Below are 72089 nucleotides of genomic sequence, written 5' to 3' on the forward strand. Positions count from 1 at the left end.
GGATTTTAACCAACTTTTCCTTCTGTTGGTTTAACAAGTTATGACAGATTTCTTAGTTAACCTTAATTATAACAACGAAGAACATTTTCAAGGCTTCAGTGCGGATAATCAATTGTCTTTTGTTTGCAACCCATTCTCCCTTTTATAGAGTGAGGACATTTCTAGCTTGCTACCTACAATTGAATAAGGTCATCTCCAGTTGGAGGCAATAGATGCGCAATCTTCATCTGCACTTGAAGACCAGCTCAGAAGCACAGAGTTTAGTGAAATTTTGGATTGATGTGGATTCAGATCAATTTCCAAAGTTTAAACAAATCGGCCTCTTGTTGTTTCGCTCTCCTTATGTTTGAGAATCAGCAATTTTCACACATGACCGAAATAAAGTGCAACATACAAAGCTCATTAAGCAAAAAATACTTCAAGACTGCCTTTAGATAGCTCTTATTACATACGAGCAAAACTTTCTTAAAACAGTAAATAAAAAATTAACTTTTTTCGCATTATGAGGGGATTGTGCTCCGATTCTTGTTCATGTAATATTCTACACTATTTATTGTACATTTCGTTCAGTTTAAACATTTAAAAAACAGACTTTGAGTTTAAAAAAAAAAAAAAAAAGAACAATGTCCAACTCCCTAAATCTCCCTAACTTTTCAGAGTGGCCCTTTCAAAATAATTAGTTGAATGCCCCTGCTGTAGCCAATAATATTTGTATGTTCACATCAGTGAAAAGGATTGAATTTGCCTCTATTCAAGTTTAGCAGAATTGGCTAACAGAAAAGCACAGGCTGAATATTAAGGGGCACATCCACTAGGCGATATGAATGAGCGATTGCACGATTACGACATCATAATCATGCATTCGTGTACTATGTCAGAAACGACCAGCAATGCGTGCTCCCGCTGGTCGTGTCAGACATCATTCATCGCCCGAATATGCCAGTCAATCTGCGGATAACGACAGATTGGCCATGTTCGGGGATGATGGAGGGTGTCTACACTGAATGACTAATCGTTCAGTGTAGGTACTGCAGGGGATGGGGAATGACGGTACAATTACGATGTCGTAATCGTACTGTCTTTCTCTAGTCGGCATGTGGATGTGCACCTTTAGTTCGTGCAAGGATCTGGATCCTCCAGCAACATTAACTACAGATATAAGGATCCTATAATACGAGAGCATGAAGATCAGGGTCAGGCACCTCTATATGAAAGAAAGTTCATACAGTGCATCCAACTTGTTTGCTTCTGTTTTTTTTTTTTAAACTGTATTTAATGTTTCGTATATTGATGCGTTTCTGCAATTTCTAAAAGTCTATTTAACCACTTTACAATTCTAAAAAAATAAGATCAATAAACCTAAAGGCTGTGAACATTTTTACAAAATCTCCAAGACGTCGGGGTGGGGTTATATTTCCTAAACAGCATGTTGTCAAAGCTGCCAATTATTGGTGGCTTTGACAACGCCCTGGTTAATAAATATACCCCCATGTCTTGGATAGAAACCTTTGTGGCTATATATATTTTCTGGATGAAGTTCTCATTATATTCGCAAACACAATTTTGAATGCTCTCTAAAGGTGCTATATATAACAATGTTTTTTATTTTCCTGCTGAAATACTTAATTTACATTTTTCACAAAATCTACTAAAAATTGTAAATATTTAATATGCCTTTAAAATCGAGACTCTGCAAAATAAATGTTGGTGTATATTTCATGGTATTAAATTAATCTACGTAGCTTTGTTATATTTTCATTTGATTTGTCTATATGTATAAAATTATAGGTAAAAAAAGAAAAAGAAAAAAAGGAAAGGATACAAGAAAAGCAAAGAAACTGTAAACATTTTACACCAGTGTATAATTTATTCCTGGGAACACCATAAAAATAATAATAAATATTTTTTGGGGGGGGGGACTCTTCTTAGATAAGAGTGTTAATATATAAGCAGTTGCCAGTTAAGATTAAATTGATGAAGTAAAATATGGTTATTATTTGATGGGATATTTACTATAACAAAATATTTTATAATCAAATTATTTTTTTGCAAACTTGATGTTCAGCATATTTTGTTGAAATAAATTACAAGCAGAATATATCTTGCAAATTGTCAGGATAAGTGGATAAATTAATAATATTGGCTATCACTGTATATTTATTAACACTCACATAACTAGTAAGACACTTAAAAGCATAGTTCTATACACTTTCATTGCCTTAATGGCCAGTCCAGTATTCAGTGTTTGTATTGGCTGGGATCCTTCTAAAAATAAAACGCAAATGATTTTTTAAGCTACTAATATTTTTCATTATTATTTGATAGCCACTACTAAGTTCTCCCAGGTTTAGAAAGTGGGCTTTACACATCTTGATAACATTACATGACCAGTAATAACAAAATGATTTTTTTCTATTTTTATTATGTCACCAATAGTATCTTTTCACATGGACTTATAACAACTCGCTGGCATTAAAGACTTAAGCTGCATACACACGGGACGATCTGTTCAGCGATCGATATCGAGCTCCCTTGAATTTCCTGGTGTGTTCATCCATACACAACAGATATCACCAACGTTCACAAACCACTATGGAAAATGAACAATATCGTCCACATGCTTGGCAGACCAACGATATAGTTATTGTCCATGCGGGAAGGCACATCGTTGGGCATTGGCTGCATAAAAATTAACAATATGAATGATTTAATGATGAACGATATCGTTACCGTTCATTGAAATTGTACCGTGTGTACGTAGCTTTAGGGCCTGATTCAGAGGTGTATGCCAACCCGATGGTTAGCATACAGCTCTGATGGCGGGGGGACTGCACATGCACATGATCCATTCTGCACATGTGCAGAACGGGTCCTGCGTCATCGCAAGCAGTATCGTCTAGCCTGATTGACAGGCTATGGCCATTTGGGGGCGGGAAGGGGATAACGCCATGCATTCCTGAAAATGGGGCGTGCCATCCCCGTTTTCTGGGAGTGGTGAGGCCAGGGTCTGCTTCACCGGGCGCAAATTCCTAGCCCCGGCAGCCACTCAGATGGCTGCCCGAAAGTGTTCCAATGTTGCGTCCTGAAACACAGCAGCAAATCACAGAAGGTGGCATGAGCCATCTATTTACACAAGACACCTCTTGAGACATAAGCATATGTGGGCATAGCTGCTGTGTCCAAAGACGCAGCAGCGATGCTAACAGCGCACAATCCGGGCCTCAGTTCAGTTCCAATCAACAACTTCATAACCTCACATCCACGTTTGAAAACTGCACCAACAATGGATGTTCATAAAACAATGAAACGCACCCTAGGAATAACGATAGCCCATACTTTCGAAAATACATTTCAAACAAGATAATCACATGAAATATAGGTTTCAGTTTCCATGTTAAAAACTTATTTTTGTTTGTTACTTTTTCAGCATGGTAACTCCATTTAAGCTGATGCCATCAATATTCTTTGAAGGTAGATTCAATTAGCTGTGGTAATTTACCGCGGTCTAATTGATCGCCGTGGGATATTCAATTAGCCCCACTTAACAGGGATTTCTTTTTAGGTCTCCCAAGACGAAGTCCCCAATAACTGTACTGTTATCGGGCGATAACAGCCAGTTAACGCGGTTTTCATAGATTCAGTGTATTAACGCCCGTTAACACGTTCATTTAACGGGGCGTTAACACAGCTATCGGGCGAATTCGGGAGTCCAAAAATGTTGCTGCAAAATGTAAAGACCTAGTTTAAATTAGAACAGACAAAACACACTGTAAATGCTACTATGCACATACAGCACTGTACACTTGTGGTGACCAAGGCCCAAAAAGCAGTTGAGGTAGAAAGAATTTTATTCTACAAGGGGGTGTCTCATTAAAATGGGAAAAATTGATGCCAAACACGCTAGGCTTTACAGGTTACATAGGACAGAAATAATTTCATAGCAACTTGCTAAATGAAAATGTGCAATATCTCACGGAAAGAGCAGCTGTTAAAATACAGCTTCTACTTAAAGTGTCTAAGTGTACACCCAGAAGTCAATTGACAGAATGTGAATATTCTCTAACACTGACAGTTTAAATAACTTTATTATAAAATGTACAACATGATCAACTCAGAATTGTCTTTATTACTATCATTCAGTTTCCATATGGTGTCTGTTTTATGAGACACCTCATCCCGGCATGCTAGTTACTTCATCCAGTAAACGCCAACAATTTAGCTGTTTAACTCTTAAATATGAGCTTTTAATAAAGCAAAGATATTCTGAGTTGCTTCAGTACTTAAAAGTTCTATATAAAACATGAACACAAGTTGTACGTCACTTGTTCCCTCCAAAATTTTCATCATAACGACAGATAAGATTGGTCTTGAAGGTGTGTTAGGCCCCATTGTAGTCCCACTGTAGTAGTCTGTTCAAAACACAGAAATCAGGGCAAATACACCATAAAGTAAAGCACAAGGATAGGCCACAAGGAGCTGCTGTCCATCCATGGCCAAAGCAGAAATGAAGATCTTTGAGGCAGAGAAGCTGCACCATCCAATTATTAATGCTGTAAGGAGAATACCCACAATACCTCTGAAAAAAAGAAAATAAACAAATGATGTTTAAACACCCAAAATATATTGAATGGATTAGATAGAAAGCACAATTATAAATAAATATTCAATAATTATGCATGTGTGCCCATCCCTCGCCTAGCTGGAAAAGGTAAACATGGGAGATAGTGGAACAGCGAGGGGTGGGCAAAGCTGGGACAGGTCAGAGCAATGGGCAGATTGAGGTGACCTGGGTCCCTTTACTAATGTATAATAATTTCCTATGGTCGGTCCTGTCTGCTCACAGTGGAGGACAGGGTGCATGCCACCCCTCCAATGGGAAAGACACTAGCCAGCTGATGCAGAGCTTACTCTTAATGGAGTAAGTATGGGGGCAGGGCTGGACAGAGCGGAGGGAGCACTTGGGGCAGAGCTGGATTGGGCAGAGACTGAGGGGACCAGGCATATGTCAGGTCCAATATACTAGTCATATATTATACATACATAATAAATATATATGCACACACATACACACACTATGATTATTTTAGGATATGCATGTCTATGTTATCAGTCTACAGGGCCCTGAGTGGATATGCTAGCTGTAGTTTTATCTTGAGGCACCTTACATAGACACATTGAGGCCAGCTTACAGCAGCAATGCGGAGATGATTTGCTGAACAATGCACAGTTGCAGCAGTGTAGTAAGTTGATGAGGGAAACCATCTGAGATGAAGACCGTTTTACTACTCTCCAATGCTTATTAATAGGCTAGTTATATTTACAACCATTTCAAAAGACAGAAGAAAATATGTTACTTACTGTAAAGAAAACACTACAGCAAAGCCAGACAAGATAATCATTGGTAGAAGACAATAACCCAAGACACTGGAAACGCAGCCAAATGAAACGCCAGTCATGCTCATCAGATTGAGAAGGCAAAACATCCCCAAGCAGCCAATTGCACTGATCCCGTAAACATAGCCAAACTGAATCTTACCAGCCTGTATAAAGGGGGGAGAAGAAATATATCACACAGAGATCTTAGGACAATCACCCCAAAAATAGGAACAGGTTTTCATTGTTTGTACCAAACACATGGCAATTTCTGGGTGAGGGTATACAAATCTTTATTTGGTCATGTATGAACCTTTTGAAATCTTCTTTACATCCTGCACTTTCTGGAATATATCCAGACCATGAAGAAATAGGATTCCTACTGGCAGGTTTGCCATAAGCTTTTGTGTCAGCCATAAACGGCTATGCCATCCTAAGCAATTGGAGATGCAACTCAGAGCTGCAAGTGTCAGAACTTAAAATAAGGCTTTAAAACCATGTAGCAAAGAGACGTTTTGTGAGTCTAAATATTTTCAAAATCATACTGATAGAGAGATATAGATATATATATAGAGATAGATATATATATAGATATATATATATATATATACACATATATATATATATACACACACACACAACTAAAATGTTATTGGTATTAATTAACATGATATCTGCTACCAAGAGCTACAAATATGATTTAACTTATTCCTTCAAAATATTAAGTTTTGCATTTCTCGAGTCACCATTATCTATAAACCAATAATAAAATGAAGTCATCAGCAATCATAAGCTAACATTTCATATTTAGACATCTTGTACAGTTAAGAGAATAGTCAAACAAGAAACTTGCCTGGAGAGATTTATACAGCTTTTATACCTAAATTCCGGGTCTAACACAGATGTTGGAACAGGGATCCAAACCGGATCAGACCCGGAATTTAGCCGGCGCCGACCCAGGATATTCCTGAGGTGGCGCTGTTCACACTGGAGCCGGGTCTGCAGTGACCCGGCTTTTCCAGCGTTGAAGTGGAAGCTTGGAGATGTCATCTCCAAGCGCCACTGAAGCCGGCCACCAAGCACAACTGAAGTCGGCCAATCGGCAGGCATGCGGCACGATTTAGGTCATCGTGACCCGGATCGTGCAGTTCACACTGCATTCCCGTGTAAAATCCTGCAAGTTACCTGGGTTGGATTGTTGGGTCACTCCACACGGGAACCCAACCAAGTCCCTTTTACACCAAAGAGCTACCCGGGTTAACCCTGGTGTAAAAGGGGTATTATTTTCCCTTCATATATAGTTGCTATTGGGCACTAAGGAGGATGATGCAAATAAAGAAATTGTGAACAGGGCAGTAAACTGCTGAAACCATTAATAGCCAAGTGCACATAAGAACGGTGCAAATCACTGCTCAATGGGCATTATTTTCCAAATAATAAAAAAGATCTACATTTAATAGTAATATTAAAATGTATTATTAAGCTACTGTATACTTTTACGCTAAAAATTCCAGTAAAGGCTGCTGTAGAAAGAGATTGCAAGATAGATTACTTGCAGAAAAAAAAAATTATCTAATGTTAGGGGCCACTGTACACAACTTCATCAATGTTATGACTCTTACTAATAATGATACACTCAAATGTAAAACAATTTACCAGTAGTAGTGTAGCTCCAAAAGCGAGACAAAAAAATCATTGGTCTGCCAAATTAGTTTCATTCATGATGCTGCAAGTTTTATTCACTTCTAATAATATGATATATTTGCCTTTGATATTATATAGAAATGTTTGACTCCTTGTTTACACTATAACTAGTTAGTATAATTTGTTGAGGTATCAAAAAAAAAAAAAAAAATGAGCACAATACAATTAAGTACAAAATATGTTGCGTGACTTTATACTAGAGACGAGCAGTTTCTATTTGAAAACGAGGCACGTCGTCATATTTCCGCCACAGGAGATCCAAGAGGTCCATGAAAGATAACGTTTTGCCTCGTTTTCAGATCTGAACTTGCGTAAAGTTGGCGAAAAGAAAAAGAGTCAAATCCAAACCGCTCATCTCTACTTTGTACCACTGCCGTTACGTTTTGGTATTTAATTATCAATGTTATGACTCTTACAAATAATGATACTCAAATGTAAAAACATTACCAGTAGTAGTGTGGCACCAAAAGCGAGACAGAAAACCATTGGTCCGGCCAAATCTGTTTCATTCATGATGCTGCCATCTGCTACCTTTAGTGGATGCAGTACCGTTAAGGTCTTCTGCCAAATGTGGTCGAAATTGATTCCAAGTTCTGCACAGATCAAATACATACACACGATTAATGGGAGAATGCGGTTTGATATCTATATACAAACACACAAATTTAAAAAGAGCCAGATAGCCACAGTGAATGTTCGATGCGCCCTTAGTGTTTATCTTCGTCATCTTCCCTGCAGGGTCATTCCATGGTAGCTCACGTTACAACGTGACATAGCAAACAATTAGCAATTCCTGTATACAGCTTTTTAACTGCATGACCGGTCTTATTATTTTCTCAGTAAATAAATTAATTTCACAAAAATTCCTTTTGCTGTTGATAGTCATGCATATATTTGCTATGTCACTTTGTAACGGGAGTTACCATGGAATGACGCTGCAGAACTTCAGAGCGGCACATAACGATCGGTCATAGAAGCAGTATTTTAAGCAGTTGTTGTACTACATTTAATCAACCCCTTTGCTACTGGAAATTAAGATAAATTGGGGCCAAAGGCCTCAATGGAATTTCTTCTAGATCAGCGGTGGGCCAACCCGCGGATCTCGAGCTGCATGTGGCTCTTTTGTTGTTGTGATCCGGCTCGGCAGTACAAAGGCCCCCCCAGACCCCCACTGCAACTGTGAATGCTGGCCAGCGTTCCCAGTAATGTAGCGTTCCCAGTAATGTAGTGCACCCGTGATGTGATGAGCCTGCAAGCCTACTGTCCAGTCAGTGACAGCGCAAGCCCTGACAGTATGGAGCCGGCGATGCGTTGAAGTACTGGGGGCACTTCATAATTTACACTACTACAGGAAGCACTGCATAATGGGCACTAATACAGGGGGCATAGAATTAGAGCCATTCAAAAATGATTGAAAACAAGGATTGCAATAAGTCCCACTAACAAAAAATTACAGCAAAGTAAAATGGTAAAAAAAATTATATTGGAAAGATTTTGTAAATTGTGCATTTTCAATGTGCTGGGCTCGCCCCCAGCGTGACTAAAAATGGGGGTGCGACACACGGTCATGCTCCTGCAAATGTCATACAAAAGGCGTGCGCACAAAAATGGGGCGTGGCCTTGTGACAGCTATCGGCTCTTTAACTTGACTACAGATATTTTTTGGCTCTTTGCCTGACTGGTTGGCCACCCTGTTCTAGATCAACCTCTGGAAAGATTTCGAAGTAGGCAGGTATGTGTATGCTCATCACTCAAGATCTCTTGGTTCACAAAATCATCTACAGAGGGAAAAAAAAAAAAATCACAAATTTCACTAAGCACCTATAGGGAAACTCCAGAGTCCCACTCTCTCCAGTTGAACTGGAGGCATGATGACATTTTGCTCCAGGACGAAGTGATTTCTCCTGTTCTGCAGGCAGATATATATCGGCACATCGTGCTGTGTGTATGGACGGTCAGCAGACCGCCTGTACACTTGCTGCAAAGGCCGCTGGTGACTGACATCACAACTGGCTGGGCACATGTAAATGCCTGCCTAGTTGTGACGTCAGGCACGACACATCAGGCCGACAATTGATAAGTATGCACTTACCAATTGTCAGATAGAACGGCGGATCAGCCGAATGGCCGATCCATTGTCTTAGCGTGTACTCACCTTAAAAGATAAAGTTAACCAAAACACAATCAAAATAAGTAAAAACATTTCTAGAGCAAGGCATTACTAAATCAATAACTAAAGACATGCATCCATGCTATTTAGTCAAACACAAGCTTCTTGAGCAGTGTAAGCATTATTAAACAAAGAACAATGGTGTTGCAAAGATATGGACTTCCAGCTCATAAAACAAACAGATCACCTTTATTCTCAACTGTTCATGGGTAAAAGTAATCAATTGTCTATTACCACTGTTTCAGTGAACTTTGAATCAGCACATGAACTTTGAATACGCAGTAACTGTGTAAACTTATAACAGTGTAAAAATATATTAGCATCACAGTGAAAAGGGTGGGCTTTATGGTGAGCAGCAACACTAATCAGTTTTTCACACATCAATTCCAGACTCGATAATTGTGGTACTAAAACCACCAAGGTGGGAACAAGGTAATTTTTTAAAGAGGGATTGGGGTGGTCTCTATCTATAACTTAAGCATAGAGTTGACATTGGAATTCTGCAAAGTGTTTGCACAAATTAATTAATAATCATACAGGTAGTTTGTCAAAAACAAAAAATTCCCCCAACGAGCCCAGTCCCATATACTGTATATCATTGCAGTCAAGAAAAAAAGGATGCTATCTGGTTCTTTAGCCCTTCGAAGCCAACTGAATTCGGCCCAATACATCTATGCTCCTCCACTTTCGTTATCCTGGAAGTACTCTATGCTCTTAAATTACACAACCACATCAAATCTTTATTTTGCTAACAATACAAATGAATCCAATTAACATCACTTTCCCATTTTCTGGTCAGAGACTAGTGTCTTTTATGGTGCATACACACGGTCAGATAAAAAGGATGAGACAAACGATAATGTTTGATCGTTTCTATCGTTCTTTTTTTTAGCCCCCTCCAACGACCATCAATGCGCGGGCACGGATGGTCGATATCGACCATCGCCCGTGCATGCAGGCTAACCTGGTCGATGTCAACCAGGTTAGCCTATTTCCTATAGGGACCCGCGATCGTTGATAGTGGGTCGTTATAGTAGTTTGGTGGTTGGTGCATGTGCTGGATGTTAGATATCGAACATCCAGCACATTTAGGATGATCAGACAACGATATCTGATCGTTGTCTGTTCATCCCATGTGTACATGCCATTAGACAAAAAGAAACAGTTCTTACTATTGGCAGCACAGACGGTGTAATGGTTAGCATTACTGCCTCACAGCACTGAGGTCGTGGGTTTGATTTCCACTACGGCCCTACCTGTGTGGAGTTTGTATATTCTCCCTGTGCTTGCGTGGGTTTCTTCCCACACTCCAAAAAATATACTGGTAGATTACTTGGCTCCCAACAAAAAATAACCCTAGTGTGTACCTGTGTGCATGTGGTAGGGAATATAGATTGTTAGCTCCACTGGGGCAGGGACTGATGTGAATGGACAAATACTCTCTGTAATGCTCTGCGGAATATGAGTGCGCTATATAAATAACTGGTAACAAATAATAATAATTGGTATTAGGCTCATCATTTTATGTATGCAAACGTGTTTGCTATACAGTTTTTTTAAGAAGTGTTACCCAAAGTGGAATTTTACCTTCTAATAAAGGTGGCTCGTCATCAAAACTGCTTCCATAAACAGATTCTGTTGAAGTAGGAGTGTAAGTTTGTGTGGGCTGATATATCTGTCCTGTGTAAGGCTGTTGTTGATTCATCATGTCTGGTTGCATGAAACCGCCTTGCTGGCCATAATCATAATGGTACTGTCTGTATAAGAAACATTAATGAAGTTTTATATTCAAATTATAGTAAATATATACACAATATAGGGCATAGAAGTTAATTATTATTAAATGGTCAAAACATTAGCCCCAAATACCAAGACTTAAAACGAGATATTTATCAGTTATTCTTCTGTTATCAGTCAGCATAGCTTTACAAAGTCCAAGGGGTAAATTTACTAAAGTGAGAGTTTTTAGAAGTGAGTTTTAAAAGTGATGTTGCCCATAGCAACCAATCAGATTCTAGCTATTATCGTCTAGAAGGTGCTAGTTAAATGTTAAGTAGAATCTGATTGGTTGCTATGGGCAACATCACTTTTAAAACTCACTTCTAAAAACTCTCACTTTAGTAAATGTAACCACAAGTGTTGGTGCTTTTCAACATGTTCTGCATAGGAAATATGCTTCTCAATAATATAGATTGCATAGATCCCTATAGATTGCAAGCTTGCGAGCAGGGCCTTCCTACCTATATATTTGTCTGTTATTACCCAGTTTTGTTCTATTAATGTTTACAATTGTAAATCACAATGGAATATGCTGTGCTATATAAGAAACTGTTAATAAATAAATAAATAAATAATAAGATCTTATAATTTGTTAGATTTAGCAGCCCTTTAACTCTCTTGCATCTACAGCTTGAAATTTCTTGGTCAATGATACGGCATAAAAAGCTTGTTTCTCAAATGCATTCACACGGATTCCAAAGGCTTTCCGCTATACAGTATAATGTTAATAATCACAGAAATATTTCTACTAAGTTTTCATGCACTTATTACACATTTAGAGATCATAGAAACAAGTATTGATTTGTTGTCTTTTATAAGTGGCATTCAAACCATTGTAATCATTAATGCCCATGCAAAATGGATGCTCAGCGCTGTGGAAGAATTACAGGAAGCAGAATAGCTATACTGTAAAAATATATATTTGCTGTAAAGACATAACACTAAGTTTTTTTAATTTAACAAGAAAAGAACTGCATCAATATTTTGAAATAAAGCACTGCCTATATATTCTAAAAAAAACAAAACAAAAAAAAAAAAACACCCAATCTGTCAATGTCTATCTGAAGAGTGATTTTAATGATGCCATCACGCTGGCATGTAACAACAGCTTATATGACCTCTGACTTTTTTCTCCAGTGTCAGAGATGCAAAGGAGGGAATCGGTATGAAGTACCGCTGGCTGCATGGGTGGTGGTTCGATTCCTGGGAGCGCCTGGCCGACAACAGCAGAGTTCCCGGCAGCGGAAGCCCGACAGTGCTGGAAATCCCGATCGTGGATAGGTAAGTACTAACTAACCTAACCCTCCTTAGGGGTGCCTAACCATAACATCCCCCCAAGTGCCTAACCCTAATCCCCCCTCTAAGTGCCTAATCCTAAATCCGCCCCAGGGGTGCCTAACCCTAACCCCCTCTTCCCCTAGCCTAACCTCCCCCCCCCCCCCCCCGCAGAGAGAGAGAGAGGGGAGGAGAGAGAGAGGGGAGGAGAGAGAGAGGGGAGGAGAGAGAGAGGGGAGGAGAGAGAGAGGGGAGGAGAGAGAGAGGGGAGGAGAGAGAGAGAGGGGAGAGAGAGAGAGAGGAGAGAGGAGAGAGGAGGGGAGAGAGGAGAGAGGAGAGAGGAGGGGAGAGAGGAGAGGGGAGAGGGGGGAGAGAGAGAGAGGAGAGGGGGGAGAGAGAGAGAGGAGAGGGGGGAGAGAGAGAGAGGAGAGGGGGGAGAGAGAGAGAGGAGAGGGGGGAGAGAGAGAGAGGAGAGGGGGGAGAGAGAGAGAGGAGAGGGGGGAGAGAGAGAGAGGAGAGGGGGGAGAGAGAGAGAGAGAGGAGAGGGGGGAGAGAGAGAGAGGAGAGGGGGGGAGAGGGGGGGAGAGGGGGGAGAGAGATAGAGGGAGGGAGATAGAGGGAGGGAGATAGAGGGAGGGAGATAGAGGGAGGGAGATAGAGGGAGGGAGATAGAGGGAGGGAGATAGAGGGAGGGAGATAGAGGGAGGGAGGGGGAGGGAGGGGGAGGGAGGGGGAGGGAGGGGGAGAGGGGGGAGGGAGAGAGAGGGGAGAGGGAGAGAGGAGGGGAGAGGGAGAGAGGAGGGGAGAGGGAGAGAGGGAGGGAGAGGGAGAGAGAAACTGGGGTGAGGAAGAGAGATAGAAAAGGGGGAGATGCAGAGAGAGGTGAAAAGAAAGTATTAGTTGAAGAGAGAAAAATAAATAAAACAAGTCAAGCAATGACGGGCATTACAGCTAGTATTTTTAAACACAGAGGCCCTGATTCAGAGCCGGTCGCTCTGACAGAGCGACCGCTCTGAATCAGGGCCTCCTACAGCTATAGCGAGCGGCCAGGAAGATGGTCAAGACCATCGCGACCATCGGGCTTGTGACGAGACCCTTGTGGTATGGTCTCGTTGCCGCAAGCCCCAGAGAGCTTTCGGCTCAAACAGAGCCGAAGGCTCTCCCACTGACATCACTTGTGATGTCAGTGGGGCCGCCCCCAGACGGTAGGCGTTCTCATGGGAATGCCTCCGTCTGGGCAGCTACCCCCCAGGCCCGCCCACCAAAGGGGGCGTGCTGTCACTCAACATCGACAGCATGCCAGTCGCTATCCGGGTCCCGCGCATGCGCACAACGGAGCCGGCTCCATTGTGCGCATGCGCTCTGGGCCACCATCGACCCGGTTGCGAGCGCTCAGCGCTTGCGACTGGGTCTGAATCAGGCCCAGAATGAGTACAGAACGGTAAGCAATAATGCTATCTGGGGCTGAGTGGCTCCGCCATGCACCATTTTTTGTCAGTCTCTGCTTATTAATTTTGCAAACCAATGTAAAATGGAGATGAAGGGGAGGAGGGGGACATAAGGAGCAATCACAAATCACAATCCTCCCAGCAGAAAAGCAGTGGGTAAATAGCTGCACAGAGCATCCCCAGCACCTGTTACATTAAATATTTATACTCACCCACTTTTTAGTATAACAAAAAAAAATTAAAACAAAGACAATATGAAAATTATGTATTACTGTAAGGTTATCAAAACATGTTACAAATATAACATATAATAAAGATGAAATTACTTGTTATATTGTCCTCCACCTGCATTGTAACCCTGAGACTGATCATCAATACTGTAGCTGGTCTGGTAGAAGTCTTGATTGAACTTATCAAAGTTTGACATGGCAGCAGCTCTGAACACCAAAGAAAATATTCGTTAATGAGACATGACAAGCAGCCCAGCACTGCACATCTGTATATCATCAGTGCACTCTCACTGTCAGCTGATGTTATACCCTATGTATTACTGTTCTGTCCTGCAGAGTACTGGGAGGAGAGATGGGTGTATCAGTGTGATGATGTATACGCTGGAGGGAAGGAGAAGGACTGGACAGTGTTGGCTCACTGGACACCAGTGTAGGGAAAACTTCCTCTTACGGACACTGCAGGGTGTGCATAGGTGATGATGCAGACAGTGTATAGGTGATTGTGATGTTGCAGGCAGTGTGTAACAGTATGTATATAGGTGATGTTGCCGGCAGTAACAGTATGTATATAGGTGATGTTGCCGGCAGTAACAGTACGCATATAGGTGATGTTGGAGGCAGTGTGTAACAGTATGTATATAGGTGATGTTGGAGGCAGTGTGTAACAGTACGTATATAGGTGATGTTGCCGGCAGTGTGTAACAGTACGTATATAGGTGATGTTGGAGGCAGTGTGTAACAGTATGTATAGGTGACACTACAGGGTCTGCATAAGAGGTGATAGACAGTCTGTATAGGTGCACGGGTGCCCTGCAGGGTATGCATGGGTGATACAGTAAGTATAGATGACACTACAGTGTGGCTATAGGTGATAGACAGTGCTTTGGGGACGGTTATAGTGGGACTGTGGTGACGGATACAGACACTGAGAGCCGCCGCTTACCTCCCGGACCGCTGTCTTCTCAGCTGCCTCCGGTGCTACGTGTCAGACTAAAAAATCGAGAGAGTTACTTCCGGATCACGGGCTACGGTGCATGCGCAAAACCACAGGACTAGCTAGCCAATCACTGCCCAGAGCGCAATCTCCCCGCATCCGGTCCCGCCCTTCCGCCTGGGGCGCCAGAGAGTGACTCACTCGAGTAAGAGAGAGCGCTCAGGCAGCATGGCGCTGTGTGTGTGCTTTGTGTAGCCATCACTGGTGTAGCGTGGCATCATGTATCAGTGATAGTAAATATTTAGCTATGAACACGGTTTATGGAAGCACAAGTATACAGCAGGCAGATATATGGGGTATGAAGTGGTGCAGCGTGCTGCTCATGCCTAGAGTAGCGGATCTCCCATACGTACACTAGTGGGGGCTTAGGCCCAGTCAGCTGTGCTTGGAGGAATCCTGTAATAGTCTAGCTGTATATCTGCATGTTAAACTGGCCGCTGTAATATGTGGTTATTTATGATCTGTGACAAGCTGTGTGTAGGGGTTTTGTCATGTAGGCCCAACAAAATGATATTTCTTTTTTGATATTCAGGCCACGCTCAGCGACAGGCCCATGATCATCTACCACTACCAGATACTGTATTTTCCTAAATAGGTGTGTGCAGTCAGAAGTCCCTTAAATAGTGATGGGAAATGACGCATTATACAGACCTACATATGTATGCTTTCATGTAATTGCTAGAACGTAAATGCATAATAACACATGAATAATAGTTTATCACTTTGTGCATGTCCACCTGAACAGTTTTGTTCTTTTTACATTTGAACCTCAGTATCTTGCAATGGTATAATCAGTTACACTAATAAAAAAATCTAATTATAAATTGTAATTATATGTGGTGAAAGAAGAGTTGACCTATGAAAATATAATGAAATAGTGTACACAAATTCTGCTCAACTAGCACTGAAGATAAATAATGAAACACAATTTTCACATTAACTTGTAAGACTCGACAAAATGTTTATTTACCAAACCCATCATAACCACTAATGTAAAATTCTGCAATATTTAGACAATGGTTTAAGTGGAACTGATGCAGTATAAAATCTGAAATCTCAAAGCATATGTCAGTTCTGCTGGCTGTAATACATTCATACGAAAGTTCCATTCTTATACAGATTGATAACAGGAACAGACAAGCATTTACCAAGTGTTCAGGTTAAACATGTAAGTGTGAGAGAACTATTTATAATCAGCACTGAGAAAAACAATGCTTTCAATATGTCATTTAATATGATTACACTAGTGGGGCTTTGTAACATATAATTCATTGAAAAGAACACATTCTCTTCTACATAAGGGTGTTATGTTATTTTTATAAACTGTTAGGTGGTATTGTAGCATAAGTATTTTCATTTTGTTTGAAAAGACGTAAATTAAATATTTACACAGCACTGAAGGACTAAATATATACAGAATAAATCAGGTGCAACCTTATTTACTCTTTACGGCAGCAGCAGTGTTATAAGTTTGATGTTTATTATTTTTGTAACAATTTTTTAACACCATTAGTTTAATACCTTATGTAGGTTCTGTTAAATTCAGATGGTTTCTTGATAATGTACATACATGTATTTATTACTCTGCATAAATGCCTGAAGAGACATGCTCTGCAACAGTGTGATACTTTTGAGTTAAAAGGTGAATTAGATAAACTATTTAAATAGACACCTACTTTATGGGGTAGAAGCCACAAACGTGGCATATAGGGCCTGATTCTGAGTCTCAAGCAATCTCAATATTTTCGGAAATAGTCAATGATTTTCAACTTATTTGTTTTTGTACTTTGTAAGGCGCTGCGGAACACTTGTGCCGCCATATAATTAAATGATAATAATAATAATTGTGCATGTTTCTAATTAGCTAAAAAGTCGCATGGTGCAATAGCATTTGAGATGCATGGTCTCAGAAATGTATTGGAAATGTATAGGCCGTTCCTGGGAGGTGGATATTCAGATACAGAGATGCACTGTGTTATAAAAATGTTGCTGGCGTATTACCGGGTATAAACATCTGGTAATCTGAGTAATTTTGTATAAGAGTTAGTGTTCACTAAGATTTTTTTGGGCAGGGTGCTGACCCCCGAGAGGGCACATTTTAATATAGAAGGACCATATTTATTTAATAGCCTGCATTGCTAAAGCTAAAACATGCGGTTATCGAAACACGTTTAAATATGAACATATGTAATAACCCAACTGGTAAAGATAATATAATAAAGTGCAGTTGCTGGTTATAGTATAGTTATCTCAATTGAGAAGTGATTATCTGGCTCCTCTTCTCTCCACACCTGGGCAGAGAGGCAATGGTTCCCACTCCCTAGAACACAGTAAATAGACACTTTTAAAACATATTATTTTAATAACTCATTGACCCATGTAAAATTTTATCAATCAGTGAATTTCTTTACCATTAGAAATCAGCACAAAATTAATGTGAACCAGAGCACAATAATATTTAATAATACTAAATGAGTTCAATATTGCATATGTAGTGTAATTATTTTAGAATAAAAGCTTTCTTTACACATGGGAGCGATGGCATTTATTAACTACTGTTCAACCTCTGACCTAAACCAGCCCCTTTTATAAAGAAACTTATTAATAGACCTTTTATACTTATACTATACATTTTCTATCCCATATAAAGGTTAAAAGAAATGATATATACTATCAACTATACTCAATGGTGCACATAAGTGGAACTGATTTTTATTGACCCGGGTTTTCTTTGTTACAGCATTCTGGCTGCAGGGTGCCATTCTAGGCACCTTGTTAGCCAGATGAGGCTAGCAGAAAAAAGCTTTGAGGGCCAGACCAAATGATTCCGGTGGGCCCTATATGGCCCCGGGGCCTGAGGTTCCCCATCCTTGGTTTATAGGTAAGTCAGGCCATGCATTGACTACTAAACTGCTGAATAACAGTACCATAGGCTCAACACTCACAATGTCCTGAAATGTCACTTGGAAAAGTCTGGCTATTGGTTGATTACGGCATAATTTGACTAGTTATGAGGGTTCAAGATTCTTATTGTTACTCTTCCCTTTTCGACTTTCACCAATGTTCGAGCTACTGTAATGTTGCCCTGCCCTTCTCCACAGGTTTAAAAGATGGCCTCGTATTCCCTGCCAATGGTTCCAATTCTAGTTTTGCACCAGATTATATTTTCAGAATGTGGCTTTAGAATATAGGCATTTCATCAGTGATCTTGGCTTGTCTTACCTCCCCGTTAGAGTTGTCAAATTTTAATTTCCCCAGAAGAAGTAATTTAGCTTGTTGCCATGCTTGTTTGTCCACTGAAGGGACTGTCTGTAATGCATTTTTTAAAGCTGCTATTAGAAGACTTGAGCATGTCTATTTTTTTGTCTCATTTGTTTGATTTGGTTCTCTTTATCTACTTTTAGGACTTGTGTGAAAATCTGAGGTAGTTTTAGACCAAATTTCAGAAGAAATATAGAAAATTCTGAAGGCTTCACAAACTGTCAAGCAACACTGTACTGTACCTCCAGAGAGAGGCAGCACTGAAAGGAAAAAAAAGACACAAGAAAAAGGTTAGGATTAGGCAACTTCAGAATGCTTCCCCCTGCTGTAGGGGAACTACACATCCCAGCATGCTTTCTGTTCATATGTGAGCAACTGATGCTTGGCCTTGATAGGATGTGTCGTTTTACTACAGCAAAGAACTAACGTGTAGAAGTAGTGAGAGCAGAAGGGCTTATTGTGTACGTCTGATACTTATCTTAAAACTTGTTCTTGCCAGTTGTATCATCCCGGCTGTCAAGTAGCTCTGAAAGGCTCCAACGTGCATGAGGTCTTTAAATCACAGTGTATTTACATTTAAATAAATAAATAAAAGTTTTTTTTTAATAAATGATAAATATTCAAAAAAGACAAAACAAAAAAATATTGTAACTTTTATATTCACCTACTACTTTGTGACAACCATGGATAACTTGGGGAAACTTCAAAATATTTGCAGAACATTGAACTTCAACCGAACTCTTGAAAGTAAACTTGCAGAAATAATCCAGGCTGGCATGTGATGGTATGTAAAGTCATGTAACAAAAATTTGCATATGTTACTTTTACATATCATAGTAAAAAAAACAGATAAACACATTCCAAGTCTAATGTGATAACACTTATAAGAATAGCCAATAAGAAGATCCTGATGTGTGATATTGCCCGACTCCAAGGACTCATCCGCCGCAGAAAAAAGGTTATGATCCAAAGAAACCTCTGTGTCATTGTCTACCTCCAAATGCTTTGCGACACAGATATTGTTTAAAGTGCTGCAAGCAATAACAATATCACAAATTTTGTAAGGTGAATACAGCAGCGCACAGTTGGACCTGTCTAAACAGTTAAACCAGCTTTTCAAAAGACCAAAGGTTCGCACAGTTTACCCCTCTGGCCTGAATATGTGCAACCTGAAACCTATTTTCGGAGGCAGTGAGCGGGTTGGATATGGGAATCATCAACCAGGATCTGATTCTGTGTCCTCCATCACTTGCATATAAACTAAGATTCAAGTAAAAAAATAACCCAAAAGAAAAACACCACCAGCTTTGAATATTCTGGACCCTGCTGACTGTTGGAGAATAAAAGTCATTGGTAGACCCTGGGAAACTAGCATTCACGTTTAAGATACGGAATTTGGCATCACATACCATCCGAACGTTTATAGAGTAAAAGTGTTTCCAATTGTGGAATATTTTTTCCACTTTGTCCAGTGCTTTGAGTGGAATGTGGATTTAACAATGTGCCACTTTGTGAAAACATAACTTGTGAATACTGAGCAATAACGGCTAGCGTCGGCTGAAAGGTGCCAGACGCTAAAAAATGCAGAACACCAAGCAGGGTATTTAGCCTCAAAGTCCTCTTTTAAAAGGCTATATAAAGCGTAAATAGTAGGATAGGTGATAAAATGTAATAATCTCATTTCCGGGAATACAATCCCCCTCACCTGAGTGCACACTTTGAAGCCAACAAACTACTTGTTTCGGTACTAGCTGAAAACATGACCCCCCCATACTGTGTATGTAAGTGACTGTAAAAAAAAAATACTAAAAAAAGCAGACTTAGGGAAAAAAGGGTATGTGAAAGCCAAACCAAAGAAAAACAAAAAAATTATCAACAGTATATGATACTAATTCACTTGCAATACTCTTCTTTCTTCACTGATGACAATTCCAAATGCAGGCTCCTTTCAATAGCAGCACAGAACTCTGGGCCCGATTCAGACCCGCTTGCTAGATACGTATGCAAATTCGGCAAGGCAGGCGATCGCACGGCAAGGCATTAGCATGCCCACTAGTGGACTATGGCCCTGATTCAGAGCCGGACGCTCTGACCAGAGCGCTCGCTCTGAATCAGGGCCCACCTCCATAATTATGGAGCGTCCTCCTGGACGCTCGTATAGCTGTGGGTCACCACCCACAGCCTATACGAGCGTGCAGGTTGATGGCCGCGATGGTCTTGACCATCGCCACTGCGAGCCGGAGCCTGCGGTTGAGTTTCTCAACCGCAAGGCCCGAAGTGATTTTGGCTTCTGACGGTGATTTTGGCTTCTGACGGTAGGCGTTCCCTTGGGAACGCCCCCGTCTGGGAGGCACGCCCACCAAATTGGGCGTGCTGTCAATCAACATCGACAGCACGCCCCCTTTGATCAGACACTACGAGCGAAGGAAAGTCCTTCGCTCGTCGCGTCTGGCGCTTGCGCACGACAGAGCTCCCTCCGTCATGCGCAGTGCACACCATCGACCTACTTGCGAGCGGACAGCCGCTTGCGAGTGGGTCTGAATGAGGCCCTATGAACATCCGAACACTGACTTTGTTTGCCCATAAGTGCATCAATTGAATCGTGACTAGCCATCTAAAATGCAGGTTTAGACTGGAAAAACAAACAGCAATGGAACGAAGCAAACTATTGAATCGGTGCCAAAATCTGATAATGAAATTCAGCTAGCCATAAAATCCTCCATCTCCTGTATTATAATAAGGTGTCTCCTATCCAAAATACTGAGGTAGATAAGTGTTGAAATATCCTGCATCCATTCTGTAATATCGTTACCTAATAAATGTACAGTCAAGTCACATTATTACGACTACCAGCTAACAGCCAGAGAAACCGCTGTGTGAGCATGGACAGCAGCTAGATGGGCTGGGAGTGACTCAATAAGGTGCTGGTAGGTTTGCACAGGTATCTGGAGCCATGCTGACTACAGTGCATCCCACAGCTGCTGGTGGGTGCGTGGTGGAGTATTCATAGAGCGAACACAATGATCAAGGTGGTCCCAAAGATGCTCAATTAGGTTCAAGTCCGGAGAATTAAGGGACCAGGGAAGTACTTGAAAGTCTTGGTCGAGCTCAGCCAAGCACTGTCGGACATTTCTAGCCGTGTGACATGTAGCATTGTCTTGCTGAGTGATCTCATCCGCCTCAGGGAAGGCAATCAGCACATATGGGTGAACGTGCTCTGCAAGGATAAATTCATAACCAAATCTGTTGAGGGCGCCTTCCACATTGATGAGTGGGCCCAGAGAATGCCATGAAAACATTCCCCAGACCACAAAACTGCCACCACCAACTTGTGTTCTTACAGCAATGGTTGCAGGGTGTTTGTTCTACGATGTTTCTCGCCTGTCACTCGCATCCATTCTTTTGATGAAACACTTTGCCAAACAGTGGAGGTCCAATTCCAATACAGGCGTTAAAATTGAAGCCTTTTCCGCCGATACACCTTCATTGGCATAGGTGCACTGACGATCCGTTTGCTTTTGGAGCCGCATACGCAGCAGGGTTTGCTATATTGTCGTCTTAGACATGTCTGGTGGCCCCACCAAGCCAGCTCACGGCACGCGACGTAGTTCATGGGCTACGTGCTGCCAACATCATATGTAGTAGGGTGGTCATAATAATGTGACTTGACTATATAAAACATCTAGCATATTCAAAAAAATTACTGTTTGGGGCAGATAAGGTGCCTCTATTCTTACATTATTTCCAAGATTTCTGTAAAACCAATCTCCTGATTTACATTTTAAATTGTTTAAAGCAACAATTATGGTGGCAACCTGCTATAAATTATAGATCTATGTCTCCGTTCAAATACTAAAATCAATTTCGAAAGTACAGCCATGGCCAAAAGTTTTGAGAATGACACAAGTATTGGTTTTCACAAAGTTTGCTGCTTCAGTATGTTCAGACCTTTTTGTCAGATGTTACTATGGTATACTGAAGTAAAATTACAAGCATTTCATAAGTGTCAAAGGCTTTTATTGACAAATACATTAAGTTTATGCAAAGAGTCAATATTTGCTGTGTTGTCCCTTCTTTTTCAAGACCTCTGCAATTCGCCCTGGCATGCTGTCAATCAACTTCTGGGCCACTTACTAACTGATGTCCGCCCATTCTTGCCTAATCAATGCTTGAGGTTTGTCAGAATTTGTGGGTCTTTGTCCACCTGCCTCTTGAGGATTGACCAGAAGTTCTCAATGATATTAAGGTCTGGGCAGTTTCCTGGCCATGGACCCAAAATTTCGATGTTTTGTTTCCCGAGCCACTTGGAGCACCTTGCCATAAGGCAAAAGTGATAACTATCATGCTGGAAAAGGCATTGTTCGTCACCAAACTGTTCTTGGATGGTTGGGAGAAGTTGCTCTTGGAGGATGTTTTGGTACCATTCTTTATTCATGGCTGTGTTCTTAGGCAAAATTGTGAGTGAGACCACTCCCTTGGCTGAGAAGCAACCCCACACATGAATGGTTTTAGTATGCTTTACTGTTGGCATGACACAGGACTGATGGTAGCACTCACCTTTCCTTCTCCGGACAAAGCATTTTTCCAGATGCCCCAAACAATCTGGAATCTGGCATACTCAAAACAGCAGGACGGCAGAGAGATCAAACCAGGTAATCTGCGATGGAGGAAAATAATAAAATTAAGTAGATTATAATACAATGAATTTTAAAAAAAGCATTGCATTTAATGTGAACATAAACTTACATGAAAAAAAGTTGGTAATATCTTGCCAACTCATCCTCCGCAACAGGAAACACGTCAACATCCAGAGAACTCTCTAGATCAATCTGTTCCTCCAGATTATTTGCAACACAAATATTGTGAAGCATATCGCAAACTATAATTATATTGCAAACCATGTTGGGAGAGTAAGGCAGCACACCACCAGTACAATCTAAACATCGAAATCTGGATTTAAGGAGACCAAAGGTACTGGGTGTTCTATTAAACTTCTGGTCCTGATGTGCGCACTCTGAAACCTGTTTTCTACTTGGGATTCAGGGTCTGACAATGGTGTCAGCAACCAGGGTTGACTCCAATATCCAGAATCCCCTGAGAATAAAAGCAGAACATTGATTTGAATATTAAACCAATATAAACACACTGGACAAAATAATATCGAATGTTCACATTAGACGTTAATATGGCATTACATTACGCCTGCTTTAATGACAGCTCGGATCCGAGGCATGCTATCAATATGACTCTGGATCACATTCAAATCGCATTGTGCCCATTCCATGACCAAGTGGTCCCCCAATGCAGCCAGATTTGGAGGGTGTTTGTGTTTCTTTTTCACTGCCAGTTCCATTTCCCAAATTTTCTCAATAACATTGAGACCTGGCACGTCAGTCTGGTTCTCTGCAAACTAATCCTGCACAATCCTAGCGCGATGAGCAGTACAGTTATCATCGTGAAACAGTGGATCCACAAGGTGGTCTTTATCTTTCAGAGACTGGACAAATGGCAAAACCGCATGATCCAACAATGTCACGTAGTCCACTGCTTTCATGCGATTTGACACCTCGACCAAGGCTCCAGCACTCTAAATACACCCTCTAAAATATGACACTTCCACCTCCTTTCTGCACAGCTCGTTGGACACAGTCTTGTTGGAACTAGAGATGTGCGGGTTCGGATTTACTTGGTTCTTTTCAGCACATTACCGCAAGTTCGGATTAGTTCAGATTCATCTTATTGGCTATCCAAAGCACGTGACCAGCCGGATAGCCAATATGATGCAGTTTTTGAGATCCGAACATATCCGAGTAAATCCTTGTAAAACTGAACCGTACATCTCTAGTTGGAACGCTTTCCCAGACCTCTTCATGATTCTGGAGCGGCTACCATTGGAATATAAGCAAAATCTGAATTCATCAAACCATATGATGCGTCTCCACTGTTCAATGGTCCAGTGACGATGCTGTTTGGCCCATGTCAGGCGCATGGTTATTAACCTGGGACGCACACCCGGGCTATACGACTGAAAATTTGTAACCCATGCAGTTTGTGTCAAAGTGTTAGTTCTGATACTGTTTGGATGGGTCTGGCATTGTAGTGTTGGTTCAGTTCCTGATGCGTTTGAAACTGATTGGTGGTTGCTAGATGTCCTAAATGCCTGCGGTCCCAATTTGTCATGATTGACTTTCGCCCACGGTTTCGCCACTGAGATTCTTTGTGTCTATGCTTCTTCCACTGTAGATGGATACTGCTCACTGCCTTTGAGGGCACACCAACAAGGCTATGGCCATGCTCTCGGCCAAAAACATCAGCTCCCTTTTCACACTCAGTCATGTCACGTGTAAGACCCATTTTTCACCTGAAAAATAAACTATTAACAAATCCGCATTGTATCAATACCTCAGACATTCACAATGATCATCCAATAGTTTGTGTCACCATCTACACGCATGTTAACGTCCCGCTTCGTTGAACTTATACCACCTTGTATTTCCGCATTGCATATTATTTTGTTGGGTGTGTTAACAACATTGCAAACACGAAAAAAAATATTTACCAAGAGAGAAAAAAATAAACCATGGCAAAATGTGTGCCAATGCCAAACCTTGGGCAATTTAGAGGCCAGCTTTTAACTGACACCAAACACTGCCCAAAGCTAGGCTGGCCACAAACAAACCATCAACAAAAGGTGGCTGCCCCCAAAAAATTTAAACCAAGGGAAAAATGGAATATATGCAAATGTACAAAATAATACTTACACATCAACCAGCCATGTGGCATAAGTTGATCTTGAAAACTGCCATATAAGCTGGACATTTGTAAAGCATAGGAGTCATGAGATGACCATGGCATTCCGGCAAAAATGTTCATGACCCACATGTTTGCAATGCAAACTATCTGCACATTGAGAGAATGGAATTGTTTTCGGGTACGAAACACCTCTTCAATTCTCCGCGGGTCTATGAGGGCGATATGGGTGCAATCAATTGCACCCAAAACATTAGGGATGCTCCCCATTGCAAAAAGCATGACTTCACAGTCATCCACAATGTATATCTCTGAGGGAAAAGGATGAACTTGAACACATGCTTTTGCATGGCCAGGAGGACCTAGTTTAGAAATCACAAAAAGATGATTGTGCTTAGCCAGCAACAAGTGCCAATGTGGGCTGGAAACTGCCCTATGCCAAAAAAATGTAAGTAACCAAGCAATTTGGTCAGGCACTGCACGATTGGTGGGCACGCACGTTTTCAGGTCCTCCTGGAGAATGCCATACAAATGGTAAATGACTTGAGAGGATAGACGATAGTACCTTATCATCTGATCCTCTTTAATCCCACCAAGCAAACGCTTGTGCCATACAGACGTTGCCTGGGGGTTGCCCCCCTACAAACAGAAACAAATGAAGCCCTTTCTGGAAACACTGGCATCATTTGCAGACTCATCGTTTACACCAACATGTACTCCAGACACATAAGCATGTGCTGGAGCAGGTGGCACACTATTTGGGCCGCCCAATAAATCCAACCCTTTCTCCTCAACACACGCAGAGAACATATACAGCCATAGAGTTTCCTGAAATCGATCCATTTGTTCAAACTTTAAAGAAACAGTTGAAATTTTTTTTGGGGAAAAATTAAAATACCTCGCAACCCCGCTATGGTGCCAATGATTTTCCGTGAATTGAAGTACAAACTCGATTTCGCAGATGCGGGTTTGAGCTAATTGGATTGCAAAACCTTTTTTCTGCCATGGAAAGTGTAAGCGAATAGCTGTGTGGTGCGAGTTACTACGAATACAAGTAACTTGCACAATTTGCTGATGTAATTGGATTGTGCGAGTTAAGCGAAATTATCGATATACAATGCGAAGAACCATTCTGCCCCAATTAGCGCAAACTTGCACCTAATTGGATTGACCCCTATGTGTTAAATATGCAAATAGTAAAACATAGTAATACAATGCATTTTTTTCTTTAATTATGTCTTTGATTATTGCCAAAAAGATCCTTAGTTATTTTTAAGTCTACCCTTAAGCAAGAACCAATCCTGACAAACTCCTTCACAGAATACCATTTCCATTTCTCAGATGGTTTCAAGCAGGAGTCTTTCAGGAAGCACTGCGACCAGAATCCTTCAAAAGGCAATGGTTTTACTTCACCACAAAATGTGAGTGTCCTTGAAACATGAACATATGTTCATGGTCCTGTGATAGGTTGCTGCTGTTTGTCTTTTTTTGTGCAGTTGTGTGCAATTGAAACATATTTTAGAAAAAAGATCAGGCCAGCAGGACAATGATGCACTTCTAAACAATAAATTTTTATAACCCAACCCAAAATTGTACTTCTCAACAACTTTCTGAATCATGGCATCGACTTTGTGTTGGTTCTCTGCTGTCACTGCAGTTAATGGTCTGCCACCACGATTGTCGCACATGGACAATTCTCCCGATTTAAAAAACTTCATCCACCTTCTGACATTGCTATAGTCAATTGTATGCTCACTATACACTTTTTTTTAGTCTTCTGTGGATTTCTGTAGCACTGCAGCCTTTTTTTTTTCCAGAAATTCAATGATGGCTTTGTTTCATCTTTGATTCCATGGTATTTCTTGGACTACCTAAACAAAAATACATTATAGCTAGCAGACATATTACACTACAAAATGACAAAGTTTCAAATAAATGTTGCATATTATTTTAGAGTTATGAGCATTTAGGCATTACTTTTTGGACAACCCTTGTATTACATACATTGACAGGTCTGTATAAACAACACCACCAGTAGACTTTTCTAAACAGTAAACGGTCTCTTAATCAAACCAAAGACTCTTAATTATTCCTCTTGTACTAATGTGTGCTGTCTGAAACCTACTCTCAGCAGCAGATCTGGGTTTTTCAATGGTGTAATACGCCAAACTTGTTTCCCTAGTGTCACATGACAATTCTTACAATAACAATTTAAAAAAGAAAAAAATGTTACACATACAATTATAAATACAATTTTATATACAGAAACTGGGGTGCTTGACACTCTCCCATCTCATGACTATTCATATAGGCTTAGCATAAAAAGAGGGCCATACCAGGTGTCAGTTTCTGGTTTTGATTTGGGCTCTGGACTGAGACTGCTGAACAGGTCTGGATGGAATTTACGGATGAGTACAGGAGTATGGACTATAGCTCTTCCAGTCAATTAAATACTGAAGTTGAACTTGATGGCACCGGTAATCTGCACTATTTTTTACTTCATACTCAACTGCTTGTTATGTTTATACCCGAGGTGACTTGGGAAGGTCGGAGTGGAAACGATTAATTCTTAGATTTAAGTATCAATTTGTGGAAAGAGTTGGGAAATTGGAGTTATGGTGGTAACTAACTATGCCACTGGATGTATGATCTGAGAAATAATATATGGTCCAATGAATCGAGCGAATTTCATGTAAGGAAACTGGTCCCCAGGTTTCAACATGGAAATAGCTTGTCGTTTTTTATTAGCTCCTAACTTGTAACGTTCAGATTTTTGTAAGCAGAAAGTGCAAACTTTCTTACAATTGTCTGCAAATAAACGTAATGCTGAAGCTGCTGGACGTATCAATTATGCTGGAACCTGAGGATGAAGTCCATATACAGAATAAAATGGAGAGATGATTTGGCGAAATTATGGTAGTGATTATTATGAGCGAACTCCACCCAAGGTAATATTTTAAACCAATCTTCCTGTGAGGAAGATACATACAATCGTAGGAGAGTCTTTAAGTCTTGATTGACTCTTTGAGTTTGTCCATTTGACTGGATGGTAAGCTGAAAACAATTTAAGATTAATTTGCAAAGTGGAACATAGAGAATGCCAGAACTTACAGTAGCCACGAATTGAACTACGTGGCCAGAAATCATCTTCTCTAGACATCCATGTAAACAAAATATTTATTTAACAAAGACTTGAAGTAGTCCAGATGCTAAAGGAGTCCTTTCAACTGAATGAAGTGGGCCATTTCAACTACTACTTAAATTGTATTGTAATGATTGGAGGATGGAAAGTCTGTAATAAAATTATAGATATGATTCCATGGTACAAGCGGCACAGGGAGTGGTATCAAAAGACCTGGAGAAGCTTGTCTCAGGGTTTTATGCTGAGGACATTTAGGACAATCTAATACGTCCTTTTTCACACCTTTGGCTAATGTGGGCCACCAATAACTTCAATGTATTAGTTCTTGTGTTACCCCGGCATGGCCGGCTCTTCAAGAGGCATGGGCCCAATGAATAAGTTTCTTGCTAAGTTTCTCGTCAACAAGAGTTTCACCCGTGGGAGGTTATCTCATTTAAACCTCTTGTCAGGCTTAGCAGAATCCCCTATTGAGGGGATGGAAGTTGAGGTCCCTGGAAGAGAGAGAAGCTGAAGGCGTGGGGCCTGAATATAGTATCTCCTCATCCACAATATCAGATGTTGACGAGACCTGTCCAAAGGCGCAGAGTCTAACCAACTGGGAGGTGTTCACCAGTGACCCCTTCAAGCGGGATATGGGTATTTATTTGGAAAGGTTGTATGAGTTGTGGAGCATGAACATTAGATGCCTTAATCCATGGCCTTTCTTCTGGTTCGTATCCCCTCAAATCAGTAAGGTACTGAAGGTCATTAAATTGATGATGAGAATCCAATATTCCACCTCGCACTCAACACCCCGATGAGTCTGAACTTGAGGCGTCTTTAGAGGAAACCTTTGAAATTGATTGAGCACCAACGGCCTTAATAAAGAAACATGGAAGGAATTTGAAATTCTTAATTGTGGCGGAAGTTCCAATTTGTAAGACACAGGATTAATCACCTTGAGAATACGGTAGGGTCCAATGAAGTGTGCTAATTTCATACTGGGTACTCTAAGGAGAATATTATTTGAGTCGAGCCATACCCTGTCTTCCACTCTCGCGAGAGGAATGGCAAGACGTTGCAAACTTCTGTAGTTGTGGGACATCATTTTTAACGAACAATGGACATCCTTCCATAACCCTGAAAAGGTTTTAACCAACTCGGTAACAGCAGGAACCTCCACAGGAGGTAGGTCTTGAAAATCAGGCACTCGCTGATGTCTACCATATACTGTAAAAAATGGAGTAGAATTCGATGAGGAGTAGTACCTGAAATTATGGGCAAACTCCGCCCAAGGCAATAAATCAACCCAGTTGTCTTGAGAGGAGCAGATGAAGAGTCTTAATGAAAGTCTCCAGTTCCTGGTTCACCCTCTCTGTTTCCAGTTCCTGGTTCACCCTCTCTGTCTAACCATTGGTCTGCAGGTGGTAAGCAGATGAAAACTTTAGTTTAATCCCACAGAACGCACAGAGCGCCTTCCAAAACCTTGCAACAAATTGTACACCACAGTCAGATATTTCTCTGGGTAAACCATGAAGTTTGAAAATGTACCGAATGAAGGTCTTTGCCAACTGAGGAGCGGAGGGAAGGCCCTTTAGAGGAACGAAGTGGGACATTTTTGAGAATCGGTCCATTAAACAAATAAATGGTATTATATCCTTTAGAAGGTGGCAATTCCGAAATAAAATCCATTGAAAGATGGGTCCAGGGAGCATTCGGTACTGGTAGAGGACCAATAACTTTTTTCCAACTGGGTTTATGTTGGGCACATTTGGCACAAGATAAAATGAAACTACGGGCATCCTCCCGCATGGTGGGCCAGCAGTAAGACCGTTGTAAGAATTTGATTGTTTTCACGATACCCGAGTGGCCTGGCGAAAAGAGGCATGAGCCCAAGTCATCCTTTTTTCTCGTAATTGTGGAGCATCTTGACCGGAGGAGAAGATGTAACCTGAGTTGGAGCCAACACAAGAGGATCCAGTATCGTCTGAGCTTGCGGTTGAACCTCCTCTTCCGCAGGAGGCAGAAAGGATTGAGCTAAGGCGTTTGCTTTTTTGTTCAAAATCCCAGGGCGGAATTGAAGTTTGAAGCTGAACCTGGTGAAGAAAAGGGACTATCGAGCCTGCCTAGCATTAAGGCGATGGAACCTGGTGAAGAAAAGGGACCATCGAGCCTGCCTAGCATTAAGGCGATGAGCTGTTTGTAGATAGACAAGATTTTTGTGGTCTGTAGTAATAGTGATTGGGTAGTTCGCCCCCTATATGTCTACATTCTTCCAAGGCCAGACACATTGCTAACAGTTCCTGGTCCCGATAGAATCACAAGGATGGTTCTTCCCATCATCTCACTCTTGTGAGAGTACTGCGCCAGTCCTACGGAGAAGGCTTCCACTTCCAGAGTGAAAGGTTTTTCAAGTTATGGTTGTTGTAGAATTGGAGCCATAGAAAATGCGGTTTTGAGCTTCTGAAAAGCAGCAACGGCCACGGGCGACCACCAAGAAGGATTAGAGTTTTTCTTTGTAAGGGCCGTGATAGGCGCAACTAACGTAGAGAACCCCAGAACAAGCCTTCTATGATAATTTGCGAAGCCTAGGAATCGCTGAATGGCTTTCAAAGAAGTTGGCTGGGGCCATTCTTGTATTGCTTTCAATTTATCTGGATCCATTTTTAAAGAGCTTCCAGAAATGATGTGTCCCAGAAATGGTACAGTGGACTGCTCGAAAAGACACTTTGAGAGTTTCCCATACCGGCTGTGAGCCCGAAGGCGGGATAGTACCTCTTTAACATGAGACCGATGAGATTGTAGATCCTTGGAGAAAATTAATATAACATCAAGATATACCACCACAAATTTATAAAGAATGTCTCTGAAAATCTCGTTAATGTGTCCCTGAAAGATTGCTGGAGCATTGCTTAACCCGAACGGCATCACCAGGTTTTCAAAATGCCTGTCAATCGTGTTAAACGCGGTCTTCCATTCATCGCCAGTCTTAATGTGGATCAAATTGTAGGCCCCGTGAAGATCCAGTTTTGTGAATATACGGGCTCCACGCACTTTATCGAAAAGTTCTGATATGAGGGGCAAAGGTTACCGATTTTTAGCGGTGATAGCGTAGAGCCCCATGTAGTCTAAGCACTGTAGGAGTCCTCTGTCCTTCTTTTCAATAAAGAATAAGCCCGCGCATGCCGGTGAGGTAGAAGGTCAAATAAACCCTTTGGAAAGATTCTCCTTGATGTATTCTGCCATGGCGGCATTGTCATGCACAGAAAGAGGGTACACTCGACCACTAGGAGGCATCTTCCCTGTCATGATCGATGTTGCAATTCCAGGGGTCGTGAGGAGGTAACTATCCGTAGATTGCTTGTTAAACACATCAGCAAAACTTCGATATGCATCTGGTAAACGAGGGTCAGGAAGGACTTCCTTCAATTTGGGGACTGGGGAAGAACATGTGGAAAGGGAATGGGTAACTACCTGTACCACCCGAGACAGACATCGGTGAAAACAATTTTGACTCCAAGCCAGAACTTGCGTCGAAGACCAATCCAATGTAGGATTGTGTTTCCTGAGCCAGGGTAACCCAAGCACTAATTCGTAGTATGACCTGGCAAGGACTAGTAGTTCCAATACTTCACACCAGTGATGTCAGTGAGAGAGCTTCCGGCTCTATTAGAGCCAGAAGCTCTCTGGGGCTTGCAGCCACGAGACCCTACCACAAGGGTCTCGTTGCAAGCCTGATGGTCTTGACCATCGCGCCAATCAACCTGGCTGCTCGCAATAGCTGTGGGTTGCCAGGAGGCCGAACAAAAAAACCCAAAACGCCCTGATTCAGCGCGAGCGCTCGTTCAGAGCGTCCGTCTCTGAATCAGGCCCACAGTACGGGTGACACTAGTAATTGGATTATCCAAGATAATGCTGCCGTCCACCCCAGAGAGATCCAACTTAGTGGTGAGAGGAGTAACAGGAATTTCCAAGGAAACAGCCAAAGCTTCAGAAATAACTAGTTAGTGTCTGGCATTTCCCGAAAGGAGAGGGCAATTCTTCAGAATATGATCCGGAGCGGCACAATAAAGGCAGTTTGTTCTGAAACCGGCGAGTTCGCTCTGCGGGGGATAATCGAGACTTGTTGATTTGCATTGGCTATTCACTGCTGAAAGGAGATGAAGAAGAGCCCATGGCCTGAGACTGCGGATTTGGGAGTCGGTCCCTTGACGAACTCGTAGTACATCAGCAGTGGCCGAAGCCGCGCGACCCGGCTCATCAAAAATTTTCTTTAAAGAGGAAATAAGTGTTTCATAGTTGGAAACCAGCGGATCTGCTCGCTCCCATAGTGGAGAAACCCAGTCCAACGCTTTTCCAGCCAGTAAAGAAATAGTGTATGCCACCTTTGATCTAGATGTGGGAAAATTCTGTGGTAAACACTTGAACTGGATTTCACACTGATTAATAAATCCCCAGCAGCGTCGTGGGTTCCCATCAAAATGTTTCAGGGTGGCCAGCTGAAGTTGAGACCTGTCTCCACTAGCAACAGAAGGCTGGCTTGGTGGAGCAGGAGATACTACCACCGCGGGCGGAGGAAGGAGTGTGACCAAAGTCACTTGAATTGACAGCAATTGTCCGGACAATTCGAGGAGGTATTGCCCCACCTGCTGTTGTGCTGCCTCTTGATCGCTCATGCGGGTGACCAGCTCTTGTAATGCCTGGGAATCCTTAGCTTCCATTGGGATTGTGCAAACTGTCACGCTTGGCTTAGCGGAATCCCCTATGGAGGGGATGGAAGCTGAGGTTCCTGGAGGAGAGAGAAGCTGAAGGCGTGGTGCCTGAATATAGGATCTCCTCATCCACAATATCAGATGTTGACGAGACCTGTCCAAAGGCGCGGAGTCTAACCAACTGGGAAGACCCCTCCAAGCGGGATATGGGTATTTAGCTGCACCCAGTTGGCAGGTCACGGTACTTTGGACAGGTGTCTGAGATGCAGGAATAGAGACCAAATAAGCTTCTACCAGAAGTACCTGGGTACTCACACGGTTCGGAAGGCTAGTGCTTGAGGCACTGCAGGACCAAGGACTGGCACTATCACAGTGTACTGGAGACAGGGTATAAGATGCACAGATGCATCAGATAGTGGTACTAGTGACTCCCAATGGCAAGGTAGTTGGATGCCCAGTTGTATGGGAAGGTGGTACTGGATTGCGCACTGGTAAAGTATAGTGACGTTAAGTTGCATCAGAAGGTGCTATCTGAGTTGCACACAGGCGAGGTGATTAGACGCACTGCTGCACAAAGTTTGACACTTGTAACGCACACAGACAAGATGTCAGGCACACTGTGGCACAAGGAGTTGGTACTGGATACTCAAGATCATATAGGGAACCTGGAACGGGGCAGACCGCAAGCATACACTAGGTAGCAACAACGTTGCACATGCAACTTCCGTCCGGAGACTGGCTTTATACCCCAAGGTAGCAGATCATTGGTGGACAGCGTCAGCTGACCACCCCCATGCTACTGTTGGGTAAAGGTTAGTCAGGTGATGTGAACTGTCATGACTGCGCCCATGACGGCAACCAGGCAGAGTGCAGCACACGGATGTCCACATGGCTCTGAGGATAATACTCAGCGCGTTACTCGCCATCGCACCTGATGTCTGATCACCCGAGGGACCAGGGAAAGCCGGCGCCATGGTGAGTAATGGCCGATCCTAGGCCTCAACCTAACACCTCTATTGTCTATGCAGGGACGGAGACTCCTGTCCTTTTTAATAAAGACAAATCCAGCACCAGCTGGAGGATAGGACGAGAGGCGAATAAATCCTCTATGGCAACCATAAAGGATACACTTGACCTCTGAGAAGAGTCTTGCTGGGAAGTGTATCAATGGGACAATCCTGCTCCCTATGTGGATGAAGTGTTAAGACATCCTGATAAGCTGCATAAATTGGTGGAAGTATCAATTCTTTAGAGGGAAGAGAAACTTGAGCAGGCAATACTCATTGAACTTTTATTGCACACTTCACCCCAAGGTAGCACTTGAGACGGATAACCGAGCAACACAGGATGAGAAGCTTTGGTGATGATGTACAACATTCAATCCAATATCACATCTGTGAGTGGCAAAAGTATGTGAAACTTTGCTTTTGGTATCTGGTATGACCTCCTTGTGCAGCAATCGCTGCTTCTAAGTGAATTAGTCAACATTCCTTCATACAAAACAGCTTCAACTCTTTTAAGTTGGTGGGTTTCCTCCCATGAACTGCTCGTTTCAGGTCCTTCCACAACATTTCGATTGGATTAAGGTCAGGAATTTGACTTGGCCTTTCCAAAACTTTAAATGTATTCTTTAACCATTCTTTGGTAGAATGACTTGTGTGCTTTGGGTTGTAGTCTTGCTGCATGACCGACGTTTTCTTGAGATGCAGCTCATAGACAGATGTCCTGACATTTTCCTTTAGAATATTCTGTTATAATTCAGAATTCATTATCCCATCAATGATGGCAAGTCGTCCTAGGCCCAAACCATGATGCCACCACCACCGTGTTTCACAGATGGTATGAGGTTTTTATGCTGGAAAGCAGTGTTATCCTTTCTCCAAACATAATGCTTCTCAATAAAACAAAAAGCTATATTTTGGACTCATCTGTCCACAAAACATTGTTCAAATAGTCTTCTGGCTTGTCCAGGTGATCTTTAGCAAACTGCAGACGGGCAGCAATATTTTCTTTAGAGAGCAATGGCTTTCTCCTTGCAATCCTGCCATTCACACCATCGTTGTTCAGTGTCTTCTTGATGGTGGACTCATGAACATTAACATTAGCTAATGTGAGAAAGGCCTTCAGTTGCTTAGAAGGTTACCTTAAGTTCTTGGCGTGATCTTTGTTGGTCGACCACTCCTGGGGAGGGTAATAATGGTCTGGAATTTCCTCCATATGTACACAATCTGCCTGTTGATTGGTGGAGTCCAAACCACTTAGAGATGGTTTTGTAACTTTTTCCTGCCTGATGAGCATCAACAACTTTTCCTCTGAGGTCCTCAGAAATCTCCTTTGTTTGTGGCATAATACACTTCCAGAAACATGTTGTGAACATCAGACTTTGATAGATCCCTGTTCTTTTAAAAAGACAGGTTTTCCACTCACACCTGATTGTCATCCCATAGATTGAAAATACCTGACACCAATTTTACTTTCAAAATATCTGTTAAGCCAAAAGCTTCTCATACTATAAAAATAAAATAAGCATGTCTAATTTTTTTGTCAATCACACTTACTCCACTTGATAAAGATGCCTTGATAAAGCTTCAGGTGAAACGGCCGTCAGCATGTGCTGTGGCTAAATGTCCTTGTTCTAATATAAGTGGAATAAGTGTGAACCCATATTAGTAGGCCTAAAGATTATGACAGATGCATTCTGGAGATCCTGTTTATGTAATGATCCCGGCTGCCCGCTAAATGTGAAAGCAGTGTGTAGATAGTGCACTGCATGGTCAGTGTAGCAGAGTGTTAGGGTTAGGCAGCACCAAGGGAGAGTTTGGGGGGGTTTGGATAGCCTACTTACCAGCCCCAGTCGGGATGTTGAACCTTTGGGCTTCCATCGTCGGTATGAGAACCGCTGGCTATTCAGCCGTTGGTATTTCATACCGATTCCCCCGTAATAATACATATAAATTCAGTGTGAACTTTATAAATCAGTGCAGCAGAGGATAAGATTGACATACATAGGGATGCCTATGTCTGTCATATTGGCTATTGCTTTGTTATACAAACTACACACTGAATTATTAGTAGAATATAGATAGGAGAGATACACTGATATATATTATAACACTGCCAACCCCTTAATTATAATGGGAATATAGGGGCAAGAAATAGGAATATTGCTAGGATTGATTATAGGCAGTGAATACTTAACAGGATACTCTATATTTCTAAAAATATCTATGATAGTTTGGATTCTAAGTAAAAGAATAGTAACTTTGGTCCATATATTAATATTATTTTCAATACATACTGAAATATAATGCATCGATTGGTAAACAGAGAACAAATCATTTTAGACCAATTCAGGACAGCTAAGGGGTCCACCAGTGTCCTGAACAGTTTTATATGGGAGATACTATCTAGTGAAAATAAGAAAACATAGAATGATAATCATGTGCAACATATTAGAAACAGCACTATAGGATTTGATACTGAATAACCAGAGTATCCTTCCCTGATGTTTTAAAAACTAAACATTTGTTTTATGAAACCCAAGAATATTAAGTATTGAAAGGGATTATGCACACTGATTTTGATATAAGTGAAAAAGGTAATTTTGAATACCAATCAATATGACAGGAAAGAACAAGTAAGGATAGGAGCCACAGCATTTCAGTACAAATATTTTAATTTCTATACAAGTACAATTTTTCTAATTTTAATACATTTCACCATATTGTGATATCAATGAGATATCTTTTCACGCATACTAATAGAGCTATACTTTTAAATATTATTTGATCCTAGTGCATCCAAATTGAATGATCTTCTTTTTTGTATATGTGATATGTTTCTTGTTTGAGCTAAGGGTAGCACCTCATATGATAACAACAGTAGATATACTGCTAAGGTGAAAGGAACATGGAAATATAGGAGGATAAAATCAGGAGAACGCCAATGTTGATATAGGACCACATATGCTAATCATGAGTGGAAAGAGCACTCCTTTGCTTGGTAGCTGTTATGTGCATCACACTGAAACCTCTTTTACACTCTGCATTGCTAACTAGCACCGTTTGTATACAAAATAAGAATGGCAACAATGCTGATTGTATACTTTTGACTTCCTTGTGTTTGTAGTCTAAAAATGCCTTCTTTGTTGTTCCAAAATGAATTTGTAAACGGTCACATACGGTTTTCAACTGTTTTTCACCAAATTCTATTTGCATGCTATCAGACCAGAAGTCACTGTATACATCTTGAACAACAACTTTGTTTTGAATGTTTTTTTTTAGCATAAAACTGATTTCTTCTGATGACTTTTACTTTAGAATTCTTAATAAGTTCTATTCCTTTGAAATGTCCTGTTGAGATAGATGCAGAGGCCTCAGCTGTGAACATTCCAGTTACATATTTAATACATGACTCAAAACATGAACCTGTCTGACTAATAGTCTTTGTGCTTTCACTAAGTGAATGTTTTGCTTTTGTAAAGCTAGAGCAAGATCACAAAGCTCTGACAGCGTCGCATATTAAGGCTAAATTAAGAAGAAATTCTTCACTTTGAATTTGCCTACTCAAAGAATAATTTTTTTTGGTTTCTTTACCTTTGCATTGCACCTGTTCTTGAAAATGCTTGAACAATGAAGGATATGAATGCCATATAGCATAAACCATTATGAAACAAGGCAAACCCATCTATAAGGGATATCCCAAAAGTAAGTTTCCCTATCGCAGGCGGTAAAAATGGTTATGCAAGTAGCTTGTGTCTTGGGATGTTTCTGTGGGGTATGTTGGCAACATATTCCACTCCCAGCGGGGTTTGTAGGCAACATATTCCACTCCCAGTGTTAGTTGAGTGGCCTTGAGTTATAGAGGTCATCATCAAATAAAAGAGACCAGGCTTGTTGGCGAAACAGGTCTTTTTACTTCATGACAATAAACGCTCTCATTCAGCAAGACAAACAGGTTCTTTTTATGAGAGAACTGTTTGGTAGTACTTCTTGGTTGTACACCATACTCTCCAATCCTCATACTGTTGTCTGTTTCCAATGCTCAAAGGACATTTGGGTGGCAAAAGTTTCAACAGCGATGATGAGGTCAAGGTGTATGTGAAATTGTGGCTCTGATCCAAAGACATATTTTTCTACACTACTCGTATTGAAAAACTGATAAAATGCAAAGGTAATCAATCCCCTTATCTGACGCTTTCTCAATTCAAAGTGTTTTTCACAACACACAGGATAATTTTGTATATTTAATCCACCCAGTGAAATGTTGTAGAGTAGAAGCTGTATGAGAATATCTCAAAACACCAGCAGTAGGAAAATTTCACCACCATTTTTCCTTCAAATGATGTGAAGCAAAAGAAAAGAATAAATAGCATTAGCAGTTCTGTTAATCCATTCCTCCTACCAGACTGTAGATCATCATCCCTTTCTCTTCGGGATCCACTGTTGTATGTTCAATAAATGTTTACGTGACATACAATTTTTAAAAGAGATAATATAAATACTCCTGGGATACCATCAAATAATGCACATTTTACAATGTAAAAAGATCAGGCTCATCACACATACAAGTGTCATATGTCAACTTAATCAGCACAGTCTCCTGGTGCTTCCTAGTCGCAACGCATTTCCGGCAAAAAAAGACGCCTGGCACTATCAGAGTGGCACAGGACCTGACAGCTCACTCACGGTATGGTCGTCTAGCTGTGGGGTCTTGTTACAAAACAAAACTTAAAAAACTTTTGGGGGGCAAGACAATTATACTTACATGAAAAAAAAGTTGGTGCTTTCGCCATGTGCTACTCCAAAGGTCAGCAGCATCTACCACTGCAGGAGACATGCAGAGAAATCTCTGGATCTATCTCTGCCTCCAAACAATTTGCAATACAAATATTGTGCAGAATGGTGCAGCAATAATTATATTGCAAACCTTGGTGGGAGAGCGAGTACAGCAGCACACCCCTGGACCCGTCTAAATAACAATACCGGTTTTTCAGAAGACCAGAAGTCCTTTTGATTGCTCCTCTGGTCTTAGGGCCTGATTCAGCTTTGGAAATAGAGTGAGATATCTCGCTCAACTGATCATCTTGGTGAAACCATGTTGCACTGCAGGTGGGGCAGATTTAAAATGTGCAGAGAGATTTAGATTTGAGAGGAGTGTGTCCAAACTGACATCTAAATTGTAGAGTAATAATAAAGCTGTGCAGTATTTGTGGGCTACATTCAAAAGCAGCCAGTATTTACCCTAAATGCAAAAACAATGTATGTATTTACACCCCTTGCATTGCAATATGGCTTGTTCAGGTTCACAGTCAAGTGAGAATTCTCACTCTACTACCCAAGTCTGAATCAGGCCCTTAATGCGTTCTGCTTGTTACCTGTGTTCTGCAGGGGTATCAGGGTCTGCCAAGGGGGTCAGGAGCCAGGGATGACTCCCATATCCTGCATCTCCTATAATAAAAGTAAATAATTTTATATAATCAGCCATCCATGGGGCATCTGTTAATCTTCAAAACTCCCATAGAGACTTGACTGCTGCAATACTTAAGAGTCATCTGAGGACTCGGGCATGCCAGCCAACTCATGCATTACTCGCCGATTGCTGTCGCAGACCATTTGCACGATTAGTTTTGAAACACCTCTTTCATTCTGCATTGGGCTGTGTGAGAGTGACATCGGTGCAATGAATAGCTAACTCGGGAAATGCTTGGTTAGTGGGGTTCCAGATCCTTCTCCACGATGCTATACAAGTGGTATATGGCAGCAGAGGATAGGCTATAACATTTTATAACCAGATCCTCATGAATCCTATCAAGCCTTCTACGATAAAGATGTGGCCTGGGGAGTATTGCACGACTTGAAATATTGGAGCACTTTCACAGTGCCTTGACTCTTACACATTCACATCACCTGTTGCACCCATATCATCCTCATGCAGATCCACATGTGCACAAACAGCTGGGCATACCTTGCTGTACCAATAAAAAAAAATCCACCCTGCTCTCTTCAACACATGCACAGTACCTATCCACACAGTTTTCTGAAAGGGCTGCATTCCCTTCAATTTTGAAAAAAATTAAAATGTGTTAACAAAAAACGGAGTCATTTTTTAACCCCCCCCCCCCCCACAAATGTCTTAAACTAAACAATAAAAAAAAATCTTCAATACTATACAGTTTAGCAGAAGTGCTGTCCTGTGTCCACTGCCTCAGCTCCTTGCTCTCCAGAGTTCAGGAAGTAATGGCAAGTGATCACCTGATAGGAGAATATTATGTGCATGGACTGAACCATTGTCCTACCCACTACAGGAGGTAAACTTTACAACTAATCACATCCCATAATAATGCATCTCGTTTTATATAATTATTACTAGCGACACAATAGATTAGGCCAGTGGTGGCCAACCAGTCAAAGAGCCCAAAAATATCTGTAGGTATGTTAAAGAGCCAAGATCATGCGTGCTCCTAAGGTGCAAATAGAAATAGGGGCATGGCCTAGCCGGCACAAGGTCAAGCTCTTTTTTATGTGCGCATCTGGTATGATGCTTGTAGAAGTGTGATTTTGTGTCACACCCACTAGTCGGGCTGGTGGCAAACCCAGCACCGAAGAGAAAGCATATTTTACATAATAATCACAATCTTCACTTCAGCAGCCCCTCGTGTCACTCCAGACCCCCATTTGTCACTCCAGACCCCCATTTGTCACTCCAGACCCCCATTTGTCACAACAGCAGCCCCTCCATTAGGGTGGTCAAAAAAATAAAACATTCAAATTTTCTTCCTCCACAATGTTATTTTTATTCCTTAATACATCAATGGGTAGTACACCAAAATATTTTCTAAACAAACAATATTTAGGGGTCGCCCTATAATGAACTTTTCTAGACTTAGATCTGCGTCAGACAGTTGAATATGTTGCGGACAATCGGGTAGCTGTGGACGTTTCAGACTTTTTTACAATTTTTTCTTTGGTTTTCGTAGACACTCGATTGTCAAAAATGCTTAAGCTACCAAGTGTTCAGAAAGAAACCAGAGGTATCTGGTAAAAGCAATGTAATCTTTCTTACCAATTGTTATATCAGGGTAGAGCTCGATGTCATTATATGGTGCCCTAATTCCCAATGGAGCTTCATTCTAATACTTCACATAAACCAGACTTACAAACAAAGCCAAATTCACCATGTTGTTTGCCTCTCTAGGTGTTAACTGGAACTGATTTATCTTTACCCATCCATCGAGCGTGGTGAGTAGGACCAGGAGCTCAAAATGTTTCCCTGCTATTTCCACCACCAAGAAACAAAAGAGATAAATGCAAAAGTTGCACTATAAACGTTTTTATCAATACTTCTCCATTCTTTCTGAAAGCAGTTGAAATTTCCAACTTCTGGGCCTCCAGTAGAGCCGAATATACATTAAAAGACATCTGAAGGCATAATCTCCATTTGTGTCAGCTTCCAGAAAGTGAACTTCTCGGCGACCACTAAACTACAACGTACAAAGCTAAAATTTGGTACACAAGTTACCACATTATAATGAACAAAAAATAGTCTTTTTGAAGGCATGATTCAAGCATCTTTGTTTTTGACGAGGTTAAAGTGGACCTCCCTACCATCCATGTGTGCTTATCCCGCGGTGATTAGAAAACCTGCCTTTAATGCCTGCGGAGTCTCGTGAAAGATGCACAGTAATAGCCGGGTTGGAAGAGGTGCATACGCTGCTGCAACAGGTCCTCGGAAGTTCAACTAATATCGTTCCGTAAGCGAACGGAGGGTGCTCTAATCACCGCAGGATAAGGGATAAGCACAGTGGCCTCATCTCTAGCTAAAGGCAGGATTCCTTATTAACAATGGGGAAGCAGGATGGCACTTTTGGAGTGGCCTAAATTTCACATCTGCAGCGGTGAGTGCCCATAGGACATTACTCGCAAGCACCCGCTGTCAGTGAGGTTATCGAGCAGCCTGATTTTAAGAAAATAACTTTTTCCTCCTATACAATTTATTGGAGTGGAGATAACAATCTCTGTTTAGCCGGATGCAACTGCAGGTATACAATTTTATCTCCACAGCATAACCATTGTCTCCCCCGTTACACAGTCTGGATTTTGAAAAGTGGATGTCAAGTGCTATATCCATTACACACTTATATATACATTCATTTTCTTTTCCTAACAGAACTGTAAGATCTATTTATTGCTTTCTATAAACGTGTATACATGTTCATATAAATCACTACGGCTGCAACTAGAGACATTGTTTCTTTTAGGTGATATTTTATTACCATCACCTAAGGATAGGTAAGAGCAGCTACGGCTGCATATATAGATAGGATAGAGAAGTGAAAATACAAATATAATAAAAACAAACAGTAAAAGTGTTAAAATGTGCTAAAAAGGAAAAATGTGTAATGCGATGCCCTGAAGCAGACCAACCAAAGCAATCCAGGGGACCCACTCCCCAAAAATCAACCCAAAGTTGCACTACAGTATATCATTTGTAGGACATACCTTAATTGTGCCTATCACTAGTGTGCATTTACAATACCAGACTCCATGCTTTAAAACCAATAAGGGAGGGGTGCTAGTCCAGGCTGAAAGTGTCTCAGCCTTCAGGTGTGCAAAGAAGCACACTAAATGGAGTGTATAAAAAAGGGTCCTAGACTGCACACCCTGACCATATATATAATGAGAGGTGCTACCTGTTGAGACTATTATTGCAGGCTCAGAAACAGACAAGTCACAGGTGCACAACTCCAAATTACTGGTTTTATAGATATATGTAAATACATTAAATACATAGAGGTTTTTAACATAGTCATGGCCAAGGTTATGGGCCTACCCACCATATCCAGGTAACCTCTGTAGGGTAGGACCCTAACATACTAGGGTTCAAATCCAGAGATCAGGACACCCCCAAACCAGCTCAGCCGAGCCACCCCAGGGCATCGCTCTAATGAGAAAGGTGAAGTGTAAAGTAAGATAGGTAAGAGCAGCTACGGTTGCATATATAGGATAGAGAAGTGAAAATACAAATATAATAATAACAGTAAAAGTGTTAAAATGTGCAAAATAAAGGAAAAATTATTATTTCTCTTATACTGTTCTATGTTCATTGCATTTATAAATTGTATCATCATGCTTAATTTATATTTTATCTCATTATTTATTTTATTGACCTAATAAATTGCTAATGGCATATTTGCATTTATATTGATTTATTTACTAATATTTTAGTGTTGCTTAACTGGTTTAATTTCACAATTAATATTAAGGTATTATCAGATACCCCCTTTAGCGCTGTTCTTTTTTTGTCCAAATACATCAAGACTAATGTTAGAAAAAGGATGGTCTGTACTAAGTCTGTCTGCTGGAAGATTAGCTATCTTCTGAGTTTGAGAAGTACCACGAAGTCTGTGGCAAGTGATACTTTTGAAGATTGTGCTACTTACACCTCATTTTGCTCCAATAATCCATAACCCAGCTAATCGCACAGCTCCTTCAGTAAACAATCGTCCCTGGTGTCTGACTTCATTGTGATAGTGCTGCACAATTAAAGGATTTTTCTCATTTGATGATAAATTTCCTTCAAGATGACCTACTCACAATAAATAATTTTCATCGAGAAATGGGCCTAGCCTTTTTAAGACGCTGCTTCTGGGAATATAATTTTCATTGCTAATGCAGTCGATCGCTCTTGCATAGGCTTGATGCTGCACAACACGGTTAATGAGGTTCTTACAGTGCATCCGGAAAGTATTCACAGCGCTTCACTTTTTCCACATTTTGTTATGTTACAGCCTTATTCCAAAATGGTATAAATTCATTTTTGTCCTCAAAATTCTACACACAATACCCCATAATGACAACGTGTAAAAAGTTTTTTTTTTAGACTTTTGCAAATTTAATAAAAAAAAAAACCTAAGAAATTACATGTACATAAGTATTCACAGCCTTTGCTCAATACTTTGTTGATGCACCTTTGGCAGCAATTACAGTCTCAAGTGTTTTTGAATATGATGCCACAAGCTTGGCACACCTATCTTTGGGCAGTTTCGCCCATTCCTCTATGCATCACCTCTCAAGCTCCATCAGGTTGGATGGGAAGCGTCGGTGCACAGCCATGTTCAGATCTCCAGAGATCTCCACTCAAGGACATTCACATAGTTGTCCTGAAGCCACTCCTTTGATATCTTGGCTGTTGTCCTGAAGCCACTCCTTTGATATCTTGGCTGTTGTCCTGAAGCCACTCCTTTGATATCTTGGCTGTGTGCTTAGGGTAGTTTCTGCTGAAAGATGAACCGTCACCCCAGTCGGGTCAAGAGCACTCTGGAGCAGGTTTTCATCCAGGATGTCTCTGTACATTGCTGCATTCATCTTTCCCCCTATCCTAACTAGTCTCCTTGCTGCAAATGGCATAGCTATCCTATTATTGTCAAAATAACCAATGAGGTCTATGTTTTCATTTAGTAAAGAAATGTTTACTATGTGGTTTTGCTCACATCTTTTATTGATTACTAGATTTATAGTCATTTCAATATAGATACCTGAAGTTGAATTAATGCATAAAAAATTGTTGGCTATTCACCATGCCTTAGATGTTGAAATTTTTTAATATTTTTTTCTCTTTTTTTGCTAGACCACCTTAAACAAATGATTTCAAGAATTGGATGAAGTCACTTCTGTACCGGTGTTTTTTTTAAAAGGAATAAAAAACTATTTTTCACGAATATTAAATGGAAATTTTTTTTTGTTTAACCTTAAAAAATACCAATTTGCACTGTGTGTAACATTGTGTTAATAAACTTCCAAGTTTTTTATTGAAATTTTTGTTTGTGTTTTATTGTATTCAAAATCAATTTTTAGGGTTGTTACACTTTCAGTTATTGTACAGATGTGCCCAGATATAACGTGGCATCACAGCGTTATCTCTCACGCCACACACCACGCCATGAGTCGCGCCACAAAGAAAGTTTAGTAATGAAAAAAGTCATTACGTGTAATACAACATTTTGCCCACCAGGTGTCACTTTTCCTAAACTACATAGTGCATGCGTGTGATTTCCAATGTACCATACGGTATGTTCTGTATCACCACCCGATGATTGGTTGACAGAAGCGGTGATTCGGTACACTATACAGTATTACAGTGTTTTCCACATGGAATCAGGAATGTACGGTATAATAAAGCGGTAGAAGAATGTCTAATAAAGTTTGAAATCATTAAGCTATGTATTACCCACTGACTGTGCGGTTGAAATCATACTGTACTTGCGCAAATGTAAATACTGTCGGCACTGTCCCAGACTTAGACATTGTAGTGATTTCATTACTTTATAAACTACAGAACTCTAGTAATGGGTGAAGCGTGTGGCCTAGCGATCTAATGCCTAGTCTCCCCTCTTCAAGTTCCGTGAGTTCGAGACCTTGAAAATATGTTTTTTTTTATTATTTTTAAAATCTTCACTTAAAATATTCAGTATTCAATACAGTACATGTGGAGCGCATGCCCAGTGCTTCGGGAGTCAAACAGCGAAAATTTGCGGTTTAAACGCACTGACTGTGCGTTTAAACCGCAAAATTGCGTCAATGTCAGCGCATGTCCAGTGGAGCCAAGCCATAAACCAAGTATCGCTATGCCATGGCGCATGCCCAGTTGTCTGTATTGCTACAGTACTGTTGAATTTTCACACTTGTGCTATTCTGCACTGTCCGAGACTTACAGTATACACAATAGTAATTTCATGACTTCAGAAAGTGCTACAGTAGTGGGCTTTGTTTGGAGGGAAGTCTCTGTATTACAAACTGACTGTGCCCTAGAGCGCAAACTTGCATCAATGTCAATGCTGTCCCAGACTTGGAAACTTTAGTGATTTAATGAGTTCAGTAACTGATAGTTGACTCTGTTTGAGAGAGAGGTCCCTGCATTACAAACTGACTCTGCGTTTAAAACTTTAGTGATTTAATGAGTTCAGTAACTGATAGTTGACTCTGTTTGAGAGAGAGGTCCCTGCATTACAAACTGACTCTGCGTTTAAACCGCAAAATTGCGTCAATGTCTGCACAGTTGGCGCTGTGGTGACTTATAGCCAGTTCTGAGGGGTTACGGTACAAATAGGATCTCTGGCTCGTGCCCAGTGGCGGGGTTGAAATGCATTACCAGTGGTGCTGCGCCATAGCCATACCCTTGTAGCGCTATGCCATGGCGTACAGTATGGAAGATCATACAGTAGCGGGTCATGATTCACACACATTGAAAGTGGGATCTCCGTATTACACACTGACTGTCTAATAATAATAAAAAAAAATTAAAAAAACTTTAACCTTCCAGGTTTCGAACCCAGTACCGGGTTGTACAGACGCCTGCAATGTAGAAGTTCGATTTCTTAACTCTACACTACAGACGCCTGAGTACTTCATCGTATGGTACTGTAGATGTCACATAAAGTACTGTAGAGGACAGATGCAATTCTTACTAGGAGAGACTTGTGAGCAAGGGGTTAGGTGATCCGTCTTGCTTACACTTCTCTCCTTCTGTTCGAGACCTTGATAATTTATTTATTTTTTTAAATGTTCACTATAGTACTGTAGTTCAGTATTGTTATCCAACCCTTAAAATACTCAATATATTATACTGTATGTACTTTAGATGTGCCCAGCTACAGTACTGTAGTTTGTTGCTCCATACGGTATGCCATATACTGCATTGCTAGTTGCGCGCTACACTGTGGCGTATCGAGTCTCATAGCACTGCGCATGCCCAGTTGTCTGTATTATAGTAAGTACAATACTGTCGGCACTGTCCCGGACTTACGGTAGACATTGTAGTGGTTCCATGACTCTAGGAACTACAGTACAGTAGATGCAGTAGTCTAGGGGGGCTAATGCCTAGCCCTACTGCATCTACCATTTTCTTGTCCCGCTGGTTCGAGACCTTTAAAATATATACTGTATACAGTAATTTTATTTTGTTTTAAATCTTCACTAATACATTATCCAGAAATTTTGGTATTTCTATGCCACAGTACTTTATGACAAAAAAGTGTAACCTTGACTGTAATAATAATAAAAAATAAAAAGTGTAACCTTTCAAGTTTCGAACTCGCAAAAGGGTTGTACAAGTGATGTAATGTATTGGTTTGATTATTTACCATTACACTACAGCCGCCTGCAATACCAAGGTTGCACCTGGATTGAGTGTGTCCTACAATACTGTCATCGTATCTCAGGCGCATGCCAAGATCCATACCCGTGTATCGTTTTTTTTTTTTTAATTCTTCGCTACTTTAGTTCAGTATTGTTATCCAACCCTTACTAAACTCAGTACATTTTATATATTAGGGGGTAAATTTACTAAGATGGGAGTTCTATTAAGAAGTGATATTGCCCATAGCAACCAATCAGATTCCAGGTATTATCTTCTAGAAGGTGCTACTGTAGATAAATGAGAAGTAGAATCTGATTGGTTGCTATGGGCAACATACAGTACAGTAACTTCTACCCCTACATGTTTAACTTTTTCCCCAAAATTTTTTTTCTTCCGCCCCCAAAATGAAAGTAAATTTTTGGTGTGTTCTGACTTTTTTTTTTTTTTTTTTAAATTACGCAGTTTACAGTACCTTTAGGGGACTGTCTTAAGGCTGCACGTGGAAGGCTTCCCGCAACGTTGCACACCAATTCACCAATTTCTTCCGCCTGCTATTCATACAGTAGGCGCAATTTTTTCACATACTGTGTTACTGTACATTGCATTGACTTCCCGCCTACGGTAGGCGGAAAAGCTTTCAAATTGAATACAGCGATAATTTTACGCCTGGCAAAATGACGTAATCGGCGAAACTTTTTTTACCCGATCACGTCTTTTCACTCCAATGGGTGAAAAAGTGCCAACCAATCTGCTCCCAACTGTCATCTCACAGGCTGCGTTTGAAAAATGACAGTTGGGAGCTGATTGACTAACACCTTATCACTTTTTTATCACTTTTCACTCTGTCTCCTAACACTGCTTAGTACAGTAAATGGACCCCTTGGAGTGAAAAGACGAGACCGGCTAAAAAAAGTAAATAAATGCCTAAATTGTAAACGGCCCTTAGTGTGTACAGTACTGTATGTCTACTGTACTGTATACTACTGTAAGTGACGGGCATCTGTGAAATCACTGGGATGGGCAACAGGGATACTGTACAGTATATGACTGTGGGCGGCAACCCCCATCGGCCGGCGCGCCCCTGGTGAGTGAAATCCTGGCCAATAGGAAGATACACCCCTGCATCTGTGTGTTATTGACTTTTTGTACCTTTTTAATGACAGATGCACGTGTTGGGTCTCGGGCGCACTTAAAGACTGAATTACATACAGTACAAACACCAATTGTATAAATGAATGACAATTTTTATTTAACCTACAGTAACATGCTATACAGAGGGGGGGGGACTTCTTTAGCTTTCCACCCCCGTAGTCCTCTACTGTCCCCCGCTTCTTTCTTCTGCCGCTGGCATGTCCTGGAGTTCCAAGTTGGACACGGACATGACTACTGTACAGTACCTAGGAGGAAGGAGATGACGTGAGAACAGTACTTCCTCAATGCCGACCGATACGCCCTACTGGACCGAGGACTACACAAAAAGATTAGGCTTTTCAGTTAAAATCATCACTGGCACTTTTGGCCTAAGATCCAGAGTTTCACCTATACCAGGTGCAGACTCTACCTTGCATCGGAGTGCAAGGTCCACTGTACGCCCTGAAGAAAGGAGGATAGGCAGAGACGAACAGACAGTAAAAGACAGACACACAGGTTCTCACCGGAGATGCTCTTGTTCTTCATCCTGCTCGATCCCACACACCCTGTACTGTAGGAGAGAGAATACACTGTGCAGGGCCCTTTCCTGCTCTAACAGTGTCACACTGTCGTCTGAATGCGATAACAGAGCACTAACATTAGCAAAAATGCTTTTCTCACCTGATCCTGATGTCGAAGGGACCGCCACTCCAACCATACAGTAGATATACAGTAGAAGCCTGTCTCTCAATGCACGGTGCACCCACTACTGTACAGTACTGTATGTCTGCAACTATGGATGTGGCTGTTGAAGCAGCCACTACTACTGTACTGTATATGAACCAAAGGAACCTGAAAACTTGAAACATCTGCATTACAAACAGCAACATCAAGGCGCAGTAGCAGAAACTGGCAGCTGCAGCACAATCAATGAGGAAAGGAGGGGGTGCAAAACTGCTGATTAATCCCCACTAATTGTGGTTGCAATGAACGTTAGAGGTTTCGCGGCTTTGACCAGGTGGCGGGGAGGGGGAGCAGTGCGGTGGTGACGGGGCATGGCTGGGGGAATAGGGTTAAATACTGTATCATATGCAAACTGAGGAATGAGACCGCACTAGTGGTTAAATTTGAGTGACACTTAAAGAGAGTCACTATAACGCAATAACACAAACCAACATAATAGAAATCAAAATAAGATTCTAAAAATATTTATAAGTTGGTGGTGCCTCCCAAAAAAATTTGTGCTAAACACATGTAAAAAACTCCTTTATTGCAAAAAGCAGAAAATAGGGGAAAAAGACAAATATGTCTTTATGGGAGCACTCTTGTATAAGAATTAAATATGATGTATATAGAAATGAGGTGAAAATAAAACTTAACATTTATTGAAATATTATTTAAGATGAATTCCCATCAAGGGTGAAGTTATGTACAGGTGTCAATCCAATGAGAGGTCACCGTACTTATATGAATCAAAAGTTATCGCTAAGCATATATAAATAAATTCCAATATCTCCAATATCTCGCTATATATGAGAGTGACCTTGTATTTGATCTAGAGTGACATGAAGTGTACACATGTAGCAACGTTGTGTCATCGAAAACCCTGAGGGAAAAGACAATGATAAACATAAATTGAGAAACATATAATGTTATATATCTCCTGCAGGGATATGATATAGAGTGTACACCCGCGGCAAAATTATTCAAAGAGTAACCCTGAGGAAAAAAGACAAAATTCTTATATATACATAATGTATGTCTCCTGCAGGGATAATTGCCTACTCCAGAGTCTCGAATTATATGACAATAATCAGCCTCCAATTGTATTCACCTACGGACAATGACTGGCAACATAATTAACTGTTACATATAGAATTTCCCTTGTTGAAAAAGGAAGTTTAAGGATATACACATGAATTTAATATTATCAAACAATTAATCAGAGCCACAGTGAGGTAACAACAGATGAATAATAAAACCTCTTGCTGAGCTCCGTTGTTATTGGACACGGTATAATTGTGATTATATTGGTGTATGTATCACGTGTTAGATGAAAGAAGTTAGATCCAGGGGGATGAGAAAAGCGAGTGGCCAATTCTGCTTTCCCCTGTCTTGGGATCAAACGGGATGAGAGAGAGGGAGTCGCTTGCCCTGGAGGAAACAACAGTAGTGCTTCTTGCTATCTGGGGAATCCGCCGCGTCTATCTCCTGTTACCGCTGGGCATTGCAGGAGAGGTCGCCGGCTTCCTTCCAGATGAGAGAGCACTGTGAGGGAAAGAAAAGAAGTTACCTTAGTTAAGGTCCGTGTGCAGTGGGGCTGCTGGAGTGGCGTGTAAAGTGATGCTGCTGGCGCAGTAGGACGCGCGTTTCGCCGGGAGGCTTGGTCACCTGATCGTCAGTGTTGACTCAAGCTTCCTGCCTTTTACATTACCTGCATCCAATCATGGAGCTAGGCTAGAGAATGACTGCATTGTTCACCAATAACCTTAATGACTCAGACAACCATTAATAGTAGTGCTAGAGAGAGACAGAGGAGTGTCCCAGAGCTCTCATTACCATATGTAAACAAAACTGATTTCTAAGGATAAAAGCTCTGATTCAATCACATGGATAAGGGAAAAATGAAAAGAACATCATGGATCTATAAAGTGACTATTACAGTCTCAATAGAGCCTGTTAAAATGATAATTAAATTATGTACACATATATATGTTTATATTTGTAAGGACATACTCAGTGATATAATTATACATAAATAGTAATTAATGAAAAATAGAAATAAAAATTAAAAATAAATATAAAAATTAAAAATAATAGTAATAAAATATGTAAGTATGATTAATTAGTGAAATAAGTGAAATTATAAATAATTACATATATGATTAGAGAAATTATATTATATAGTTATATTATAGACATATTATAAATGTCTGTGAGGAAAAGAGAGATAAAAAAGATATTACTTATATATTAACATATATATTTATCAGGATCATTAAAAGTGGCTTTGTTATATTATTAACAGAGTGTGAGACAATTATGGTGTGGGAAAAAGAGTGATTCAAAAGGTGGAATAGATGATTATAAAATATATACATATATATATATATGATAATAAGTCCTATGTGTTAGGAGGTGTTGATGTGAAGGGTAAAGAAATACAGTGTGTAGCGAACAGCAGATTTATGATGGGTATAGGTGAGTGAATGTGGGCGAACTCATAAATGTGAATATTTAGGAATTATACAAGTGAAAGAATACAATAAAATAAAAATAAATAAATATAATGTATAGAGCAATTACCCTATAAGATGAGACAAGAAGGGGTGAGATGTGATGAAATAAAATGTGAAAACTAATAAAGCAAGAGAACTGAAAGTAATAACAAAGAAAAATGAATTAATAAAATGATGCACAAAGTACAAAAGAGTAAACATGAATAAAATGACAGAATAATTAAAAATCCAATGTGACAACCACATAATCTCAAAATCCATATGTTCAAAGCATAAAGTTGTGATTATAGAGATAACGAAATACAAAAGTGGAAAATAAAGCGTTTTATTAATATGGTCATAAGGGAAGAGAGTTAAATAGAGAGTTAAGTTGGCTAATAATATTATTCAGCCAAAAAAACAGTATAATTTATATTCTCGTTTAGGCCTCCGGGTATTAGTGTTCCTAAACGGAAAATTCACTCACTTTCTCTTCTCTGGAGGGCTCTGGTTATATCTCCTCCTCTGAGTCCAAGTTTCACCTTCTCTAGACAAAATACTTTGAGATCTTGTGTCCTTCCGGAATGTACGGAATGGAAATGTTTTGCCACTGTGGTAAGTTGTTTCATTTTAATAATATCAGTGGCGGCATTTCGAACATTTCCTATGTGTTCAAGAATTCGGGTCTTCATCATTCTTGATGTCATGCCAACATATTTTTTCTCACATGTACATGTGATACAATAAATAACGTTAGTAGTTTTGCAATTATGAAAGTCTTTAATTCTCATCTCCTGACCGAATTTATCTTTAATCGTTTGGATATTAAGAATATGTGAGCATACTTTGCAGTTGCCACATGGGTAACTGCCTACATTAGAAGAGATTTTTTTGGGTTGTGAGGTAAAATGACTCCTTACCAGTTGGTCTTTGAGATTTGGTGATCTTCGCCAGCTCATATTAACCTTTTCATCTAGGTTTTCGGCTAGGTCACTATCTGATAAAAGAATGTGCCAATGTTTCTGTAGCGTATTTTTAACTTCTTGCCAACTATTACAAAAATCCCCTATAAATCTAATGTTTTTTTCTCTTTGAGATTTATCATTGAAAATAAGGGATTCTCTTGTTGTTCTCGAGACTTCATTTCTTGCTTTTTTTATCAGTCTCTTACTGTACCCCCTATCACTTAGTCTCATGGTAAGGTCTTTACTCTCCCCTGTCTCTCTCTAGCACTACTATTAATGGTTGTCTGAGTCATTCAGGTTATTGGTGAACGATGCAGTCATTCTCTAGCCTAGCTCCATGATTGGATGCAGGTAATGTAAAAGGCAGGAAGCTTGAGTCAACACTGACGATCAGGTGACCAAGCCTCCCGGCGAAACGCGCGTCCTACTGCGCCAGCAGCATCACTTTACACGCCACTCCAGCAGCCCCACTGCACACGGACCTTAACTAAGGTAACTTCTTTTCTTTCCCTCACAGTGCTCTCTCATCTGGGAGGAAGCCGGCAACCTCTCCTGCAATGCCCAGCGGTAACAGGAGATAGACGCGGCGGATTCCCCAGATAGCAGAAGCACTACTGTTGTTTCCTCCAGGGCAAGCGACTCCCTCTCTCTCATCCCCTGTTTGATCCCAAGACAGGGGAAAGCAGAATTGGCCACTCGCTTTTCTCATCCCCCTGGATCTAACTTCTTTCATCTAACACGTGATACATACACCAATATAATCACAATTATACCGTGTCCAATAACAACGGAGCTCAGCAAGAGGTTTTATTATTCATCTGTTGTTACCTCACTGTGGCTCTGATTAATTGTTTGATAATATTAAATTCATGTGTATATCCTTAAACTTCCTTTTTCAACAAGGGAAATTCTATATGTAACAGTTAATTATGTTGCCAGTCATTGTCCGTAGGTGAATACAATTGGAGGCTGATTATTGTCATATAATTCGAGACTCTGGAGTAGGCAATTATCCCTGCAGGAGACATACATTATGTATATATAAGAATTTTGTCTTTTTTCCTCAGGGTTACTCTTTGAATAATTTTGCCGCGGGTGTACACTCTATATCATATCCCTGCAGGAGATATATAACATTATATGTTTCTCAATTTATGTTTATCATTGTCTTTTCCCTCAGGGTTTTCGATGACACAACGTTGCTACATGTGTACACTTCATGTCACTCTAGATCAAATACAAGGTCACTCTCATATATAGCGAGATATTGGAATTTATATATGCTTAGTGATAACTTTTGATTCATATAAGTACGGTGACCTCTCATTGGATTGACACCTGTACATAACTTCACCCTTGATGGGAATTCATCTTAAATAATATTTCAATAAATGTTAAGTTTTATTTTCACCTCATTTCTATATACATCATATTTAATTCTTATACAAGAGTGCTCCCATAAAGACATATTTGTCTTTTTCCCCTTTTTTCTGCTTTTTGCAATAAAGGAGTTAAATACTGTATCAACAGAGGTGTGCGATAGCAGAAACGCAAGGACAGGGGAGGGGAAGAGAAATTAATGAAATTAAAGAATGAAAGGAAAAGAGGAAAAGTATGAAGTACAGTACATAAGGTACAGTAAGGGAAAGGTATTGTAAATAGCTTGTAAAAGAAATTAGGAGAATACTGTATAATGTAGGGACAGAAAGCACAACCATAATACTGTACATACAGTATGGACACAGTGTACAGTACTTAGCAGTCCGGATTACAAACTGAAAAGAGGAAGATAAACCCCTCCTCCACATTACTAATTATATATAGTACAGTATAAGCTACATAGCAGTTGCTTGACCGTTTCTTTCGATGACAACTGGTAAGACTCTATGGAGAGAGACTAGGGAAATAAAGCAGAGAGATACAGTACTGTACTTACGTGGCATGGGGAGGCCACTGGTTGGTGATGCTGTTGAAAAAAATGACAGTATGTTACAGAAAAGAGAGAGAGAGAAAAAAAAATACAAGTTTAAGGTTTACTGGATTCGCTGCTCTCCAGCTCCACTATCACTATATGGAGGTGTTCTGCATAAAGAAAATAATAATACAGTATTGTACAGTACTCAGTTGGAAAGTAGAGGGTAAACATACTCAACTGTAACATTACTACAGTATATACTGTACTGTATTACAGTATTAATACAAAATGTCCTACAGTATAAAACTTTGCAGTACTTACTTGGCTGGGGAGGGGAGTCTGGGTCCTCCTCTTGGCCTGGGGAGGGCTGAGGCCCTTCAATGTCTTCAACTAAAATACACAAGGACAGAAACAATTATTGTGTAAGGAGAAGACGTTGGAGATGTTTTGAGAGAGAAAGAAAAACAGAGGGAGAGAGAAAGAAAGGGAGAGAGAGAAAAAGAAAGAGAAAAACAGGGAAAGAGCGAAAAAGAGAGAGGGGAAAATTAAAGAGAGAGAAAGAGGGAGAGAGAGAGATAAAGAGAGAGAAAAACAGGGAGAGAGAAAGAGAGAGAGAAAAACAGTGGGAGAGAGAGAGAAAAAGAGAGAAAAACAGAGGAAGAGAGAGAGAAAAAGAGAGAGAAAAACAGAGGAAGAGAGAGAGAAAAACAGAGGAAGAGAGAGAGATACAGTACTGTAGAAAAAAATGTGGTGTAGTGTACTTACGCGGCCAGATGAGGCCACTGGGCCCAGGGATAGATACTGTTGAAAAAAAATAATGTTACTATTACACAAGTACAGAAAAGAGAGACACTGAGAAAGAGAGAGAGAGAGAAAGAGATACCGTAGGTCGAGAGAGACTGACAAGGGAAGAAAAGGAGAGATATACAGAGCTGTAGAAAACAATGTGGTGTACTGTACTTACATGGCATGGGGCTTCCTGCAGCCTCCGCCTCCTCATCAATGATGAGTCTGTGTGTACAGTATAAGAAAAAAAATATTATACAAAAAATAAAAAAGGCAGTAGCATCACACTATTGTGTCCATACTGTAAGTGTTGTAATCATTACCACTGTCATTTGAGGAAGAGGCTGCAGAAGGTGGTGGATTTGGTGGTGGAGGTAGGACTGTGGAAAAAGAACACTGTACTGTCAGTTTCCCTCAAAACCATTTTGAAACATATAAACTACAAATCTTGACCAGAGTCTCCATAACACCAAAAACAAACACACAAATGAGAGAGAGAGAGAGAGAACAGTGTACAGTAGTGTTTACTGTACTTACTCCTACAATTCAGCCAACTGGGCCCGGCTGCTGGCGGTGGTGATGGCGGCAGCGGTGGCGGCGCTGCCGGGGCAGGGGGGACTTCTCGCCCTGTGGGGAAAAATACATGTCGTCATTAAGGAGAATTTGAAAACAACAGTTCAGACCTCTATTCCAAATTGGAGAGGGATTACAGTACAGTACTGTAGATGGCCTTAGGGAGTTAGCTATTGATTAAAATACAAACCAATACAGTATACTGTAGTACAAAAACTACTGTAGTCTGTGAAGCTGACATTGGGCCCAACATAAAACAGTATGGTACTGTGCTGTATATAAAAAAATATACAGTATAGTAAAGTACTGTATGTCCAAGTGGTGCAACGTCACACAGAGGCTCTGTGGGTGGCACTGTTGCCACGATGGCGAGAGCGATGTGGGCCCCATTGCCGGCAATGGAGACCCGGCAGTGCCTTTCCAGCTTCAACAAAGCATTTGAGGCACTGCCGGGTCTCCCTGTCATGCACATGCGCACTCTCAGATATAGTCCAAGAGACGTCGCTATAGTGTGTAAGGCCGAGATCGCATCTGCGTTGTCGCATGTTTGCATTTTGCGCTTTAGGCGCAGTTTGTAATACAGAGCCCTGTTTCTCATTCTATACAGTCCATTCACTACCAGTTTCTGCAGTTATGAAATCACTATTGTGTGGTGCAAAATTCAACGGCACCGTCAGTTTTTAATATACAGTACAGGCACATTCATAGCGGCACACTAGTTTTCCTAGCAGACGGGGGATGGTGTCCTTGGCAATGGTCACTATTCGTAGCATTTTTCAGGACACTAGGGCAGAGCTGACTGCTTACACTAAATGGATTAACAAAGCATCCTTTATTATGGTAATGAGAGGCTCTTGCTTGCTTTGGGGGACATGACCTGATGCACTGTGTATGACTCTCGGCCCACTGGGCATGCGCCAGAAATCCCATCGCAACCCTCCTACTGGGCATGCGCCCGCCAGAGATGGAAATTCAACAGCATACCGACTGCAGTAATACAGCCAACTGCGCATGCTCAGTGATGATCTTCCATACACCATGGCATAGCGCTACATGGCATATGGCTTGGCGCCACAGATTCCATTGTACCCCCTCCATTTCTAATCCATCGCAGATGGCTGACTGCCACCATAGCGCCAACCGTGTAATACAGAGAGCTCTCTCTCATACAGATCCCACTACTACCGTACTTACTGGACATAGAAATCACTATAGTGTGCAAGGTTGGAGCAGCATCACCATTGTCACAAGTTTGCGATGAAACGCTATTTTGCGCTTCAATGGCACAGTCAGCTTTGAACACAGAGAGCTCTCTCACAGGTAGAAACCACTCTCAGACACAGTCCAAGAGACGTCGCTATAGTGTGTAAGGCTGAGATCGCGTCTGCGTTGTCGCATGTTTGCGTTTTGCGCTTTAGGCGCAATATATATATACACACACATTAACAGCATGTACGCTCTGGATATTACTTAAAATCGGTTATTTAATATAGTTAAAGCCCTTAAAATCGTGCATTAAAGATTTTGTAATGTCTACCCCAAGTAAAGCAGCTAAGATGACACTGTAGTTTGAGGCTGATTTTGCATACATCCCTTTAACGTTTGGAAGCACACATGCCTCATATAAATGATGACCTGTGTGTGCCTCAAAACAAAAAAAGAATGCAAAATCGAACACAGAGTAAACTAGCCTAATTTTTACTTAAAATAATAAAACACCCATAAAAAACTTACAATAAACTATCTGTATAAAATGAAGCAGAAACATTGTTTGAAAAAAAAAAAAACTATTTTTATTGTACATAACATTCTTTAATTGATGAATAAAAATTTAATGACGTTTAAAAGATGAAATTGTTTTAAAATATATCGAAACACTTTGTTGAACATCTTTTCTTTCTTGAGCTTTTCTTTTTATGACAGTCTGTAATATAAAAAAAAAACATCAGAAGGTAAACTTAAAAAACGTCATATTACATTAACTGAACTTGTGAAAGTATGTAATGAATTCAAAATGTGCATTAATACTCACCAATGTTTATTGTATCTAAATGGTTGTATTCATGAAGTTCTTGCCAATAACGTAGTGGAAAGACGGATCACTTAGTATGGCTCCCGGGAGGAAAAAAAATATATTTTGAGAGGCAAAAAATTCATATACACAATCAACCATCATTATAGGATTAAATGTTTAAAAAAAAAAAAAAAGTGGGGTCAGAAAGCAAGAATATGACCATTTTTTCAATAAGCCAATATTTTGGGAGCCGTCATCATTTACCCACTTCACATGCAATCCCATGTATGTAATTCGAAATGCCCAAAACTCCCAATAAGAATCCTGTTTTTGAGGGTGGGTACGGAAGAAAGTTGCATGTTAATTAAAATAATTACACAATCAAAAAAAAAGGAGTAATACAACCTGATATTTTGTAGGAAAAGTAATATATTCAAGAAGCTCCTTCATCCTCCTCTTCTGCTCTTCTAACAATTGCTCCTGGTGGTTCTGGCGTTCTTGGACGGCGTGGTCATGCCGGTGCTACCCGTTGGTAGATATATGGTGGTGGCTGAAACTGGTGGGCCTCCTGACCATACCATGGCTGTGGCTTTACATGGGCATAGGCTCGTGGTGATCTTTGAAACGTTGTTGTTGTCCTGTGAGGTCCAAGGTAAAACATCATGTTCTGGGTTATCTGTTGAAGAGACGTGGCGATTTCTCTCTGTGAAATGGCTTGACATTCGGCGTTTTCAACCATCCTATTGTGTGCGGCGGACATGACAGACAGCTGATTTTCAATTCCTCGAAATCTCTCCTGGGTTTCCAGATGTTCCTGTCTTTGCTGTCTTTGTTCCTCTTGATATGTTTACAAAAGTCTTCCAATGCTTGCATCCATTTGTTCTAGTCTTCGGTCCACTACGTCCCTGAAGCTGTTCTGGCGATCTTCCATGTCTTGAGCCAGTTCAATTATCTTGTCCACTTGTGCCGGTGGAAGGGGCTGTTGTACTTCTGCCACTACTTGAAATTGTTGTACTAGGAATAAAACATAAAATAGAAAATCTCTTACAAAAAGTACAAAAAAAATTAATGACAAACTCAAAAATTTCATAACCTAAATATCCCCTGATTTTTAGGAAAATTGCTATATGCAAACGCACACTGTAACTGAAGGTGGGTCCATTTGATTTGCCTGAGGCCCCTACGCTAACCTGTGGGTTACCAGCCGAACATTAGCGACCAGCTTGCCCATAGTCACAAATATCACTATCAAAAGGGTTTTGCAAAAAGAACCCTTGTGGTAGGGTATTGTCGACCGCGAGACCCAGTGAACTTCCTGCTGTAATAAGAGCTGGAACTTCACTACTGACATCACTGGTGATCTCAGTAGGGACACCCACAAACAGGCGTTCCTTAAGGAACGTCTCGATGACAGGCACCTCCCTAGACGACCTAAAAGCAGGTGGTGAACAGTCAAACGCAATCATCACCCGCCCCGTCTTGCAGTCAGTCCCACTGAAAGTTTTAAAACCATTGGCTAAACAGCTTCCAATCTTAATCTGGACGTGTCACTGACCGTCTATGGATCCGATTGTGAGTGCTATGCGGTCGTAAGTGGGTGACAATCAGGTCCATATTGTTTAACATTTGTGTCAAAATGAAAAAAAAAATAATAAAAACAAGCAATGACCCTGACAAAGGTCTATTGTGTGCGTGATTTTTTATAAAAAAAATACAGTACACTATTGTAGATTTAAACCCACATTAAAAAATAAACTTCATTCGAAAATTTACATTTGAAGATATGTTTGGAACTTGCCAACTGTTGTAGGTCTTAAAGGCGTCATTTGTTCCACATCCTCTTCATCCTGTGATTCCAGTAGATCGGGTCTGAAGTAAGGTCCAATATTTGAAGAAAGACCTCCACTGGTTGATGGTCCGACGTTTTCTATAGAAAAGAGAACAAAGTAAATTTTTGAAACAAAATTATTTTGAACAATTATGAAAACTACAATTATGCACGATGAGTTAAAAAAAAAACATAATATGGAGTCAACTACTATTTGTAAAATTGTAAATAGTTTATAATGAAATTGACTTTACCAAAAAAAACCTATTACCTAAAGGTTCTGAAGAGTCTTGCACAACTATGCCCAAATCTTCTTGTGCTTCAAGTACAAGAGTGCTTTCTTCCAATCCAGGTCCTCTTCTAATTTCTTCAACAGCCGACTCTTCTAATTTTGGACAAGGGTTTCAATAATAAAAAATTAGGCGTTCTAAGGATATAGAATAAAATACAGAAAAATTAACATTCAACACAATTCAGTATTATGTATAATATGAATTACGATTAACTGTGGAGGATCCTCCAGGGAGACCTTTACCCGTGAGCAGATCACAAATTTTAATTAATAATTTTAAATTCGCTACTGCAGACAAATAAGACAAGCTATAATAAATCATTTAACTTCAAAAGCAAATCAAAATAGACACTATTAGGAACAAAGCAACTTATTTTTTGTAATGTGAAAATGTTACCCTCAATCCTTGTTAGAGTTTGGGGGTCTTTGCTCCACATATTGTACGACGCTTGCGTGTCTTCCTTCTTCTTCTTGACACCTGATCCTGGCGGTCTGGTCTGCTTTGTGGCGAGAAGTCTCCTTTGATGGTTTTCTAGCTGTAGTTTTGTGAAAAAATTTACATTGTAACCAAAAAAATGTGCAAATTAGCAAAAAAAAAATACACAGAGCAAAAAAACTTTTTTCAACTGAGGTCCCTCTGGGCACATTTGGAGCATTCATACTTGTCCTCGTAACTTTGGATACTGCTCCTCTGTTTTCAGTTCTTCCTCCATTGTTCTGGTTTCTTCTTTGAGGTGTTGTCTCTATTTTTATTAGAATAAATATTCTTGTAAATACAGGTTGAGTATCCCATATCCAAATATTCCGAAATACGGAATATTCCGAAATACGGAATATTCCGAAATACGGAATATTTTTAGCATGACTGAGATAGTGAAAACGTTGATTTTTGATGGTTCAATGCACACAAACTTTGTTTACAGGCACAAAATTATTAAAAAATAAAGTATAAATTGACCTATAGGCTGTGTGTATAAGGTGTATATGACACAAATAAATTTCATGTATGTACACAAACTTTGTTTGAGCCACAAAATTATGGAAAATATTGTATAAAATTACCTTCAGGCTGTGTGTATAAGGTGTATATAAATCGTAAATGCATTCTGTGTTTAGATTTGGACCCTATTCCTAAGACATTTCAATATGGTATGCAATTATTCCAAAATACGGAATATTCCGATATCCAAAATACCTCTGGTCCCAAGCATTTTGGATATGGGAGACTCAACCTGTATTGTCAATGTATAATGAATAACAAAAACAAATACTTACCGTCCACACGAGTAGTAGCGCAGTCACGGCTATCTATTAAGCCACCGACACCAGTAACCATTATTGGATTCATCTGAATGCGGATCTGTTCCTCCCATGGCAGCCAATGAATGGTCAGTTCTGGTCCACCACCGGTTCCTCTCTCGTGCTGTCTCTGCTTTTTCATTTTCTCCTTTGTTTGGCGTTTGCAGTCTCTGTACCTATAAAATAAAATAAAGAAGTCAGGTAAACATTTTACACCAATAAATGTAACATAAGTTTTTCCATGCATCATGCAAAAATTGATCCTTGAAAAAATTAAAAACTAATTATTAAATTTAAAACAAATATATAAAACAAAATACTTTTGAATCAGAGTAAGTGATGTCTGTAAATTCCATTTTGTCGAATGCTACAATCTGTCAATAAAAACTACCAACATTTATGCTTTACGTTTACCTCTTCTTGCAAACGGCTCCATCACGTGTTTGGCCAGATATTGCTGTAAACCTGGAGGCAATCTCATCCCAGATTGCCTTCTTCTCCCTTCCAGTGGTTCTCTGTGCTCGGTCGCCGAAGAGCTTCGCGTAGTGACGGTGGACTCCTTCAACGAGGGTGTTTTTTTCTGCTGTCTGCAAAGTCTCTTCTGTCCGACGCTAAAATGAAAATTAAAAGTACAATATTTTAATTGTGCTGATCAACATTTTTAAAAACTTAATTTAGAAATGTATTTTTTGTTTTGATAAAACAACAACAACATGCATTTTGAATCTGACACCAGTAAAATGACGTAATCTGAAAACTGAGAGGTGGGAAACAATCCTTACAAACTAACAATACGGTTCTTTTTTTTAAAGAAAAAATGTAATTAAAAAAAACCACATGTGAACTGTCAGTTGCACCAGCCAAACAGCGGGTGCACTAGTCATTGGGGCCGCAAATTGCCTAACGGGACATGCACTGCCATCAGCGGCCATTCGGGAGCTGTTGGGACACATACTAGTAGCTTGTCTGTGGATTTTCATATTTTTTTAAATAAAATTTTAATAAAATTTTAAAAATAATGCAAAAAACAGGGCCAGGATAAAGGAGAGTATGAAATAACACTTGCAAAGGCCAGTCAACACGAAATTCTACTGGACAAGGGGACCCAAAACATCTGGTATAGGTAAATATGTGTGAATGGGTATGTGTGCGTAATAAAGTTAAACTGGACATGATGTGTGTGTTATTTAATTTTTAAAATATTTATTTTACAATGAAGTTACAGGTACAGGATGTCTGCTGGCACTTGTAGATCCACAGGTGCAAAATGGCAGGCATGCTGGCACTTTTAAATCCACTGTAATGTGTTATTGTTTTCCTTTTTTAGGCCCCACATTAACCCCATACTCGCAGCTCCAGGGGCATGGGGAATAGGGTCGGGCTTCAACATAAGCCTGTGGTGCTTGGGAGAGGGGGGACCCTTTTTTGGGGAGTCCCCGACTCCCCCGAGATCACTGGCTTGCGCTGACCGACTTGGGGTGTAGTGCATGGTGTTGGTTTTTAAAATACGGTGTTTTTGTTCCCCGTATTTTTAGAAACCACCACTGGCTGGCAAGCCTGGGGCTGGTTTGGCTTTGGGGGGGGGTGGGGGGGAACCTTATGTCATTTTTTGTACATTTTTACAAATTTTTTTTACAGGTTAAAAAAAAACAGGAATTTTTGGGAAATATTCTAGGGACCCCCCTAAAGATGTGTAGACATGGGGGATCACTATGGGTACCCCCATGTTTAACTACTGAAGGAAGTCGGGGTTTCTAATAGCCGCGGCAGGTGAATAAATGCGGCTTTGAAGAAAGTGCTGCAGAAGAGCATTTAGAAGATTTTTTTGGGGAAAATAACTATGCCCATCAGGTTTGGGGTACTTGAAAATGGGGGTAAGCATATTTTAAACTCACTAAAGTGAGTTGACAAAAACATGAAAAACCTCCTGCCGCAAACAGCTGCAATGAAAAAAACACTTGGGGCATACTTAGGGACCCCCCCATAGTCAAGTTCGCTATTTTTTAACTTTGTCCCCCAACTTTTTTTTTTACCACCCTTTTTCAAAGTCCATTTTTGGGGTGCCCTTAATTTTTTTTTACATTTTTTTGACACATTACCTTTGGGGGACTGTATGAAGGCTGCACGGGGGTTCCCGAAATGTTGCACCCCAAAGCCCCAATTCCTCACTTTTTAATGCCTGCCATTCATAGGCGATACTTTACCGACTATTACATTGCATTGACTTAACGTCTAGGCGGAAAGTCTTTCAAATTGAATACGGAGGAAAACTAAAACAGGCGATAATGACGTCATCGGCGGTAAATTACCGCAAATCCGGACTTAACGCCTCAAATTGAATACGGCCCATAATTTTTTAAGGGCAAATTAGATTCATATTTATTTGGGGCATCCCTATATTTAATTTAAACATTTTTAGGAACATAGTTTATTTTTGAATGAAATTGCCAGGGGTGCACCCTATTTATTTAAAAACTGCACCCATAAAACCAAATTCGGCTCTTTTTTTTAAACCAAGTAAAAGATGGTGAGAAGTTTTTTTCAAAGATTTTTCAAACACGTTAAAAATCAATGAAATTTAATACGGAGTTAATTTAAATAGGCAAAAATGAGGTCACTGGGGATAATTTATCCCCAATTACGATTTTTTGGGGTCAAAATGTAATACCCCAATTAATTTTTAGAGGTATTCATTATGGGAGGAAAAAGTCTGTGCTGGACTTTTCCCTCCACATCGGAGATTTTCCAGGGATAAAGTATCGGGCGCGCGCCCACTTTAACCCCGTAATCAATTTAAAAGCTACAAAAACGGGACCCGGCGAAGTAGGATTGACGGAAAAAAAACTAAATTTACCGGGGAAAAAATTAAGGACCCCCCTAAAGCTGTAAAAACATGGGGGATCACTATGGATACCCCCGTTTTAGCCTGCAAATGAAAGTCAGGGTTTTAAATAGCGGCTGCAGGGGTTTTTTTCACAACTTTGAAGAAGTAATGCAGAAGAGCACTTAGGTTTTTTTTTTCATTATTTTAAGTGGTCCCATCAAATTTGGGGTACATGAAAATGGGTACTAGCAGATTTAAAAGTCCCTAAAGTCTTTATTTAAAAATTCAGCAAATATGCACCTGCCACTAATAGCCTATTCTCGAATACACCTGCCGCATACTTGCAGAATAGGCATGAACCTATTTCCCTATTTTTAAATACTTTTTTCACTTTTTTATTTTTTTTCACCCCAAATTTTTTAATTTTTTTTCTGGTGTCCCTATTTTTTTTAAAACCTTTTTTGACACAGTTTATTTTAAAATGACATTCCCAGGGATGCAGCCTATTTTTTTAAAGTCTGCACCCCTAAGCCCCAATTCTATACTTTTTCTGCACTTACTCAGTGGTGAAAAGTTATCCCCATTTTTTTTTTAAAGACTTTTGGAACCTGCAAAAAGTCTTTTATAGGGGTATTCAATATGGAGTGAAAACGCAGTTTCTGCGAGGTTTTCGCTCAGATGACGTCATTTTCGACGGTTTGACTTTTACACTATTCAATTTCAAAGACTTTTCGCAGGTTCGAAAAGTCTTTGAAAAAAAACGGGGATAACTTTTCACCACTGAATAGGTGGCGAAAAAAAGTGCATAATTGGGGTTTAGGGGTGCAGGCTTAAAAAATATAGCCTGCATCCCTGGGACTGTCATTTTAAAATAAACTGTCAAAAAAAAGTTTAAAAAACAAATAGGGACACCCCAAAATAATTATTTCAAATTTGGGGCGAAAGAAAAAAATGGGAAATTTTTTTTTTTAAAATTATTTCAAATTTGGGGTGAAAGAAAAAAATGGGAAAAAAAATGTTTAAAAATAGGGAAATAGGTTCAGGGCTATTCTGCAAATATGCGGCAGGTGTATTCTAGAATAGGTTATTAGCGGCAGGTGCATATTTGCAGAATTTTTAAATAAAGACTTTAGGGACTTAAAACTATGCTAGTACCCATTTTCATGTACCCCAAATTTGATGGGACCACTTTAAAAAACGAAAAAAAAAACTTACTTCAATGTCGGGAAAAAAACACTTACCGCAGCTATTTAAAACCCCGACTTTCATTTGCAGGCTAAAACGGGGGTACCCATAGTGATCCCACTTGTTTTTACAGCTTTAGGGGGGGTCCTACAATTTATTCCAGGTAAATTTCGTTTTTTTTCGCTGATCCTACTTCGCCGGATCCTGTTTTCGTAGCTTTTAAATTGAATATGGGGATAAAGCGGGCGTGCGCCCGATACTTTATCCCAGGAAAATCTCCGATGTGGAGCGAAAAGTCCAGCACGGACTTTTCGCTCCCATATTGAATACCCTAGTTTGAAATAGATTACGGGGATAAATGAAATTGGCGAAAATTACGTCATCGCCAAAAAATTAACACCGATTGCAACCTTTTCGCTCAAAATTGAATACCCCAATGTATGAAAAAAAATTGTTGCCTATTCACCATGCCTTAGATGTTGAAATAAAAAAAATTTTTTTTTTTTTTTCCTAGACCACCTTAAACAACTGTTTTGAAGAATTATGAATTCGCATCTGTACTGGTGATATTTTAAAAATAATAAAAATAATTTTTTGATCAATAAAAAATTTAAATTTTTTTTGTGATTTACATTCAAAAGTACAAGCTGAGCTCAAATTCCACTGTGTGTAACATTGTGAAAATAAACTTTCAAGTATTTTTTGGAAAATTTTGTTTGGGTTTTATTGTATTAAAAAATCATATGTAGGGTTGCCATTTTTCAGTTATTGTATATATCTATTACTTAAATGTCTAATAACTGCTATAAAGGAATGTTTTTGCATTTATCTACGTGTTTTTCACAATTATGTTTTGCTGTGGAATACGCCAACAATGTTTAAAGGCCACTCCAATTAACACAAACACGGACACACCGTGAGTCTAGGGTAGACTCACGGTGTGTCCATGTGGTTTTTGATTAACCATTTGAGTCAATGGTCAAAGTGGGAATTATGAAGTGGGGGTATGGAGGTAGTCTGCATGTGCGCCGGGAAGGCATATGCCAAAAAATTAGTTTGGGTGTTTTGAGGAGAGTGGCTACTCAAAATGGGGGTGTCAGCATCCATCTCTTACCCTTTGCACCCATAGGAAATAAAACGAACACAAATAAAACACAAACGGGGTGAATTCAATTGTTCAGGGTGGCGTCTATGCTAATGGGTGTCCGATGGAGCAATTCAATTGCTGCTCTGTCGGGCTCCCATTAGCTCTCGCAGTATCCTGACGTGGCGAGAAGAAAAGTTTGTGGTTTGGTTGGCAAAACGGTAGTTTGGGTGTTGAAACAATTACTTTAGAGAAGTTTAGCCGTGCAAATTTTCTTCTGTGCGCTTCAAAAATAATGGGTCACCGAACATTTGAATTGCTCCGTTGGGCGCCTGGTACTTTAGACGACACCCAGAAGAAGTGAATTTCCCCCTACAGACTTTCCATAAAAAGAAATGTACACATTGGCACTGATAGGAAAATATAAAAATACATAGCCCACCACCGATGGATAGGAAAATGTAGTGGGGTAGACAGAGGTAATAAGGCACACAGGAGTGATGGGATACACAGGGGTGGCGAGGGACACAGAGGAGGCCTGGGACATGGGTGCTGGGGTACACAAGGGATGGTAGGGTACACTCTACACAAGTGTGGATTCTGGTATTAGCTACCAGTTGATTTTGTACAGACCTATGGAGGAGACTGTCTGACTATGATTGAGGGCTGTAATGGTGTGGAGTGGAGAGGTATCCATCCGGAAGATTGTGGAGGACTTGGAGGGAAGCAGGGAGCAGTGCAGGTGACAGTGGGTGGCAGCAAATACTATACTTAGAGGCCGTTGCATCAGGAATAACTCCAGGGCTCAGCCATCTGCACCAACAATCTTAATGGCGGACCTGTATTGACGAGCTCTCCTGTCACCAGCGGTGGAAAGGCAACACAGGTGGCACTCTGGAGGGATTTGCAGCATGGTTGAGTGAGGCAGACCCGTCCTGCAGGAGAAGATGCGCAAACAGGCGGGCCGCGGAACACTGCAGGAGACAGAGACGAAAAGGCCAGCAGCAGTATGCTACAGGTCCCGCAACATGGTAAGAGTTATTGATTAACGGCAAAGGTAGCCTAAAGGCCAGCAGCAGTATGCTACAGGTCCCGCAACATGGTAAGAGTTATTGATTAACGGCAAAGGTAGCCTTATCCAGACTGTGCCGCAGCGGCCAGTAACAGATGCTGTCAGGGTGGCGGGGGACGTCCGGCACAGCAGGGCTCCGGAGCATGCCTGAGTGAAACTGTGAGTGTGTCACTCTGCACTCAAGGCACGCCTCGGCACTCAGCTGTTCAATACTGACAAAAAAAACAAACTAGTGCTGGAAGTGGCGGTATGTTATTCCGTTGCATACCGGCACACTTCAAACACTGATTTGAGTGCCACCCGCTAATGCTGCTTGTCTGTTTATTTTATAATGGGAAGGCACCTCCAATTACTAATATATTAGTGTTAGTGCCAAGTATTGGCATTAATAAATATATATATACATACACAGACACACATATATACACACATATATACGCACAGACACTAACAGCTCTGTATGAAACGTATTATTTGTTGAGGCCTATTAGGAAACGATAGGTTTTTAAAGAAAAAAATGTAGAAAAAAAGCCTTAGCGTATTTGCTTTTAACGTGTGATTATTTTTATATATATATATATATATATATATACATACATACATACATAGAGATAGATATAAATATATCTATCTATCTATCACAGGTTAATAGCAAGTATGCTCAGGATATTGTCAACATTTTTATAACCCAAAATCTACACTTTCCCAATATTCCTCAAAAAAATTTAGGTTTCTTACAAAACAGTTATTGTGGGTGTATATATATATATATATATATATATATATAGATATAAAAATAATCACACGTTAAAAGCAAGTACGCTCAGGCTTTTTTTCAAATTTATTTTCTATCAAAATCTATCTTTTCCTAATTGGCCTCAAAAAATATTAAGTTTCTTACAAAGCTGTGTGTGTGTGTGTTATGTATATTATATACACACATTAGCACCATGTACACTCTGGTTATTACCAAATTTAATGTTATTTAATATAGTTAACGGACTTAAAAACCAACATTTATTAATGATTTCATTTTGCAATGCGATCAGGGCATCCAGTACCGCCCATGTTCGCATTGCAAAATGTGATCATACAGGCTGAATGTACTATCCGGCACATTCAGGGATACGGGCTCCGAAAGGAGCCTGTCCCTGCGATGTGGCCGGAGTGCATGCGGGGCTGCTGCGCATGCGCAGTGCTGCGGGCTTCACATGAGTGGCCCACATTGCCGGCGGAGGGATCTGGGAGATCCCTCCGCCAGCTGAAATGCGGTAGGTACCCATAGACTACCGCGGCTAATGCTATCTTTAGATGGCGTTAGCTGCTGGGGACAATATCGGGAATGCTTTGCATTCCCAATATTGATATATTTTGCAGCATCGCATCCCCCATAGAAACCTATGGGGGATGCGGCTACGGGCAGCAATGGAGGGATCACAGTAGGTTTCGGAGATACATGCTGCGGTCCCTCTTTCATACATCCGGGGGGATACTTGTTTTCGGGGAAATTACCTCAAAGTAACGTTCATAAATGGGCCCCTATGTCATATCTACCACAAGTAAAGCATCTTAAGACAACACTGTAGTTTGAGGCTGATTTTGCATACATCCCTTTAACGTTTGGAGGCACACAAGCCTCATACAAATGACCCATGTGTGCCTCAAAACAAAATAAAAACATGCAAAATCAACCACAGAGTACAGTAACCTAATGTATTATATCAATAATTACAAAATACCCATAAATTTTACTTCAAATAAACTAAATAATCGGAATAAAATGAAACAAACATTAATGAAAAAAGATTTTTATTTTTGAAAAGATTTTGTTATTTGAGCAATACGAATACATTTTTAAAGAAGTTTAAAGATCATATTTATTAATTTTATTTCTAAACACTTTCTTGAACATGTTTTCTTTCTTGAGGTTCTGTTTTTTTCTGAACAGTCAGTAATCTACAAAAAAAAAAAAAGACATTGCATCAGAAGGTAAACTTTAAAAACTTCATATTACAATTAATCATCTGGATGAAAGACTAAAATATAATGAATATGTACATTAATACTCACCAATGTATAATTATTCTAAATGGTTGTTATCATGAAATTCCCGCCAAATAACGTACTTGAAAGACGGATCACATAATATGGCTCCCGGGAAAAAAAACTTAAATGATTTGTTTAAAAAAATAAATACACAAACATCTTTATTAACATACAATCATAGGATAAAAAATTTTATTTAAAAAAATAAAAAAGTGGGCTCAGAAAGCAAGTATATGACCATATTTACAATCAGTCAATATTTTGGGAGCTGTCATCATTTACCCACTTCACATACAATCCCATGTAAGTATTCGAAACACCCAAAACTCCCATTAATTATCCTGTTTTGAGGGGGGCTATGGAAGGAAGTTACATGTTAATTAAAATAATTACACTTTTAAAAAAAAAGGATCATACGACCTGATATTTGCTAGGAAATGTAATATCTTCATGAAGGTCCTTCATCCTCCTCTTCTGCTCTTCTGACAATTGCTCCTGGTGGGTCTGGCGTTGTTGGACGGCGTGGTTGTGATGGCCGTGCCGGTGTTACCCGTTGGTAGGTATATGCTGGTGGATGAAACTGCTGGGCCTCCTGACCATACCATGGCTGTGGCGTTGCATAGGCTCGTGGAGATCCATGAAACGTTGTTGTCGTGTGTGTTCCAAGGTACATCATCATGTTCTGTGTTATTTGCTGAAGAGATGTGGCGATGAGGCTGTTGCTGGTGGCGATGTCTCTCTGTGATGTGGCTTGACATTCGGCGTTTTCAGCCATCCTATTGAGTGCGGTGGTCATGACAGACAGCTGATGTTCAATTCCGCGAAATTGCTCCTGGGTTTCCAGATGTTCCTGTCTTCGCTGTCTTTGATCCTCTTGATATGCTACCAAAAGTCTTTGAATGCTTGCATCCATTTGTTCCAGTCTTCGGTCCACAACGTCCCTGAAGCTGTTCTGGCGATCTTCCATGTCTTGAGCCAGTTCAATAATCTTGTCCACTTGTACGGGTGAAAGGGGCTGTTGAACTTCAGCCACTACCTGAAATTGTTGTACTAGGAATAAAACATAAAATAGAAAAACTCTTAGAAAAATGCAGAAAAAAAACATTACAACAAAAATAAAAAAATGTCAAAACATAATTATCCCGTTTAAAAAAAAAAATACAATATGCAAACGGTCACTGTAACTGAAGGTGGATCCATTTGATTTTCCTATGGCCATGAGGCCTGTACGGTAACATGTGGGTTACATGCCAGAACATTAGCGGCCAGCTTGTCCATAGTTACGATTATCACTATCATAAGGGTTTTGCAAAAAAAAACCCTTGTGGTAGGGAATTGTCGACCGCGAGACCGAGTGAACTTCCTGTTGTAATATAGAGCTGGAACTTCACTACTGACATCACTGGTGATGTCAGTAGGGACACCCAACAAACAGGACTTCCTTAAGAAAAGTCTCAATTAGACCAGGCACCCCCCTAGACGACCTAAAAGCAGGTGGTGAACACTCAAAGGCATTCATGCCCCCCATCTTGCAGTTAGTCCAAGTGAAAGTTTTAAAACCATTAGCTAAACTGCTTCCACACACAATCTGGAGGCTAGACATGACTCACTGACCATCTATGGAACCGCTTGTGAGTGCTATGCGGTCGCAAGCGGGTGACAATAAGGTCCATCTTGTGTAATTTTTTTAGACAATTTTTACTTAAAAACAAAAAACAAGGAGCCTGACATAGGTCTATTGTGTGCTTGATTTGTAACCCAAAAAAAACACTACACTGTTGAATTTTTAAAACCCATATTAAAAAAAAAAAGTTAAAAAGAGTTTACACTTATTTTTTATTTCAAAATTATTTAGGAGATTGATTAAAACTAGAATTATGCACAATGATTAAAAAAAACACAAAAAAAACAGTCTGCTACTAGTTATAAAATTGACAACTGTTTACAATTACATAGAATTTACCAAAAAAACCTCTTACCGAGGAGTCTTGCACACCTATGCCCAAATCTTGTTCTTCACGTTCTTGAGGGGTTTCTTCCAATCCAGGTCCTCTTGTAATTTCTTCAATAGTCGACTCTTCTAATTTTAACAAGGGTTAGAATTAAACATAACTTGGCATTGTAAGGATATATAATAAAATACAGATTAACATTCAACACAATTCAGTATTTATAATATGATTTACGATTAACTTTGGAGGATCCTCCAGGGAGACCTTAACCCTTGAGCAGATCACACATTTTATTTATTAATTTTACATTTGCTAATGCAGCCAAATAATAAAAACTAAAATAAATCATTTAATTTCTAAAGCTAAACAAACTACACACTATTAGTAAGCAAACAACTTATTTTTTGATAATGTTAAAATGTTACCCTGAATCCTTGTGACACTTTGGGGTCTTTGCTCTACAGATTGTATGACGCTGACGTCTGTTCCTTCTTCTTCTGGACGTCTGAGCCTGGCGGTCTTGTCTGCTGCGGTGCGAGAAATCTCCTTTGATGTTTTTCGAGCTGTAGTTTAGTGTAAAAATTTACATTATAACCCAAAACATTTTCATTTGACAAAAAAACAAACAAATAAAAAAAACATTACTTTTTTCAACTGAGGTCCCTCTGGGCACATCTCGAGCAATCATACTTGTCCTCTGAACTTTGGTTCCTGCTCCTGTGTCTTCTGTTCTTCCTCCAGCGTTCTGTTTTCTTCTTTGAGGTGTTGTCTCTATTTATTTTAGAGAATAAATAATCTTGTAAATATTATAAATGTATACTGAAAATCATTAAAAAAATAAAAAAAAAATTACCGTCCACACGAGGAGTAGCGCAGTCACGGCTATCTATTAAGCCTCCGACTCCAGAAACCATTATTGGATTCATCTGTTTCTGGATCTCTTCCTCCCATG

General features: G+C 40.3%; 1 protein-coding gene, 1 long non-coding RNA gene and 1 pseudogene across 3 annotated transcripts; 1 reads left to right on the forward strand and 2 right to left on the reverse strand.

Annotated features, from left to right (window-relative positions):
* Positions 1-1845: 1845 nt before the first annotated feature.
* YIPF5 (Yip1 domain family member 5) lies at positions 1846-15028 on the reverse strand. The gene is made up of 6 exons (XM_088443978.1): positions 14923-15028; positions 14076-14186; positions 10835-11004; positions 7525-7670; positions 5359-5540; positions 1846-4576 (listed from the first exon to the last, which is right to left on the reverse strand). The coding sequence occupies exons 2-6, from the start codon at positions 14174-14176 to the stop codon at positions 4414-4416; spliced, it is 762 nt and encodes a 253-aa protein (XP_088300104.1). The 5' UTR covers positions 14177-14186; positions 14923-15028; the 3' UTR covers positions 1846-4413.
* A 25-nt stretch (positions 15029-15053) lies between these two features.
* On the forward strand, positions 15054-44581 carry LOC148508814 (uncharacterized). 2 transcript variants are annotated; one of them, XR_015869539.1, is made up of 6 exons: positions 15076-15118; positions 16093-16141; positions 17714-17854; positions 18378-18524; positions 26326-26405; positions 44446-44581. It is a non-coding gene; the product is annotated as an uncharacterized LOC148508814 (long non-coding RNA). The 2 variants fall into 2 exon arrangements; XR_015869540.1 differs by lacking the exon at positions 16093-16141 and having other exon boundaries at positions 15054-15118.
* Positions 36786-37482, reverse strand: LOC148508815 (E3 SUMO-protein ligase KIAA1586-like; annotated as a pseudogene).
* Positions 44582-72089: the final 27508 nt, after the last annotated feature.

Source organism: Taudactylus pleione, unplaced genomic scaffold (genome assembly GCF_031769625.1).
Source record: "Taudactylus pleione unplaced genomic scaffold, aTauple2 ptg000342l, whole genome shotgun sequence".
In the NCBI taxonomy this organism is placed as follows: domain Eukaryota; kingdom Metazoa; phylum Chordata; class Amphibia; order Anura; family Myobatrachidae; genus Taudactylus; species Taudactylus pleione.

Coding starts and splice junctions, on each gene's coding strand:
- YIPF5 (XM_088443978.1), bottom strand. CDS start 14,176: ATGTCAAACTTTGATAAGTTCAATCAAGACTTCTACCAGACCAGCTAC. Junction 5,541..7,524: donor TTGGTGCCACACTACTACTG/GTAATGTTTTTA, acceptor CCCTTTATACAG/GCTGGTAAGATTCAGTTTGG. Junction 4,577..5,358: donor GCTGTAGTGTTTTCTTTACA/GTAAGTAACATA, acceptor TCTTTTTTTCAG/AGGTATTGTGGGTATTCTCC.